The sequence below is a fragment of the Molossus molossus genome, unplaced genomic scaffold, assembly GCF_014108415.1.
Source record: "Molossus molossus isolate mMolMol1 unplaced genomic scaffold, mMolMol1.p scaffold_m16_p_21, whole genome shotgun sequence".
NCBI lineage: Eukaryota > Metazoa > Chordata > Mammalia > Chiroptera > Molossidae > Molossus > Molossus molossus.
Genome location: NW_023425357.1, coordinates 11,504,025 through 11,575,614, shown reverse-complemented (window position 1 = coordinate 11,575,614; position 71,590 = coordinate 11,504,025). Strand labels below are relative to the sequence as shown.

At 47.3% G+C, this 71,590-nt stretch overlaps 1 protein-coding gene across 2 annotated transcripts; it reads left to right on the top strand.

Annotated features, from left to right (window-relative positions):
- Positions 1-29,416: 29,416 nt before the first annotated feature.
- On the top strand, positions 29,417-68,954 carry LOC118638586 (Fc fragment of IgG binding protein). Of its 2 annotated transcripts, none has more exons than XM_036274616.1 (21): positions 29,417-29,635; positions 31,142-31,198; positions 32,917-34,164; positions 36,326-36,675; positions 40,306-40,876; positions 42,368-42,972; positions 46,278-46,845; positions 49,303-49,895; positions 50,843-51,431; positions 51,562-51,761; positions 53,187-53,325; positions 55,278-55,615; positions 56,979-57,552; positions 57,935-58,551; positions 58,952-59,495; positions 60,312-60,883; positions 61,125-61,698; positions 62,716-62,915; positions 64,962-65,345; positions 68,392-68,672; positions 68,796-68,954. In XM_036274616.1, the coding sequence occupies exons 2-21, from the start codon at positions 31,144-31,146 to the stop codon at positions 68,803-68,805; spliced, it is 9,012 nt and encodes a 3,003-aa protein (XP_036130509.1). In that variant the 5' UTR covers positions 29,417-29,635; positions 31,142-31,143; the 3' UTR covers positions 68,806-68,954. The 2 variants fall into 2 exon arrangements, with proteins under 2 accessions (XP_036130509.1, XP_036130510.1); XM_036274617.1 differs by having other exon boundaries at positions 29,451-29,530.
- The last annotated feature ends 2,636 nt before the right edge of the window (positions 68,955-71,590 follow it).

The window sequence follows — 71,590 nt, the reverse complement described above, 5'->3', positions numbered from 1 at the left end:
CCAACCAGGGCCAGGGACAAACTGCAACCGAGGTACATGCCCTTAACGGGAACCGCACCCGGGTCTCTCGGGACCGCAGGCCGCCGCTCTATCCGCTGAGCCAAACCGGCCAGGGCACTAGTGAGGTATTCTGTGTAAGATTCCTCTAAGGGAAGTTCTCCTTGCCTGAAATAATCTGCTCTTTCAACTTAGTCTCACCCTCTCTGCCTATTAAAATTCACGAATCTCTAATAAAGCCAATTAGGTCAACAAATATACTAGGTTGAGTTTTGTTCTTTTGCGCATCAACTAATTGAATCTTGACATTATGTTTCCTGTTTTACAGCGAAAGAAACAAACTTAGGGCCGTGAAGCCACTTGCCAGTCATAAGGACCAAATCACAGAGACCCAGAACCGTCTGTCCCCAAAGCCCGGGCTTCTGGTCCCAGGGATAGCTGCTGCTGTCACACCAGCTACAGTGTTTATTAAGTACATACCGGGGAGATACTGCAGGTTTTGTTCCAGACCACCACAATAAAGTGACTATGGAAATAAAGCAAGTAACATGAATATTTTGGTTTCCCAGTGCACATAAAAGTTATGTTTACACTATATTATAGTCTATTAAGTGTACAATAGCATTATGCCTAAAATGTACACACAGTAATTAAAATAATACTTTATTACTGAAAATATTAACCATCATTTGAGCCTTCAGCGAGTCCTAATCTTTTTGCTGGTGGACATCTTGCTTCCATGTTGATGACTGATGATGATTAGGGTGGTAGTTGCTGAAGGTTGGGGAGGCTGTGTCAATTTCATAAAATAAGACAGCAATGCAGTTTGTTACATTAATTGACTCTTAAGAGACGATTTCTCTGTAGCGTGTCATGCTGTGTGATAGCGTTTTACCCACAGTAGACCTTTCAAAATTGGAGTCAGTCCTCTCAAATCCTGCCACTGCTTTATCAACTAAGTTTATGTAATATTCTAAATCTTTACTGCATCTTCACCAGCAGTAGACAGGCAACTTTTCCTTTCACTTGAACATTTAGAAGCCTTTGTATGGTTATTAATTGGTCTAATTTTAATATTGTTGTGGGACTGGGGAGGCCCAAGGACAGGGAGAGAGATGGGGGCACAAACAGCTGGTCAGTGAAGCAATCAGAACACACACAGCATTTACCACTTAAGTTCACTGGGCACAGTTTGTGGCTCAAGGAAACAATTACAATACTAATGTCAAAAAGCACTGATTACATCGCCTGGACAGTGTGGCTCAGTGGATTGAGCATTATCCCATGGACTGAGAGGTCCAGGTTCGATTCCCAGTCAGGGCACATGCCCAGGTTGTAGGCCCAATCCCCAGTAGGGGGTGTGCAGAGGGCAGTCGGATCAATATTTCTCTCTCCCTTCCTCTCTCTCTAAAAAATCAATAATAAAAATAATGTAAAACAAAATCACTGATTACAGATTATCGTAACAAATATAATAATAATGAAAAAGTTTGAAATAGTGAGAGAATTACCAAAATGTGACAGAGACATGAAGTGAGCAAACGCTGTTGGAAAAAGGGCGCTAACTGACCTGCTCCACAAAAGGTCATTGCAATCTGTGAAAGCCGTATCTGTGAAACAGTAAAACCTCACACAATGAAACAAGGTGTACCTGTAAACTTTTTATTGAAGTATAAACATAGACACATGTATAATTTGTTAGTTTATAGTTCAATGCATTTATACAAAGTGAATGCACCTGTACAACCAGTACTCAGATCAAGACATCAAATATTAGCAGCCCCCAAAATCCCAGTACATGCTCTCTTTCTGCCCACCCATTTCCTCCGAAAGTTACCATTTACCCGATTTCTAACAGCATGGATTAGTTTTTTCTGTTTTGAACTCCCTGTGGACCCATACAGTGTGAATTGTATATTTGGCTTCTTTTACTTACCATGATATTTCCAAAATTCAGATTGTATATAGGAATAGTTCTTTCATTTTCATTTATGTCTGGTTCCCATATAGAATATGCCTAAAACTGAATAGTTTCCAGTTTGGGGCTACATAGATGCTGTAAGTATTCTAGTACATTTCTTTGATTAACATATGGGAATATATTCAAGAGTGGGATTGCTGGTCATAGGACCAGTATGTGTTTAGCTTTACTGTCAAACTATTCTAACTTATATTCTCACCCGTTGTGTATACACATAATATATTGTCTGTCTTAAATTTTTTTTTCATTCTGGTGGATGTGTTGTGAATTGTCACACTAGACACCACTTGTGCATTTACTTCTAGCCAGGCAATTTCCAAATCATGACCTCTGAATTCTTAAAGCACTCTCAGAGGTAGGTTTGCTTTTCCTCATTTTACTAAGGAAACTAAGGCCTCGACAGAAGAAAGTCATTTCTATTGTCACAAAGCAAATTGGTGGCTCTTACTCGGTGCCAGGTTGGGGGAACACAAAAATTAATTATATCTGGTTCCTGACTTCATTGTTTAAGGTCCTTGTATTTTTATTTCCACAAAAAAGGAAAGCAACAATCAAAACAAATGACAGAGAAACCTATTCCACATCTACAGAGAGTGACTTAACTCCAGCCATGACAGCCATACCAGAATGCGGGCCCATTGTTGCCAGATCTGATGTTCAAGAAAAGCCAAAACTCCAGATTTTCAAGTGAAATCTTCTCATTAATGTTAACAATAAATTCAGATACATAAAAACATCGTGCAGGCCAAACAAAATCCATCTGTGGGCTTCAAACAGCAGATAGATGACCCTTGGTCTAGGTACACTTTCCCCGGTATTGTTATCAAAGGCCCAGAAATGAATAGCTTTACTCAGTCCCAGGGAAGAGTCTGACTCATTCAGAAGGTAGCAAGAACATGGGGTAAAGTGATTAAATTCAGAGAGAAGCAAATGTAAATGTTTAGCAATAGCTGACTGGTTCAATAAACTTTGAATCATCTAGCCATTATGGACTATGACATGATTTTATTTATTTATTTATTTATTATCTTCAGCTGAGGACATTTTTCCATTTTATATTCAGATAGAGTGGGAAGGAGAGAGAGAGAGAGAGAGAGAGAGAGAGAGAGAGAGAGAGAGAAACATCGACATGAAAGGTACACATCGAGTGGCTGCCTCCCGCACGACCCAACCAGGGCCACAACCCAACCAGGGCCCAGGACAAACTGCAACCAAGATACATGCCTTAGTGGAAACCGAACCTGGGTCTCTCTGGACCACAGGCCGACGCTCTAACCACTGAGCAAAACCGGCCAGGGCTATGACATGGTTTTAAAAAGTGGTATAGGGCAAGAAGGTAGCAAGAACATGGGGTAAAGGATTAAATTCATGGAGAAGCAAATGTAAATGTTTAGCAATAACTGATTGGTTCAATAAACTTTGAATCACCCAGCCATTATGGACTATGACATGGTTTTAAAAAGGGGTATAAAGTATTTAATGATATCCAATGTGTTCACAAAATATGCAATATCTAATAGAAGAAATAGATGACAAAGCAATAAAGAATACATCCTCTTACCCTGGCTGTTTTTGCTCAATGGTTAGAGCATCAGCTCACAGACCAGGGAGACCCGGGTTCAGTTCTTGCTAAGGGCACGTACCTCGGTTGCAGTTTGTCCCCAGCCTTGATTGGGGTTGTGTGGGTGGCAACTAGTCAATGTGGTTCTCCCACTCTATCTGAAGATGAATGCAAAAATGTCCTTGGGTGAGGAGGAAAAAAAAAAAAAAAGAATACACCCTTTTTAGAAACCTTTTTATTTTGAAATCTCATTACAGAAAATTTTTAGGACTGGTATATGTTCTTTGCCCAGATTCCCCAAATGTTAACATTTTAACACATTTGCTTTATCATTCTCTTTTTCTCTATATATGCATCTTTGTGTATGTGTGTGTATACACATACATCTTATACATATATGTAGCTATATATAGTTAAGAAAAAACTACTACTGGGATTTTCATTGGATTGCATTAAATCCATAGAGCAATTTGGGGCGAATTGGCATCTTAACAATAGCAAGTCTTCTTATCCATGAATGTGGTATGCCTCTCCATTTGTTTAGTTCTTTGATTTCCTTCTTTAGTGTTTGTCACTTTCAGCATACATGTGTTTTGCACATATTTTGGTAGATTTATACCTATTTCATTTTTTTCAAGCTATTTAAAATAATATCTTTATAAAAACAGGTATAATTGATACACAATAAACTGCACACATTTAAAGTATACATTTGATACACATGCACAGAACCATCACCAGGATCAAGATAAGGAACATAGCCTGGCAGTGTGGCTCAATGGTTGAGTGTTGATCCATGCACCAAAAGGTCACTGGTTTGATTCCGGGTCAGGGCACATGCCCAGGTTGTAGGTCCGATCCCCAGTGGGGGCCATGCAGGAGGCAGCCAATCAATGTTCTCTCTCATTGATATTTCTTTCTCTGTCTCCCTCTCTTCTTGTCTCTCTAAAATCAATAAAGAAAAAATATTTTTAAAAAAGATAAGGAACATATCTATTACCCTTGAGTTTATTTTTTGTAGAATTCATTTATTCATTATTTTCTTATTAAACATTTATTGAGAATCTACTTTAATTTTTTTAAATTACAGTTGACATACCATGTAAAATTAGTTTGAGGTATACAAGATAGTGATTAAACATTTACACACCTTACAAAATGATCATCATGATACATCTAGTATCCATCTAGTATCCTATACATAGTTATTATGATATCATGGACTGTATCCTCTATGCTGTATATTACATCCCCGTGACTTATAACTGGCAGTTTATTTCTTAGTCACCTTTACCTTTTTTGTCCATCTTCCCAACCCTCACATTGGCAACCACCAGTTTGTTCTCTCCATCTGAGTTTGTTTCTGTTTTGTTTGTTCATTTGTTTTTGTTTTTTAGATTCCACATATAAATAAGTCATACAGTATATATCTTTCTCTGTCTGACTTACTTCACTTAGCATAATGCTCTAGGTCCATCACACACAGCAAGATTTCATTCTTTTTCATGCCTTAGTAATATATGTATATATATACACAAGTATATATATATATACCATATTATTTATTCATCTATCCATGGATGCCTAGGTTGCTTCCATATCTTGGCTATTGTAAATTATGCTGCATTAAATACAGAAATACATATATTGTTTCAAATTAGTGTTTCATTTCTTTGGATAAATACCCAGAAGTGGAAATGCTGGGTGATATGGTAGTTTTATTTTTAATTTTTTGAGGAATCATCATACTGTTTTCCATAGTGGTTGCACCAATTTACAATCTTTTTTTTTATCCTCACCCGAGGACATTTTTCCATTTTTTGTACAGACAGAGTGGGAGGGAGAGAGAGGAAGAGAGAGAGAGGGAAACATCGATGTGAAAGGGACACATCGAGTGGCTGCCACCCGCACGACCAACCAGGGCCGGGGACAAACTGCAACCGAGGTACATGCCCTTAGCGGGAACCGAACCCGGGCCTCTCCGGACCACAGGTGGACGCTCTAACCGCTGAGCCAAACTGGCCAGGGCCCAATTTACAATCTTTTCAAGAATTCACGGGGGTTTATTTTTTCTTCTCATCCTTGCCAACACTTATTCTTTGTTGTCTTTTTTTATAATAGCCATTATGACAGGTGTGAAGTGATATCTCATTATGGTTTTGATTCATATTTCCGATGATTAGTGATGTTGAGCATCTTTTCATGTGTCTGTTGGCCATCTGTATGTGGAATGTTTTCTGCGTCTATTGAGAAGATCATACAGTGTTTAATTTTTATTCTGCTAATATGAATTTCATTGACCTCTTTTTGAATGTAAAAGGAACCTTGTATTCCCAGGATAAACCCTACTTGGCTGTAATGTGCTACCCTTTTTATATATTGTTGGATTTAATTTGTTGACATTTTATTAAGGATTTTTGTGTCTGTGTTCATGAGGGATACTGATTTATAGTTTCTTTTTTGTTATGTCTTTGGCTAGTTTCTGGAATCAAGATAACACTAGTCTCATAAAATGAATTGGAAAATGTTCCTTCCTCTTCTGTTTTCCAAAAAAAATATTTAGAATTCATGTTATTTCTTCTTTGAAAATTTATAGAATTATCCTCTAAAATCGTTGGCCTGGAGATTTATTTTTTGAAAGATATTTAACTATTAATTTAATTTCTTTAATAGCTATAGGACCTCTCAGATTATCTTTTCCATCCTTGATGAGTTTTGGTAGTTTGTGTGTTTCAAGGAATTGGTCCATTTTATGGAAATTGTCAAGTTTATGGGCATTAACATTTTTTGTATAATATCTAATTATCCTTTTAATGTCTGTAGTTTCTGTAGTAATAACTCCCCTTTCATTTGTGGTATAGGTAATTTTGTCTTCTTTTTTCTTGGTATGTCTGGTGGAGGTTTATCAATTGTATTGTTCTTTCTAAGTACCAGTTTTTGTTTCATTGATTTTTCTCTATTATTTTTTCCTTTTCAATTTATCTTATTTCTGCTCTTTATTATTTTTCTGGGATCTTAAGTTAATGATTAGATCGATAACTTCTTTCTTAATTGTTGAAAGTATCACAGACGTTCCCCCTTTTCCCCATTTATCCCTTCCTTCCCCCTCCCAACCTTCTCCTTACTTCCCCAGCCTAGTGTCCCTGTTGATTGGTTGTGAATATATGCATATAAGCTCTTTGGTTTATCTCTTCTCTCCCCTCTCAGCCCCCATCCCTCTGAGGTTTGTCAGTTTACTTCCATGATTCTGGATCTCTTTTGGTCGACAGCTTATTTTGTTTATTACGTTCCACAAATAAGTGAAATTACATGGTACTTGTCTTTCTCTGATTGGCTCATTTCGCTTAGCATATACTCTCCAGGTCCTTCCATGTCATCCCAAAGGGTAAGATATCTCTCTTTCTTACAGCTGCATAGTATTCTATTGTATAAATGTACCAGTTTTTTTATCCACTCATCTACTGATGAGCACTAGGGCTGTTTCCAAATCTTAGCTATTGTAAATAGAGCTGCTATGAACATAGGGGTGCATATATTCTTCCTGATTGGTGTTTCACGCTTCTCAGGATAAATTCCAAGAAGTGGGATCACTGGGTCAAATGGCAGTTCCATTTTTAATTTTTTGAGGAAACACCATGTTGTTTTCCATAGTGGCTGCACCAGTCTGCATTCACCAGCAGTGTGCAAGAGTACCCTTTTCTAGCCCTGGCCGGTTTGGTTCAGTGGTTAGAGCATCGGCCTGCGGTCCTGAGAGACCCGGGTTCGGTTCCCGCTAAGGGCATGTACCTCGGTTGCAGTTTGTCCCCGGCCCTGGTCGGTTGTGCGGGTGGCAGCCACTTGATGTGTTCCTTTCACATCGATGTTTCTCTCTCTCTCTCTCTTTGTTCCTCTCTCTCCCTCCCACTCTACCTGAACAAAAAATGGAAAAATGTCCTCGGGTGAGGATAAAAAAAAGAGTCCCCTTTTCTTGACATCCTCGCCAGCATTTGTTGTTGGATTTGTTGATGGCCCAATAACTTCTTTTGTAATACATGTGTTTACTGTTATAAATTTACCTCTAAAAATTGCTTTAATTGCTCTTACAAATTGTAATGTTTTATTTTCACTCAGTTAAAAATATTTTTATTTTTTTCTCTTAAGACTTCTCTTTAATTCATTAATTATTTAGAAGCATGTGATTAATTTTCAGATATTTGGGGATATCCCAATATCTTTTTTTTTTTTAATTATTGATTTTAGAGAGAGAGGGAGAGGGAGAGACAGAAACATCGATAAGAGAGAACATTGACTGGCCGCCTCCCACGTGCCCCCAAACTGGGAACTGAGCTCACAACCTGGGCATGTGCCCTGACCAGGAATCAAACCAGCGACCTTTTGGTGCATGGGCCAACGCTCAACCACTGAGCCACACCAGCCAGGTCCAAATATCTATTATTGATTTTTACTTCAATTCCACTGTGGTCAGAGAACAAACTTTCTATATGCATAGTTTGTATGATTTCAACTTTTTAAATTTGTTCAAGTATTTGTTTTATGATCCAGGATATGGTATATCTTAGTGAATATTCTATGTGTACTTGAAAAGAGTGTTTTCTGCTACTGTCGGGTGTGATGCTATGCAAAGATCAACTAGGTCAAGTTGATAGTATTTCTAGAATTTTCTTCAATCTTGCTGATTTCCTGTCTACTTCTACTACTAATTACTGAGAAAGGAGTGTTGAAGTCTCCAACTTAATTGTGGATTTGTCTATTTCTCCTTTCAATTCTATCAGTTATTTTGCTTGATGTATTTTGAGTTCTGTTGTTAGGTGCATATACATTTCGGTTTAATCTTCCTGGGTAAATTTACTTATGTATCTTTATATAAGGTCCCTTCAGATTGTTTAATCTTCCTGGGTAAATTTACTTATGTATCATTTACATAAAGTCCCTAGTAGTTTTCCTTGTTTTGAAATCTATTTTGTCTGATAGTAGATGACTCTTGCTTTATTGGTATTTGAGAGATATATCTTTTTCCATCGTTTTACTTTTAACACGTCTATATTATTATAGTTGAAGCAAGTTCTTGTAGGTAGTGTATAGTTTAGTCTTTCTTTTTTTGGCAATTTCTAATTGAAACTTTAAGGGATATTTCATTTATTTGTATTATGTATTGGTTTCAAGTGTACAGCTTAGTGGTTAGACCATCATGAGTCTTTTTAAAAATCTAATATGACAATCTGTCTTTTAATTGGTATGTTTAGGTCATTTACATGTGATGTAATTACTGATAAATTTAATTTAGGCCTTCCATTTTATTATTGGTTTTCATTTTATTATTGGTTTTATTATTGGTCACCTCTGTGTTTTGTGCCTCTGTCTCTCTTTCTTCCTTCTTTTGGATTATTTGAATTTTTTCACCTACTTTCTCTATTGCCCTTCCCCCCTACACATACATACTTTTTATTTATAGATGACCCTTCCCAGTCCTCTGACCAGAGAGCGAGTTTCTCAAAATTTTTCTGCCTGCATCTGCTGCCTAGTCCTGGGATTCAGATCTCTCTCTGGTAACAACAGGGGAATAGAAGAGGGAAAAGAGAACCCACAGAAATATCACCACCATATCAAACTTCAAATTTGGACTTCCCTCCCCAATCTGCCTGCTCACAATTACTTTTAAGTGTGTTCAGATAATTGCTTTATATATTCTGGCTAGTTTTAGTTGTAATCAGTGAGAGATTATGCATAGTAGGTTAAATCAATTTTAATGAGAACCATAAGCACACACACACAAATCTATTGAGTGATAGACACCGTTTTGAATTTTTGCAAATCTCTTTAATCTCCATCTTAATAGAAAACAACTAGATTCTGATATCTGCTTCTGCATTCAATGTGTTGTGATGTTATTTTTATTGAAGTATATGAAGAAAATCTGGCCCTGGCTCGTGTGGCTCAGTTGGTTGGGCCTTGTCCTGTATACCAAAGGTTTGCTGGCTCAATTCCCGCTCAGGGAGCATGCCTGGGTTGTATGCTCAATCCGGGGAGGGGGGGGGGAGGCAGCTGATGGATGTTTCTCTCCCTCCAACTTCCTCTCTCTCTAAAAATCAATAAAAATACTTAAAAAAAAAAAAAAGCTATAAATATTTGGAAAACTCATGGTGGCAGAAACAAGCTTTTTTTTTTTTTTTTTTTTTTAGAAACAAGCTTTTTTTCCCCTTCCCCTTGAAGGCTCAGATTTTATCATTTGTAACAAATTCTGCCAGTTATTTTCCTTGAAGGGACAGGCTCACATTGTTTATTTTTTGAGAAAATATCTTCCAGATACTCAAGTTTGTATAACTATAGTTTTTTAACTGTTCTTTCAAAGTAAACAAAGTTATATAGTAAAAAAGTGCTAGTACACTCAAGGGGCACCAGAGAAACACAGGGAAGAACTGAGCTGTTTGGCATTGGAGCGAGGGCTGGAGAGGGGGCTTTCTTCGGAACAAATGTGCTGTCAGAGGCCTTTGTTCCTTTCATGAGCCCTGCCCTCTGCCGCTATATCTGGGACTCCAGCAACCTGGCTCACCCTGGTTGCCCCACCCTGGTAATCCCCTGAGGCCCCGCCCCACCCAATTTTCAGGCCCACCCACGCTGTTGCCACTTGCTTAACCTTAGGATTGGCCTGTCTTGGATCCTGCTTCAGGTTTTCCTAAATTCTTTCAAACAAGCAGCATCTGGTCTCAGCGAGCCCTATATCTCTCGTTAAGTAATACATTGAAACAAACACAGGGAGGCAGCCAAAATGAGGAGACAAAGAAACAGGTCCCAAATGAAAGAACAGAAAAAATTTCCAAGAAAGGAGCCCTGGCCGGTTTGGCGCAGCAGTTGGAGCGTCGACCTGCGGTACTGAGAGACCCGGGTTCGGTTCCCGCTAAGGGCACGTACCTCGGTTGCAGTTTGTCCCCTGCCCTGGCTGGTTGTGCGGGTGGCAGCCACTCGATGTGTCCCTTCACATCGATGTTTCTCTCTCTCTCTCTTCCTCTCTCCCCCTCCCGCTCTATCTGAACAAAAAATGGAAAAATGTCCTCGGGTGAGGATAAAAAAAAAAAAAAAATCTCCAAGAAAAGAACTAAGCGAAATGGAGATAAGCAACCTAACAGATGCTGAGTTCAAAATACTGCTTATAAGGATGCTCAATGAACTTAGTGAGAACCTCAGTGAACTTAGTGAGGGCCTCAAGAGCATAAAAAAGGACCAGTCAGAAATGAAGGAGGCACTAACTGAAATAAAGAATAATTTACACAGATTCAATCGTAGAGTACATAAATCCAAGAAGCAAACCATTGATTTGAAATATAAGGAAGCAAAAATTGCCCAATCAAAACAGCAAAAAGAAAAAAAGAATCCCAAAAAATGAGGATAGTGTAAGGAGCCTCTGGGACAACTTCAAGCATGCCAACATTCTTATCGTGGGGGTGCCAGAAGGAGAAGAGACAGAACAAGAAATTGAAAACCTATTTGAAACAATGGCAGAAAACTTTCCTAACTTGGTGAAAGAAGCAGACATACAAGTCCAGAAAGCAAAGAGAGTCCCAAACAAGATGAACCCCAAGAGGCCCACACCAAGACACATCATCGTTAAAATGCAAAAGGTTCAAGACAAAAAGAGAATCTTAAAAGCAGCAAGAGAAAAGCAGTTAGTTACCTACTGTAAGAACGAGGAGGAACGAGGTGGTGCAGGGTCTCCAGAAGTGCAGGTTTATTGGGAATCAGCCTGCCGGACTACCTCTATGGAGAGAGTAGCAACCAGCTTGTACAGACTAAGGATTTTTAAATTTAGGGCTGGGGGGGTGGTCGTTCAGCCGAGGAGACATGGTTGTCTTTGATTGGTTGGGCCAGGGGTCTCCTGAGTTCTTGATTGGTCGGGGTCTGGGGTCTCCTGAAACTTGTTTTTCTTGTCACACAACTTTTGCAGTTTTGGATGGGTTAGGGTGGTTCCGTTATTCTGTTCCTCCTGACTGATGGGTTTTGTTTTCCTGGAATAGGGAAAGATTAAACTATAAGAGTGATGGGTTTTGGTTTCTTGGAATAAGAGGTTTAGGGCTAAGAGATAACACCTACAAGGGCGTTCCCATAAGACTGTCAGCTGATTTCTCAAAAGAAACTTTGCAGGCCAGAAGGGAGTGGCAAGAAATATTTAGAGTGATGAAAAGCAAGAACCTACCACAAGATTACTCTATTCTGCAAAGCTGTCATTTAGAATCGATGGCCATATAAAGAGTTTCCCAGACAAGAAAAGTTAAAGGAGTTCATCACCACCCAACCGTTATTATATGAAATGTTGAAGGGTCTTTTTGAAGAAAAAGATAAAATATATGAACAAACACAATGGCAATGAATACATATCTATCGACGATGGAATCTACAAACAAAATGAACAGGCAGAAAAGTAACATTCTCATAGATACAGAGAACATTTTGTTGGTTGCCAGATGGGAGGGCAATTGGGAGAATGGGTGAAAAAGATGAAGGAATTAAGAAGAACAAATTGGTTGCTAGTCTGACAAACTTCAAAGAGAAGGGGGTTAGGGTGGGAAGAAATAAACCAAAGAACTTAATATGCATAACCAATGGACACAGACAACAGTGGGAAAAGGCAGGAGGCGGGCAGGAGTGGGGAGGAGGGGGTCGGTGGGGGAAAAATGAGGAACATCTGTAATATATTCAACAATAAAAATAATTTTAAAAAAGTGCTAGTACAATCAAACTGCTTTTTCTTGAGACAATCATCATACATCAATATGCAGCTAATATATACCTTGTCTCTTGTCACACAGAATATTAAAATGACATGTACTCGCCCTGGCCGGTTTGGCTCAGCGATTAGAGCATCGGCCTGCGGTCCAGAGAGACCTGGGTTTGGTTCCTGCTAAGGGCATGTACCTCGGTTGCAGTTTGTCCCTGGCCCTGGTTGGTCGTGTGGGTGGCAGCCACTCGATGTGTCCCTTTCTCGTAGATGTTTCTCTCTCTATCGGAACAAAAAATGGAAAAATGTCCTCGGGTGAGGTTAAAAAAATAAAAATAAAATGACATGTACTCAAGGGTAGAATTTAATGAAATTAATGATTTTCACTGTTTCATCAAGGACCTTCTTAAGTAAGACTTTTAAAAAATTATTATTCTTTTGTTTGTTATTTTGTGAGTGAGGGATAGTGAAGACTACAGTGGCTTCCAGGACATTTGGGACAAGGGCCAGCGGTTTTACCTACCATTGTTTTTGCACTATCTGTGGAAATTTCAACACAATGAACTGTTGCGGTGTTACGGTGGGATCATGAAAGAGGACAGATGGATCAGATGCAGTAATTAAACTGTGAATTAGCAGAGGACTCAGCACTGTCTCGATGCTAACCCCCGAGCCAGTATTCTACAGCATATTTATTGAGTAACGTTACAGTGCAAGCATTCAGTCAAGCATTCAATCAATCACTAAAGAAATTAAAAACATTTGCAATAACAATCCCTCCAGGACTTCCTGTTCTACTCATAACTCAACCATTTATATAAAAAATAGCAGTTCCCAGGGCCAGACAACACCTTCTGTTCTTGGCGGTTTACCTCCAAGGAGTCTGTGTGCTCATGTGCAAGTTCCAGCAGACCCAGGTGTCCGGCCCTGCCTTTTCCAAGGAACTCCACCCTCTGTTCTTGTTTACCATGAGTTACACGGCTCGGTTCAAACCAAGTCCTGTCCTGAGTTCACCACAATGAAAAATCTAAATAATATCTGAGTCTAATCACTGTTAGCTCTTAACTTCCATATTACTGCTGTAAACCTCTCATTCCAAGAAACCAAAACCCATCACTCTTATCGTTTAACTTTGCCCTAAACCTCTCATTCCAAGAAATCAAAACCCATCACTCTTATCATTTAACCTTGCCCAAAACCTCTCATTCCAAGAAACCAAACCCATCACTGTTATCATTTAACCTTTCCCTAAGCCTCTCATTCCAGAAAACTAAAACCCATCACTCTTAACATTTAACCTTGCCCTAAACCTCTTATTCCAAGAAATCAAAACCCATCACTCTTATCATTTAACCTTGCCCAAAACCTCTCATTCCAAGAAACCAAAACTCATCACTTTTATCTTTTAACCTTGCCCTAAGCCTCTCATTCCAGAAAACTAAAACCCATCACTCCAGTCAGGCAGAATGAAATAACAGAACCACCCTAACCCACCCCAAACTGCAAATGGTCACTGGACAAGAAAAACAAATTTCAGGAGACTTGTTTCCTGACCAATCAAGAACTTAGGAGACCTCAGCCCCCGACCAATCAAGAACTGGGGAGACCCCAGGCCCGACCAATCAAAGACGACCACGTCTCCTCGGCTGAAGACCACCCCCAGCCCTGAGTTTAAAAATCCCTAGTCTGTACAAGCCGGTTCCTACTCTCTCTTTAGAGGTAGTCCGGCAGGCTAATTCCCAATAAACGCCTCGTTCTGCCTCGTTCTTATAATCATGAAAATAATTTTGACCTCAGAGACCCTCTGAAAGGGTTGGGGGCTCGTTCTTACAATCATGAAAATAATTTTGACCTCAGAGACCCTCTGAAAGGGTTGGGAACATGCAGGAGTTTTCATATTCCACTTTGAGAACCACCCCACTCAGGGCAAAGATGGGGAACAGTTTGGGTTTCTCCCACAGGAATAAAAAAGGATGGCACATAACCCAGTCAGGAAGTTATAGTCAAACCAAGACCTGAAGGACAAGTGGGAATTAGCCAAGTAAGGGAAGGAGGGCATTCCAGACTAAAAGAAGATGCAGGTGTAAATGAGAGTATGTGTAGGAGACATGTACGGTGAAACCAGATGGGTTGAGTTATGATAGGAGAGCTGGGGCCATATTATAGAGTCCTGAATGTGATCCAAAGTGTTTAACATTTATCCTAAGGGCAAGGGACAACTACAGAAAGGTTTTAAGCAGGGAGAAGACTTGAGGAGATGTTTGTTTAGGATGATCATTGTTGCTACAATGTAGATATGAACTCAAAGGGAGTAAGACAAAGCAAAAAAATCTGTAAAGCTGTTGCAATAGCTCAGGTGAGAGATGGTTGCCTGACTCCCTTGGTAAAATGGCAGTGGACTTAGAAATAGAAGACTTGAGAGATATAGAGGAAGTATGAGTAATAAGATTGAGTGTCTAGAAGTAGGGATGAGAAAGAGAGCAGAACCGAGTACGATACTCCTAACTTGGGTTGCTGGATGATGGCATATTTTTCTCTAAGAAGACATAGGGAGAAAGGTAGATTTGGAAGGAAGGTGATGACATTGTGTTAAGGTATCTATGAGACATTCTAGTGGAGATGTCCCATAGTCTAATGGATACATGGGACTGCAGATTATTTACTGTCTGATTCTTTTTGTTATATAATTGATTTTTTAGAGAGAGAGAAAGGGAGAATGAGATAGAAACATCCATGTGAGAGAGATAAATTGATCAGCTGCCTCCTGCACGCCCCCTACTGGGGATAGAGCCCACAACCTGGGCAGTTGCCCTAACCAAGAATCGAACTAGCACCTCTCAATCCATGGGACGACGCTCAATCCACTGAGCCACACTGGCTGGGCTATGAGACATTCTTGGCGGGGGGATCTATAGAAACTAAGAACAGATCAATCAATGGTCACCAGGGGTTAGGGGGAGGAAGGTTGTAACTACAGAAGTACAATATGAGGGAAGTTTGAGAGATGATAGAACTGTTTTGTATCCTGATTGTGGTAGTGGTCACATAAATCCATACAATTTTATTGTTGTTGTTGTTGTTTTTATTGATTTTAAAGAGAGAAGGAGACAGAGATAGAAACATCAATGAGAGAGAACATCAATTGGCCACCTCCTGCATGCCCCCAGTGGGCCCACAACCTGGGCATGTGCTCTGACCAGGAATTGAACCGGCAACCTCTTGGTGCATGGGTCAAGCTCAACCATTGAGCTACACTGGCTGGGCCAATTTTACTGTTATAAAATAGGCAAATTGCTCTTGGGTTTCTAGCTTGGAGAACTGGTGCCAATGGTGACAGCATTAACTGAGATTCAGAACAAGAAAAGGACCTGGGTTAGGTCAGGGAAGATAATGAGATTTGGGATCTACTGAGTTTGGGTGCCTTGGAGACATCCAATAGATATCAAGTAGACAGACATGCCATCTGGAACTTAAAGGAGAGCTGTGTCTCTTCTTAAAATTTTCATAATCCTCACTTGGTATATGTCCGATAGCCTGGGGACTGGCGCCAGGCAAAGTGCTCGACCATTGTCTCACTTGCTCAGCCTTGCCTCCCACCCTGAACGGCCTGCCTCGAGCTTGTAGATGAACTCCCATCTTGCTCTTATCGACTCACATTCCAGAGGCTCCATGCATAGCCCCCGCAGGGCCAAACCCTAAGGGACAAATTCCAGCTGCAACAGGCAGATATAAAAGACACAAGCCCCTACATTGAGCACGGCTTCTCGGACTCCTGTCCCCCGAGTCGGTGAACCCGCCCGGAGTGTACCCAATAAACCTGAACCTGTTTTTATCTAATTTGTTGGCCTCTCTGGTTCGTTTTCCCTTCGCGGCGGCTGCTAAATTCCTTTCAGTATAGAATCATGGATTTCTGGAGTTTTCTCCTGAACTTGTACCTGGTTTATGAAGAGTTCCTACTGCTGCCTCAGTGGTTGAGCGTTGACCCATGCACAAAGAGGTCACGGGTTTGATTCCTGGTCAGGGCACATTCCCAGGTTGTGGGCTTGATCCCCAGGAAGGGATGTGCAAGAGGCAACTGATCCTTGTTTCCAACTCTCCCTCTCCCTTCCTCTCTCTAAAAATCAATAAAAACAGCTTTTGCTGCATCTCATTTTTTGAGCTGTCTTGTCATTCTCATTTGTCTCTATATATCTTTTGATTTCACCTTTTATTTCTTCTTTGACGCAGTCATTTTTAAGCTGTATGTTGTTTAATCTCCACATATTTGTGGGATTCTTTACTTTCTCTTTACAGTTGATTTCTAATTTCAAAGCACTGTGGTCAGAAAATATGCTTGGTATGATTTTATTTTATTTTTTAATCCTCACCTGGGGATATTTTTCCATTGCTTTTCTTTTTCTTTTTCTTTTTTATCCTCACTCGAGGACATTTTTCCATTTTTTGTTCAGATAGAGCGGGAGGGAGAGAGAGGAAGAGAGAGAGAGAGAGAAACATCGATGTGAAGGGACACATCGAGTGGCTGCCACCCGCACGACCAACCAGGGCCAGGGACAAACTGCAACCGAGGTACGTGCCCTTAGCGGGAACCAAACCCGGGTCTCTCTGTACCGCAGGCCGACGTTCCAACCACTGAGCCAAACCGGCCAGGGCTCCATTGCTTTTCAGAGAGAGGGAGAGAGAGAGAGAAACATTGATCATTGATGTGAGAGAGACACATTGATTGGTTGCCTCCTGCACGACCCCAACAGGGCCAAGGATCAAATCGCAACCAAAGTACATGCCCTTGACCGGAATCGAACCCGAGACTCTTTAGTCCTCAGGTTGACACTCTAACTGCTAAGCGAAACTGGCCAGGGCTGCTTGGTATGGTTTGAATCCTCTTGAATTTGTTGAGGCTGGTTATGTGACCAACATATGATTGGCCTTCAGAATGTTCCATGTGCACTGGAGAAGAATGTATAATCTGATGTTCTGGGACGAAAGGCTCTGAAACTGTCAATTATGTCCATTTTGTCTCATGTGTCATTTAAGGCCACATTTTCTATATTGGTTTTCTGTTTGAATGATCTATCTGGAGCTGTCAGTGGAGTATTTTTATTTATTTTTTTGTATGTGCCCCCAGCAGGAACCAAACCCAGGACTCTCTGGTCTGCAGGCTGATGCTCCAACCGCTGAGCCAAACCGGCCAGGGCTGTCAGTGGAGTATTAAGGTTCTCAACCATGACTGCTTTTGTCTGTTTCTCCCTTTTGTTCTGTTAGTAGTTCCTTTCTATATTTCAGTACTCCCTGATTGGATGTCTATATGTTAAGAAATGTTATGTCTTCTCAGTGTAGTGTCTTCCTTATCATTATATAACATCCATCTTTGTCACTTGTTACCTTTTTTATCATAAAATCTATTTTGTCAGACATAAGTATGGTTATACCTGTTTTTCTGTGGATGCTATTTGGTTGGAAAATCATTTTCTACCCTTTCAGTTTGAGTCTGACTTTGTCTTTGCAGCTTAGATGTGTCTTCTAAAGAGGTTACTCTGTGCCTCTTTATTGGTGATTTCAGTCCAATTACATTTAGGTAATTCTTGATGTATAAGGATTTCCTATAGCCATTTTATTTTTTGTTTTCTTATAGCTTTGTGACTCCATTGGTTTTTTTCCTTTGTGTTTTTGTTTGGTGGCATTCCATACTTTCTTCTTCTTCTTTTTTTTTTAAGCTATGTGCCTCAGGGGCGTGTGTGTGTGGGTGTGGGTGTGGGTGGGGGTTTCATAAACCATTAGGTTTATGAAAAAGAAAGTTTCATATATACAGTAGTCCTTTCTCTTTTGAATGCATTTGATTTCCATTCTCCTTTGCAAATTCAGACCTTTATCCCCTCCCTTTTCATGTTCTTCTTGTCACAAATGATCCCTGTTTATGCTGTAATTTTGTTGGTGGTCTTACTTGAAGTTTTGTGACCTTTTTTCTTTGTTTCAAGTAGAATAACCCCCTTGAGTTTTTCTTGCAGTGGAGGTCTTCTGGTGATAAATCCCCTCAGCTTCTGTATATCTGGAAAAGTCTTTATTTCTCCTTCATATCTAAAGGATAACTTTGCTAAATATATTACTATTGGTTGGTAATTTTTCTCTTTTAGTAGTTTAAATATTTGGTTTCACTCTCTCCTAGCTTGTAGAGTTTCTGCTGAAAGGTCCAATGATAACATAATAGGCCTTCCTTTATAGGTTACTTTCTTCTTTTCCCTGATGCCTTAAGAATTCTTTCTTTATTATTAATATTAATTTTTTGACAGTTTTAGTATAATGTGCCTTGGAGAAGGCCTTTTTAGATTGAGGTAATTAGGTGTTCTGTTTACATCTTGGATGCAAGGGTCTGGTTCTTTCCATAGGTTTGAGGAGTTCTCATCAACTATTTGTTTGAATAGGCTCTCTATTTTCTTCTCCCTCTCTTCTTCTCCAGGTATGACTATTACTCATATATTATTCTTTCTGATGTAGTCAGATAGTTCTCATAGAGTTCCTTCATGTTTTTTAATGCTCAAGTCTCTCTCTTCTTTCCTCTGCATCATTTCTAGATTTCTACCTTTATTTTCACTAATCTGTTCCTCCTTCTAGTCTGCCTTATTTCATATTCTTGCTAGTTCATTTTTTTTAATCCTCACCTGATGATATTTTTTCATTTTATTTTCAGACAGAGTGAGAGGAAGAGATAGATAGAAAGAGAGAGGGGGGGAGAGAGAGAGAGAGAGAGAGAGAGAGAGAGAGAGAGAGAGAGAGACATCGACATGAAAGGGACACATCGACTGGTTGCCTCCCTCATGACCTCAACCAGAGCTGGGGATGAACTGCAACCAAGGTACATGCCCTTAACCAGAATCAAACCTGCAACTCATTGGTCCGTGAACCGACGCTCTAACCACTGAGAAAACCAGCCAGGGCACTCATAATCACTTTAACTGTGAATGGCTTAAATGCTCCAATCAAATGGCATGGGGAGCTAAATGGATAAGAAAACAAGACCCATAAATATGTTATCTACAAGAGACCCACCTCAGAAAGAAAAATACACACAGACTAAAAGTAAAGGGATGAAAACAATTTTTCATGCCAACGGAAAGAAAAAAAAAAAGCTGGAGTAGCAATACTTATATCTGACAAAATAGACTTTAAAACAAAGGCTATAGTAAGAGACTAAGAAGGACTCTACATAATGATAAATGGATCAATCAAAAAGAGGATATAACCCTTGTAAACAATTATGTACCCAACATATCAGCACCTAAATATGTAAGCAAATCTTGATGGACATAAAGGGAGAGAGTGACAGAAATACAAGCATAGTAGGGAATTTTAACACCCTACTATGGTGTTACCTATAAAGAAGAAAGTAACCTATAAAGGAAGGCCCATTATGTTATCATTGGACCTCTCAGCACAAACTCTACAAGCTAGGAGAGAGTGAAACCAAATATTAAAAAAATATCCATTTTGACATCAATGGCTAGATCTTCCAGACAGAAAATCAACACAGAAGCAATGGCCTTAAGTGACACACTAACATTTTACTCCAAAGCAGCAGAATATACATTCTTTTCAAGTGCATATGGAACATTTTCTAGGATAGACCACATGTTAGGACACAAAACAAGTCTCAATAAATTTAAGAATACTGAAATCATATCAAGTATCTTTTCTGGGGACTTCCGGTCAAGATGGCGGGTAGGTAAACGCGGTATCGCCTCCTCCCACAACCACATCAAAGTTACAACTAAACTACAGAACAACCATCATTCAAAACCACCTGAAATCAAGCTGAATGGAAGTCCTACAACTACAGAATTAAATCAGCAGCCACATCCAGACTGGTAGGAGGGGCGGCGGCGGAACGGACTGGTCCTACACCCAAGTGTGGCGGATAAAAATCAGGAGGCTCCCGCGGCTGGGAAGGTCCTCCCTGAGGACTGAGGGGTCCCCGTCCCACACCAGGTGCCCCGCTCAGGGTTCCAGTGCCAGGAAGAGAATCCCCATAACTTCTGGCTGGAAAAACCAGTGGAAACTGAGGCTCAGGGAAGCTGACTTGGCTGGAGCCCCAGGCAGCTCCCTAAAGGGCCCGCACACGGACTTATCGGACTCTCTCCCTCTAAGCTTGGAGGGGAGGCAGCTCGAGGAGCGCCAGAGACATACAGGGAAGAACTGAGCTGCTTGGCACTGGAGCGAGGGCTGGAGAGGGGGCTTTCTTGGGGACAAACGTGCTGTCAGAGGCATTTGTTCCTTTGGTGAGCCCTTCCCGGGGGCGGCAGACAGTCTCCACATCTGGGACTCCAGCAACCTGGCTCACACTGGTAGCCCCGCCCTTCTGACTCCCTGAGGCCCCGCCCTGCCCCACCCAACTTTCAAGCCCACCCAAGCTGTTGCCACTTGCTTAACCATAGGATTAGCCTGTCTTGGATCCTGCTTCGGGTTTTTCCTAAATTCTTTCAAACGAGCAGCATCTGGTCTCAGCGAGCCCCATACCTCTCATTAAGTAATACACTGAAACAAACACAGGGAGGCAGCCAAAATGAGGAGACAGAGAAACAGGTCCCAAATGAAAGAACAGAACAAAACCCCAATAAAAGAACTAAGCGAAATGGAGATAAGCAATCTAACAGATACTGAGCTCAAAATACTGCTTATAAGGATGCTCAATGAACTTAGTGAGAACCTCAGTGAACTTAGTGAGGGCCTCAAGAGCATAAAAAAGGACCAGTTAGAAATCATGGATACACAGTTAGAATTGAAGGAGGCATTAACTGAAATAAAGAATAATTTACACAGCTTCAATAATAGAGTACGTAAATCCAAGGAGCAAACCATCGATTTGGAATATAAGGAAGCAAAAAATCCCCAATCAGAACAGCAAAAAGAAAAAAGAATCCAAAAAAATTAGAATAGTGTAAGGAGCCTCTGGGACAACTTCAAGCGTGCCAACATTCGCATCTTGGGGGTGCCAGAAGGAGAAGAGCGAGAACAAGAAATCGAAAACCTGTTTGAAACAATAATGGCAGAAAACTTTCCTAACTTGGTGAAGAAAACAGACATACAAGTCCAGGAAGCACAGAGAGTCCCAAACAAGATGAACCCCAAGAGGCCCATACCAAGACACATCATCATCAAAATGCAAAAAGACAAAGAGAGAATCTTAAAAGCAGCAAGAGAAAGGCAGCTAGTTACCTACAAGGGAATTCCCATTAGGCTGTCAGCTGATTTCTCAAAAGAAACTTTGCAGGCCAGAAGGGAGTGGCAAGAAATATTCAGAGTGATGAAAACCAAGAACCTACAACCAAAATTACTCTATCCTGAAAAGCTGTCATTTAGAATTGATGGACATATAAAAACTTTCCCAGACAAGAAAAAGTTAAAGGAGTTCATCACTACCAAACCGTTATTATATGAAATGATGAAGGGTCTTTTTGAAGAAAAAGATAAAATATATGAACAAACAAAATGGCAATGAATACATATCTATCAACAATGGAATCTACAAACAAAATGAACAGGCAGAACAGAAACATTCTCATAGATACAGAGAACATTTTGTTGGTTGCCAGTTGGGAAGGGGATTGGGGGAATAGGTGAAAAAGGTGAAGGGATTAAGAAGCACAAATTCATTGCTAGACTGACAAACCTCAAAGGGAAAGGGGTTTGGGGGGTGGGAAGAAATAAACGAAAGAACTTATATGCACATAACCAATGGACACAGACAATAGTGTGGGAAAAGGTGGGAGTGGGGAGGAGGGGGTCAATGGGGGGAAAATGTGGAACATCTGTAATACATTTTACATCCAACTATAAAGATTTTGGAAAAAAAAAAAAGTATCTTTTCTGACCATAATGATACGAAACTAGAAATCAATCACAAGACAAAAACTGAAAAACACACAAAGACATGGAGGCTAAATAACATGTTACTAAACAATGAACGGATTACAATGAGATCAAGGAAGAAATCAAAATATACCTTGAAACAAATTATATGAGAACACAACAACCCAAATTCTATGGGACACAGCGAAAGTAGTCTTAAGAGGAAAATTCAGCCCTGGCCAGTTTGGCTCAGCGGTTACACCATCGGCCTGCGGTCCAGAGAGACCCGGGTTCGGTTCCCGCTAGGGGCATGTACCTTGGTTGCAGTTTGTCCCTGGCCCTGGTTGGTTGTGCAGGTGGCAACCACTCGATGTGTCCCTTTCACATCGATGTTTCTCTCTTTCTCTGTTCCTCTCTCTCCCTCCCACTCTACCTGAACAAAAAATGGAAAAAGGTCTTTGGGTGAGGATGGTAAAAAAAAAAAAAAAGAGGAAAATTCATAGCATTTTAGGCCTATCTCAAGAAACAAGAAAAATCTCAAATAAGCAATCTAACTTTACACTTAAAAAAACTTGAAAAGGTACAACAAAAAAGCCCAAAGTGAGTATAAGGGTGGAAATAATAAAGATCAGAGCAGAAATAAATAAAGTCTAAAAAAAATACCAAAGATCAATGAAACCAAGAGCTGGTTCTTTGAAAAGATAAATATGATTGACAAACCTTTAACAAGACACATCAAGAAAAAAATGAGAAAGGACCCAAATAAATAAAATCTGAAATGAAAGAGAAGTAGCAACTGACACCAAAGAAATACAAAGGATTGTAAGAAAATATTATGAACAACTATACGCCAACAAATTGGGCAATCTGGATGAAATGGATAAATTCCTGGAAACATACAATCTTCCAAAACTGAATGAGGAAGAATCAGAGAATCTGAATAGACAGATTACAACTAGTGAAATTGAAGCAGTACTAAAAAACAAAACAAAAACCTCCCAACAAACAAAAGTCCTGGACAGGATGGCTTCACAGGTGAATTTTACCAAAAATTCAAAGAAGAACTAACACCTCTCCTTCTCAAATTATTCCAAAAAATTCTAGAGGAGGGAAGAGTTCCAAGCTCATTTTATGTGGCCAGAATTAAACTAATTCCAAAACCAGATAAAGACACTACAAAAAAAAATTATAGGCCAGTATCCCTGATAAACATAGATGCTAAAACTTTAACAAAGTATTAGTAAACTGGATCCAGCAATACATTAAAAAGATCAAACACCATGATCAAATGGGGTTTATTCCAGAGATGCAAGGTTGGTACAATATCTGCAAATCAATAAACATGATATACTACATAAACAAAATGAAGGATAAAAATCACATGATCATATAAATAGATGCAGAAAAATTATTTGATAAAATCCAGCACCCACTTATGATAAAAATCTCTCAGCAGAGTGGAAATAGAGAGAACATAACTTAATGTAATAAAGGCCATATATGACAAACACATAGTCAACATCATACTCAATGGGCAAACACTACAAGCATTTCCCTTAAGACTGGGAACAAGACAGGGATGTCTGTTTTTACCACTCTTATTCAACATAGTATTGGAAGTCCTAGCCACAGCAATCAGACAAGAAGAAAAAATAAAAGTCATTCAAATTGGAAAAGAAGTAAAACTGTCATTATTTTCACATGACATGATACTGTATTTAGAGAACCCTAAAGATTCCACAAAAAAACTACTAGAACTGATAAATGAATTCAGTAAAGGAGCAGGATACAAAATAAATATCCAGAAATCAGCTGCATTTTTATATACCAATGATGAACTATCAGAAAAGGAAACTAAGAAAATGATCCCATTCACAATTGCTCTAAAAAAAAATACCTAGGAATAAATTTAACCAAGGATATAAAAGACCTGTACTCATAAAATTATAAAACACTGAAGAAAGAAATTGAAGAAGATACAAATAAGTGGAAGTGCATACCGTGTTCATGGATTGGAAGAATTAACATCATTAAAATATCCATGCTACCCAACACATCTATGGATTCAATGCAATTCCTATTAAGATACCAATGGCATGTTTTACAGAAATAGAATAAATATTCCAAAAATTTATATGGAACCATGAAAGACCCTGAATAGCCATAGCAATCTTGAAAAAGAACAAAGTTGGAGGGATCATACTTGCTGATATCAAACTACTATAAGGTCATAGTAATCAAAACAGCATGAAAACAGACATATAGCTCAATGGCACAGACTAAAGAGCCCAGAAATAGCCCGACTGGTATGGCTCAGTGGTAGAGCGTTGACTCATGCACTAAGAATTCTCCAGTTTGATTCCTTGTCAGGGCACATGCCCAGGTTGTGGGCCCGATCCCCAGTGGGGGGCATGCAGGAGGCAGCCAGTGTTCTCTCTCATTGATGTTTCTATCTCTTCCTCTCCCTTCCTCTCTCTCTAAAAATCAATAAAGAAAAAAAAAATTAAAAAAAAAAAAGAGCCCAGAAATAATCTGCCTTTATGGTCAACTAATATTTGACAAAGGAGAGGAAAACATACAGTGGAGGAAAGATAGTCTATTCAATAAATGGTGTTGGGAAAATTGGACAGATAAGTGCAAACAAATAAAACTAGACCACCTTCTTATACCATACACAAGAATAAACTGAAAATTGATTAAAGACTGAAATATTATATTTGAAACCATAAAAATCCTGGAAGAAACCATAGGCAGTAAAATCTTGGACATTTCAATAGCATATTTGAATATTTGCAATATTTTGTAAATATTGTAAATATCTTGTAGCAATATTTTTTCTGATATACGTATTGCCTTGGGCAAGGGAAACAAAAGAAAAAAACAAACAAATGGGACTATATCAAACTATAAAAGTTTTTGCACAGCAAAGAATACCATCAACAAAATAAAAAGACAATCAACTGCCCTGGCTGGTTTGGCTCAGCGATTGGAGCCTCAGCCTTCAGTCCAGAGAGTCCCGGGTTCGGTTCCCGTTAAGGGCCCGTGCCTCAGCTGCAGTTTGTCCTCAGCCCTGGTTGGGGTCGTGGGTGGTGACCGGTCAATGTGTCTCTCTCACATCGATGTTTCTCTCTCTCTTCCTCCCTTTCTCCCTTCCACTCTATCTGAAAATGAATGCAGAAATGTCCTTGGGTGAGGATAAAAATGAAATGAAATGAAATGAAATTAAATTAAATTAAATTAAAAGACAACCAACTGAATGGGAAAACATATTTACCAATGATACATCTGATAAGGGCTTAATATACAAAATTTATAAAGAACTTTATGTCCGGTCGGTGTGGCTCAGTGGTTGAACATCAACCCATGCACCAAGAGGTCGCAGGTTTGATTCCCAGTCAGGACACATGCCCACATCGTGGGCCTGATCCCCAGTGGGGGACATGCAGGAGGCAGCCAGTCAATGTTCTCTCCCATCAATGTTTCTATCTCTCTCTCTCCCTCTCCCTTCTTCTCTCTCTAAAATTAATAAAGGAAAAACAATTAAAAAAAAAATGAACTTATGCCCTGGCCGGTTTTGCTCAGCGGTTAGAGCGTCGGCCTGCGGTCTGGAGAGACCCGGGTTCGGTTCCCGCTAAGGGCATGTGCCTCGGTTGCAGTTTGTCCCCGGCCCTGGTTGGTCGTGCGGGTGGCGGCCACTCGATGTGTCCTTTTCACATCGATGTTTCTCTCTCCCTCTCTCTCTCCCTCCTGCTCTATCTGAACAAAGAATGAAAAAGTATCCTCGGGTGAGGATAAAAAAAAAAAGAACTTATAAAACTCAATATGGAAAAAAAAATACCCACAGAGAATCCAATTTAAAAATGGGCAAAGGCCCTGGTCAGTGGGGCTCAGTTGGTTAGGTGTTCACTTGTGCAGCAAAAAATCTCGGGTTTGATTCCTGGTTAGCTCACATGCTTGGGTTTTGGGTTTGATCCTGGTAGGGGTGTGTGCAGGAGGCAGCCGATTGATGTTTTGCTCTCACATTGATATCTTTCTCTCTCTCTTCCCTCTTTCTTCCCCTCTCTCTCAAAATCAATTTTTAAAAATGTAAAATTAAAAAAAGGCAAAGGACCTGAATAGACACTTCTACAAAAAGGACATACAGATGGCCAATAGACGTAGGAAAAGATGCTTGATGTCACTAATCATCAAAGAAATGTAAATTAAAACCCTAATGAGATATTACCTTGCACCCGTCAGAATGCAATCATCAATAAATCAACAAACAACAAGTGTTAGCGAGGATGTGTAGGAAAGAGAATGCTGTGCACTGTTGGTGGGAATGCAGATTGGTGCAGCCACTGTGGAAAGCAGTATGGAGTTACCTCAAAAAATTAAAAATGAAACTGTTTTGCCCAGGTGTGGTTCAGTGGTTGAGCGTCGACCCATGCACCATGAGGTCACCAGTTCGATTCCTGGTCAGGGAACATGCCTGGGCTGTGGGCCAAATTCACAGTGGGGGGCATGCAGGAGGCAGCCAATTGATGTTCTCTCTCATCAATGTTTCTATCTCTCTCTCCCTCTTCCTTCCTCTCTCTCTAAATCAATAAAGAAAAAAAAAATTTTTTTTATCCTCACCCGAGGACACTTTTTTGTTTTTTGTTCGGATAGAGTAGGAGGGAGAGAGAGAGAAACATCGACGTGAAAGGGACACATTGAGTGGTTGCCACCCACACAACCCAACCAGGGGCGGGGACAAAGTGCAACTGAGGTACATGCCCTTAGTGGGAACCGAACCCGGGTCTCTCTGGACCGCAGGCCGACGCTCTAACCGCTGAGCCAAACCGGCCAGGGCGAAAAAAATTTTTTTTAAATGGAACTGCCTTATGACCCAGTGATTCCACTTCTGGGAATATATCTGAAGAAACCCAAGACACTAACTCAGAAGAATATATGCACTCCTATGTTCGTAGCAGTGCTATTTACAATAGCCAAGAATTGGAAGCAGCCCAAGTGCCCAAGAGTAGATGAGTGGATAAAAAAGCTGTGGTACATTTACACGATGGAATACTACTCTGCTGTAAAAAAGAAGAAAATCGCCCTGGCCGGTTTGGCTCAGCGGTTAGAGCATCGGCCTGCGGTCCAGAGAGACCCGGGTTCGGTTCCCACTAAGGGCATGTACCTCGGTTGCAGTTTGTCCCCGGCTCTGGTTGGTCGTGCGGGTGGCAGCCACTCGATGTGTCCCTTTAACGTCGATGTTTCTCTCTCTTTCTCTTCCTCTCCCTCCCACTCTATCTGTACAAAAAATGGAAAAGTGTCCTTGGGTGAGGATAAAAAATAAATAAATAAATAAATAAATAAATAAATAAATAAATAAAAATAAAAAAGAAGAAAATCTTACCCTTTGTGACAGCATGGATGGACCTGGAGAATATTATGCTAAGTAAAATAAACCAGTCAGAGAAAGACAAATACCATATGATTTCACTCATGTGTGGAATCTGATGAACAAAATAAACCAATGAGTGAAATAGAAACAGACTCTTTGATAGACAACAGATTGGCAGCTATCAGAGGGGAGAGGGGTTGCGAGGCTGGGTGGAAAATACCCAGCAAAATACACAGGCGTCCAGAGACCTGTGGAAGAGTGACTTTCAACTAATACACTGCTGGAGGGAATGTAAAATGGTGCAAACACTTTGAAAACAGTTTGGCATTTTCCTAAAAAGGTAAACAAGGAGCTCTCCCTCTCAGGAGCACACCCGTGCCTTTCTCCTCTCCCTCTTCTTCTCTCCAGGTGCATTACCTTTGCCTTTCTCTCTCCTAAGCTCCAAGGGCCATTTTATTTTATTTTTTTTAGCAAGAGAATTTGAATGCACATGAAAGCAGATTGTGGCAGGTAGTAGAGAGATTGGTGGGAAGGTACAGAACAGAACATAGATGTAGCAGGACTGTCAGTTCCAAGCACCTAAAAAAGGAGGGGTGGGGGGAGGGGGGTCCATGAAGTAAGGGAACAGATAGCCTGTGTTATGTAAGAGGAATAAAAGAGATTAATTAGCCTCAGCTTGGGTTCTTGGCGAATGACTCACGCAGAAAGTGATGTTTGAATTCCAGATAAGGAGCTAGCAGGTAGGTGGTGGGAAGGCAATGGCGAGCTGGCGGTGCAGGAAATGGAGCACCAGGACCTGAGGTCATCCTGCCAAGAGTGTGGACATGCATTTCCAGGGACAGGGTAGCATGCGGTGTTCTGGAACAGGGGGGGAACAAGATCATGGTTGAACCTCAGGGAGGTTAGTGACAGCTTAGGCAAGACAGAGGCAAGGTAGAGAGAAGCCCTTGTGGAATCCAAAGTGTGAAAGAATGAAGCTAGAAATTGCTGGCAAATCTGAAATAATATAATTGAGAAAAAATGATCATTGGAAAAAAAGAAAGAAAGAAATTGCTGGCAAATCTGAATTGAGCTGCAGAAAGTAAATTCCCTCCAGCTGTGCCCTGGGGCTGTCAGAGGTCTCAAGTGTTGGGACCGGGTGCAGCTCTGCCCCCTTCAGATCCTGCCTGCAGGGTGAGGCTGGAGGCTCAGTCACACAGTCACCCCCTGTTTGGGCCACCAGAGGCTGCCAGTGGCCGGATAGAGGTGGTTTCTCGGACCTAAGAAAGTGTCCCCTGCCCCGCCAGTGGGATTTGTGAGAATGGATATGATACGGAGTAAGGCACAGGGTGCAGCATACCACTCTCCCCAACACACACACACCCTGAAAAGACCAGAAAGGTCCCAGGGGTGTCAAATGCAAAATATAAAAGATTTCCCACCGCCACCCCATTTCTGGGGACTCTGGCTGCAGAGAGCAATGACAGATTTTGAAGGGGGAAGGTGTCTATCTGGGGTCAAGCAGGGGGCACCTCAGGCTTGGAAGAGATTGGTGGGCAAAATCTCTTACCCTCATTTTCTGTCCTCCCCCCCTCCTATTTCTGTCTCCGACTACGAGAGGGGTATCTGACGTAGATTTTGACACCTTGGTTTGGAGTAGCTGCTTCCTTCTTAGGAATCCCAGCAGCCCCCCTTCTTTTTCCTTGGTGTTGCAGATGACCCCTCTACTGACCCCCAGACTCCTCAGGGTCCCAGGCACCCCTCTCCTCAAAGCTCTCACCCCCCGTAGGTCCCCCTATCCTGCCTGTTTCTTGATAGCTATGGATTTTTATCCTGTCTCCTGTTTACTTACTTCATTTTCCTGGTTGACTTTGGGTCCCAGTCAACTCTGAGCCTTTATCTCTCTCCCTCTGGGAGCCTGCCCTGGGTGGGAGGTGTCGGGGCCCCCACCCAACCTGGGTGCACAGAGGCCCAGGCCTTGGTGATAAGAGAGGAGGAGTCCTGAGGGCAGCAGCTGCTGGGTGTTGTGGGTGAGGACACCCAGGCTTTGCAGCTGCTGTTTCCAGAGGAGACTCCCCAGCAAACAGTGGGTCCCAGGTCAGGAGGAGAGAAGCAGGGTGTGGGTCAGGCCAGCCCCACAAGGAACAGACTCCATCTGAGGAAGCCCACACCACCTCGCGGTGGTCTCTTTTCCCATCCCAGGCAGGTTCTGGGTGATGGGGTGTGTGTGTGTGTGTGTGTGTGTGTGTGTGTGCACAGAGTCACCCAAAATCTGTTCAGCCAGTTCCTCTTCAGGGCCAGGAAGTGGAACCTGATGTCTGCGTGGAGCCAGGAAGCAGAGGCCTCCATCTTCCAGTTCCAGCTCCCAGTTCCCACACAGAGGAGCCTGCCTCCTACCTGCAGTCCTTGAGAAATAACAGAGTGCCCTCTGAGAGATAAATAAACCCAGTGAGGTTCTTTTGATGTTCCCATTTCACAGCCCAGGTCCTCAGGAGGCCCTACTGGACTGGGGGTGGAGGCATTGTGTCTCACTCTATGATTGAGTGCTCAGACACCTTCCCCATCACAGACAGTCCCACCCACTGCAGTGGTTCCTGGAAACAGGATGTGGGTGGCTGGGGACCAGGGATCAGCTAACAGGGACTGGGGAGCAGCCAGGACCCGGATACAGGTCCTTTGCTATTGTTTCTGGCAGGAGCCAAAGGAAAAAATCTGCAGGCAGCTTCTAGTTAGCAAACAAGATCAGATACCATCTTCCGCCCAGCTCCCAACCCCCAGGGGCCCCAGGGTCTGAGCACCCTGCTCCCCAGCTGTTCTCCTCATCACTACCACCCTTCCAAGACTGAAGTTCCCAGCAGGCTCCCAGGGCACAGCCACCAGCTGTTCTTATCCCCTCAGGACCCTGGCCTCCAGGCTTGTCCTCCACCCCTCTCAGGCCTTCAGAGTGCCCACTCCACCTGGCCCTGAAATCAGGAGCCTCCTCCGGGAAGTTGGAACCATCTGCCTGGCAGGTGGCCCAGGGTGTGGCCTAAGGAGCCAAGAAACTCCATTATATAGCCCAGCCCAGGGCTAACCCTGAAGCTCCGGGGACCTGCAGGTGAGAGAGGCTGGGTCCCCTCTGGAAGGGGGACATTGGGTCTCCTACTCTTTTTTTTTTTAATCCTCACCCGAGGACATTTTTCCTTTTTTGTTCAGGTAGAGTGGGAGGGAGAGACAGGAAGAGAGAGAGAGAGAGAGAGAGAGAGAGAGAGAGAGAGAGAAACACCGATGTGAAAGGGACACATCAAGTGGCTGCCACCCGCAGGACCAACCAGGGCCGGGGACAAACTGCAACCGAGGTACGTGCCCTTAGCGGGAACCGAACCCGGGCCTCTCGGGACCGCAGGTTGATGCTCTAACCGCTGAGCCAAACCGGCCAGGGCAGGGTCTCCTACTCTTGCACCTGACTTCAGGCCTCTCCCAACCCACTGAACATCCACCTTCCTACCCTTGTCCCTGTCCTGCTCTCCCCACCCCATCCTCACCCGAGCCACTTGACATCCAGCTATCCTGTCCATGCATACACTGGTCCTCGGATCCAGCTCACCTCAGCCCTCCTGCTGCCCAGTTGTCCTGTCCTGAGACTGGGCCCTTTTCTCCTCTCTGGGACAGTCTCCAGCAGGAGGGGCAGACCAGCCTCCTAAGACCCCCTTTCTTTTTATACTATAGACATGGGTTCCCTGTGGAGCTGGTGGACACTCTGGGCCGGAGCAACCCTCCTGTGGGGTAAGTAAGACCAAGATCCTATCCCTGTCCTTGTTCCAGTCTGGAAACTCTGCCTGCCTGGGCCGGCAACCTCCACCTGTGTCCCCTCCACACCCCAGGCTAGCTGCAGCAGGAGAGAGGCCCCTCAGGCTCTGCAGAGAATGTAGTGGAATTCAGGTGAACACCTTAGTCCCCAAATTCACAATGCAAGAACTGCCACTCCCTTGATTTTCTGCAGCTCAGCCAAAGTTCAGACCCTAACCCTCATTATACTGAGTTCATAGAAACTTTTACTAAAGTCATTCTTGGGGGATTTGGTGCCCAATTCTCCAGGGTCATGTCCAGGACTAGAGTATTAAGTAAAGCAAAAGGAGTGGGGGAAGGATGGGACACCTGATCCCTTGGCCCTGAAGGACATTAGGGTACCCTTCAAGGCTCCCCTTGTTCAGCAGACACTCCTTCTGTTACTCCCACACTCTCCCCAAGACCCTCATAGTCCTCTCTCTCCCTCACCCCCTTCCTCTCCTTTGCCCGCTTCCTCTCTCTTATAGAGAATCTCATTGCATTTGGGGGTATTGACAAGTACCAGCTGCTCTCTATTTCTTGGAAATGTTTTGTCCACACTCCCATAATTCCTTTCTTCCCTTTACCCACTTCACACACACACACACACACACACACACACACACACACACACCCCAGTTCTATTAAGGCAAAAATCATAGCCCTGTCTGGTGTAGCTCAGTGTTAGAGCATCGGCCTGTGCACCAAAAGGTCATGGGTTCGATTCCCGATCAAGGACATGTACCTGGGCTGCAGGTTCAATCCCCAGCCCCAGTTGGGGTGTATACAGGAGGCAACCAATTGATGTATCTCTGTCTCTGTCTCCCCCCCCCCCCCCAATCCCTCCTTCCCTTCCACTCTCTCTACAAATTAATGGAAAGAATATTCTGGGGTGAGAATTAACAACAACAACAAAGACAGAAATCACAAACTGGCAACAGAATCCAGCCACTTTGGGCCTCACAGTGCTTAAAACAATTTGGGGTTGGAGATTTTTCTTTTAAATCCTTACCCGAGGACATTCTTCCATTTATCTTCAGATAGAGAGGAAGGGAGGGAGGGAGAGAGGGAAGAAAAGAGAGAGAGAAAAACATCGATGTGAGAGATGTGAGAGAGACACATCGATTGGTTGCCTCCTGCATGACCCCAGACAAGGCCAGGGACAAACCAAGGTACGTGCCCCTGCCTGGAATTGAACCCATGACTCTTTGGTCCATGGGCTGATGGTCTAACTGCTGAGCCAAACCGGCCAGGGCTGGGTTGGAGATTTCATATGGAATTTCAGACAGCCAGTTTGTTGCAAAAAATGATAAGATCTGGCATAAAAGAGAAAAAAAGCTCCCATAAGCCATCAAAATAACAACAGGCTAAAGCTAGTAGCAACATCCCACTTTTGATGGCATATGAACGTTGCATAATTACCACCCGAACATATTTACATTACTTGCCCGGTCCCAGGCAGCATTTGAACTTGAGATCTCTTGTCCAAACATTCCGGCTTTTGGAAGACAAAGCCAGAGAGGCGGGTGGGTAGGTGAAGGCTGCATGAAAAAGGAGAAAGGAAAGAGAAAAGGGGGGAAAGCCCAAGTTAATATTTAACACGTTATCCAGGCACAGGGCAAGGGGTTACTTCTCTGATGAATGAGTGAACCCACAAGTACATTTTCTCACCCCAGGGTTGACCCAGGAGGCCTCAGCAAACCTCAGAGACGCCGGAGGGCAGAAATTCATCACAGCCTTCCTACAGAACTACCAGCCTGGGTACGTCAAGGGCCATCTCTCCCTGGCCCTCACCAGTCTGTCACACAAGACCTCCGCAGTCACCATCTTCAGCGGGGCAGACGGCCACACGCAGAGAATCTCGGTGAAGCCTGGGGAGTCGGTGATAGCCCACATTAATGCCCAAGCTGAGTTGATCGGCAGCAACGTCTTACAGCATACGGTGTTTATCAGCTCTCAGTACAACATCTCCGTGCAGTCCCTAAACACTCGGCCCAACACGGGGGAGATGACGCTGCTGTGGCCTGTCAGTGCCCTGGGAACGGAGTACTTTGTGTTCACGCCCCCTAGCACCTCGTCCAAGAATGTCAAGGAGTTTGCTGTGGTGGCTGGTGAAGAAACTGTCTCGATCAATATACATCTGAAGGGAACAGTGACATTCAAGGGCAAGTTCTACCCAGCAGGCGATGTCCTTACTATAACTCTGCAGTCCGGCCAGGCGGCCCAGATACAGAGCACAGCTGATCTCTCAGGGTCCAAGGTCACAGCCAGTAGCCCCGTGGCTCTCCTCTCCGGCCACAGCTGTGCCCAGAAACACACAAGCTGCAACCACGTGATGGAGCAGCTGTTACCCACATCTGCCTGGGGCACCCGTTACGTGGTGCCCCCTCTGGCCTCCCAGACCCGCTACGATATGCTCTTCGTTGTGGCCAGCAAAACCACGAAACTCACCTACTACCATGGGAGCATCAACAGCACCAGGGGGCTCCAGGAGGGTGAGGTGGTTAAGTTTGAGATCCGGCAATCCAAGCCACTCTACCTGTCTTCAGATGTGGGCATCCAAGTCCTGCTGTTTGGCACAGGTGGCAAAAGGGACAGTGTGACCTATGACCCCTACCTGGTCCTGATGCCAGATGTGAAGGCCTACTGCTCTGCCTATGTGGTCAATAAAGTCAAAGACTTTCAGAGTGTGGCCCTGCTGGTGGCACAGACGAAGTCTATTGAAGAGCTGACATTGAATGGGCACAGGATGGGGAAAAGTCTCACCTGGGTAACAATAGCAGGCACTGAGTTCTCGTATACCGAAATAGAACTCAACAACAATAACACGATGCACTTAACCATGGACACTACCAACTTCGGGCTGATCACCTTCTGGCTGAGCGAGTCTGAGGGCTACGGGACAGCAGGGACCTGCAGCCAGAGTGAGTGATGGGAAATGACACCCTGTCCACCCGGTGTCCCCTTTGTGGCTCTCTTGTCTTTTCTCTTTTCTTACCCACCTGCTCCTCTGTGGCTCCCTGGCTCCCTGGGCTGTTCCCTTACCACCTGCATCTGCTCTGCCATCCTTCCATTCCTTAAGGCTTTCCAGCCCCTTCCTCCCCTCCACCCCAAGGAACAATACTCTAAATGTTCAGTGACAGGTGTGACCCAGGATCCCAACCAGTCAGAGGAGATACCAGAGTAGGAAGCAAGGTCCTAGAAGCCCCTGTGGTATCTGGCATCAGCTCTTTGTTACTTTTGGAGAGACGCTAGGGAAGGGATCCTAGGGGAGAGCCAATGTGCAGAGAGGGAGGGACCTTGGGGGGTGGGGGGGCAGGGGAAGGTCAGCAGCTTTTTACCGATTTGTTTATAAATATTTTGATATTTTAGCAACCGACACACAACTATAGCAGTTGCTAACTGTCATGCTCTCGCACCTGAAATTGAAATTATTTTTAATTTTTTTTCTTTATTGATTTTTAGAGAGGAAAGGAGAGGGAGCAAGAGATAGAAACATCCATGAGAGACAACATCAATTGGCCGCCTCCTGCATGCCCCCCACTGGGAATCGGGCCCACAACCTGGGCATGTGCCCTGACCAGGAATCGAACCAGCAACCTCTTGGTGCATGGGTCGATGCTCAATCACTAAGCCACACTGGCCGGGCTGATATTGGAATATTTATGCCCAAACTCAGGAGGTCTAAAAGTATAATAATAATGATGCCTACCATGCTGGGGGAGCTATCTCTCAATATGCCAGGGACCATTCTCACACACATTAAAGTAGTTCATCTCTAGGACCTGGCCCTTTGTGTAACCCTAGGCTGGTACAATGTGAAGCTGCTTCTAGGCAGTGCAGCACTTGAGGGGACAGATGGGAGAGCCAGACTTCTGGGGTTCAAATCCCACTTCTGCTTGTGTGGCCTGAGCATGTGACTTCACCTCTGTGGGCCTCGGTTTCTACTTTTATAAAATGGGAATAATAACTGCACCCCCTTTAGAGGTGTCGTGAGTAAACATTTGTACAGCACTTGGGGTACCTGGCAAGTGGGTAGGGTTACGAAAGGGTGGGCTGCTATTACAAGCAGACAGAAGGCAAGAGCCCCTGAAGATTAGGACGCAGAGGAGAAGAAAATGTTCCTCCTTATTAGCACCCCTGGCCCCCTCAAGCTAGGACTTCAGACACTAGAGTTCCTAGCACTGCCTCCCCACCCCCACACCATGGCATAAATGCCACTCAACTTCATAGGGCCTCTTTGGTCTTCAGTAAGAGAATGGGGAAGGGGTTGGTGATTAATTATAACACCTGGAGCAGTTCCAAACCCTACTCATATTTTAGCTTATTTACACCTGGCAGCACCCCTTCCCCAAATATCCCTGCGAAGAAGGTATCATTGTCACCGCTATGTTACCAATGAGGAAGGCGAGGCACAGAGAATTTAATATTCCTTGTCCAGTATCACACAACTAATTGGTTGAGCCAGGGTTCTGATCTGGGCAGTCTGACTCCACCATCATTTCCATTCTGTTGAACAGTCCCTGTCTTCCACCTTCTGTCCTTGAAAAAGATGCCTTAGCATTTTGACCTGCGTAAGAAGGTAGGGGAGAGTGGGAAACAGGGAGAGGAAATGAACAAATTAAGTTCATTGTGAGCTGTGTTCAACCTGGGCTCCGGTCAGGCCTGAGCAACTCTCTCCCTGTGCGATTCCAGACCTCCGTGTCCCCACTTCTAAAATAGGTAGTTGTGCCCTGGCCGGTTTGGCTCAGCGGTTAGAGCGTCAGCCTGCGGTCCGGAGAGACCCGGGTTCGGTTCCCGCTAAGGGCATGTACCTTGGCTGCAGTTTGTCCCCGGCCCTGGTTGGTCGTGTGGGTGGCGGCCACTTGATGTGTCCCTTTCACATCGATGTTTCTCTCTCTTCCTCTCTCTCCTTCCCGCTCTATCTGAGTAAAAAATGGAAAAATGTCCTCGGGTGAGGATAAAAAACAACAACATTAAAATAGGTAGTTGTGAGCAAACGGCCCAAGCTTCCTGCAGCTGGATTGCTAGCCACGTGGACACTTCCTGACGGCTTCTCTCTCTCAACCCCTCTTCCCTCCCCAGTCGGACTGCCTGCGGAACAGCCCTCCTGCAAAGATGTGCATTGTGCTCCCTCAAAGTATTGCCAGATGGTGGATGGGGAGGCCAGGTGTGTGTCAGGTACTGTGGCCACCTGCCGAGCCCAGGGTGACCCCCATTACACTACCTTCGATGGCCGTCGCTACGACATGATGGGCACCTGCTCATACACGATGGCAGAGCTGAACAGCGAGGACCAGAGCCTGCCAGCCTTCACCGTGGAGGCCAAGAACGAGCACCGGGGCAACCGCCACGTCTCTTATGTGGGCTTTGTCTCCGTGATCGCCTACAGCCACACGGTGTCACTGGCCCGTGGAGAATTTGGCTACGCCAGGGTAAGTGTCCAGTCTTCAGGGTTAAAACAGCCATCAGTTAGAGGGAGGAGGCAAAGCCTGGGTGTCAGGCCTCCCAATCCGAGCCCATTGCCATGAGTGAAGGCGCAATAAGCGGGCCCAGGGAGTGGTGGCTGGGAAGGAGGGACTTGAAAATCTATGACAGAAACTTAAACCCCTGTGGTCCAGCAATTGTACTTCTAAAAATTTTACATTTTTTTTTTTTTCCATTTTTTTTTTTTTACAGATAGACTGGGAGGGAGAGAGAGGAAGAGAGAGAGAGAGAAACATCGACGTGAAAGGGACACATCGAGTGGCTGCCACCCGCACGACCAACCAGGGCCGGGGACAAACTGCAACCGAAGTACGCGCCCTTAGCGGGAACCGAACCCGGGTCTCTCCGGACTGCAGGCTGACGCTCTAACCGCTGAGCCAAACCGGCCAGGGCTACTTCTAAAAATTTTAAAGATGCTCAGAGATATGGTTAGAAGAAAAAATTTATGCCAGTGTGGTTTGTAATAACAAATAATAACAATAATAATAAATAAATAGCCCTGGCCGGTTTGGCTCAGCGGTTAGAGCGTCGACCTGCAGTCCTGAGAGACCCGGGTTCGGTTCCCGCTAAGGGCATGTACCTCGGTTGCAGTTTGTCCCTGGCCCTGGTCGGTCGTGCGGGTGGCAGCCACTCGATGTGTTCCTTTCACATCGATGTTTCTCTCTCTCTCTGTTCCTTTCTCTCCCTCCCACTCTACCTGAACAAAAAAATGGGAAAATGTCCTCGGGTAAGGATAAAAAAATAAAATTAAAATAATAAATAAATAAAAGGAAGGAAAAAAGAAAGAAAACAAAATGTCCAAAAATGGGGAATTTCTTAAATGACCAAGCACTAATTTTTTTTTAATCCTCATCCGAGGATATTTTTACATTTATCTTCAGACAGAGTGGGAGGGAGGGAGGGAGAGAGAGAGAGAGAGAGAGATGTGAGAGAGACACATCAATTGGTTGCCACCTGTACAACCCCAACTGTAGCCAGGGACGAAATGAGCACGAACCGTAACCGAGGTACGTGCCCTTGGCCGGAATCGAACCCAGGACTCTTTGGTCCGCAGGCCGACTCTCTAACCACTTGGCCAAACCAGCCAGGGCCCAAACATTAAATTTGTGCCAGATTTGTTTCATAGTATTTTCCAGGTATTAATGCACTTATTGTTCACAGCAATTTGTGGGGTAGGCATTATTATTATTATTATTATTAACACTTTTAGATGAGGAAACTGAAGTCCAGAGAGATGAGTGACTTCTGACGGCCTTAGAGCTATAGGAGGTGGAGCTGGGAACATAGGCAGGCTGCTCTGAGTCCCTATTCTTTTTTTTTCTTTTTATCCTCACCCGAGGACATTTTTCGATATTTTGTTCAGATAGAGTGAGTGGGAGGGAGAGAGAGAGAGAGAAACATCGACGTGAAAGGGACACATTGAGTGGTTGCCACCATTCGGGGACAAACTGCAACCGAGGTACATGCCCTTAGCGGGAACCGAACCCAGGTCTCTCTGGACCACAGGCCGACGCTCTAACCACTGAGCCAAACCGGCCAGGGCTTGAGTCCCTATTCTTAACCTCCAGGTCCTTCTGCCTCTGGTAAATGGGTCACTACTCAGTTCGTACAATAACAGCCTAGAGCAATTATTCCTTTTCCCCTACCATGTTATTTTTAAAACGTTCAAATATCTGATAAGTTAAAATCACTGTGCAGGGAACACTCCTACACCAGTCACCTGGATTCTAGACATTTCACTCTTCCTGGTTTATCACACATGTATCATCTGCCCTGCAGCAATCCATCTTTTTTTTTTTTCTTTATTGATTTTAGAGAGAAGGAGGGAGAGAAAGATAGAAATATCGATGAGAGAGAACATGGATTGGCCGCCTCCTGCATGCCCCCTCCTGGGAATTTGGCCCACAACTGGGCATGTGCCCTGATCAGGAATCGAACCAGCGACCTCTTGGTCAACCACTGAGCCACATTGGCTGGACTGGTCTCATTATTTTTTAAAAGTATAAATGTATTTAAAGGTAGAAGACAAAAATATGGCAGAATGAGTGTGTGTGTGTGTGTGTGTGTGTGTCTACAACACTATAGGTGATTTGTCTTTTCTGTTTTGCTCCTACATTTTGTACGTTCTCTGTAATGAACAAATTGTATCATTTACTTGTATCATTTAAAAATGGAGATCACTACTCTTGCAGAGCAATAATTTAAACAGTGCTCCCTGGACTGAGAGCCTGTGAGTGTGGGGCCCCAGGCTGGCTGTCATACCTGTGTCCACAGCACTGCCTGGCACAGACCCAGATACACAGGTGGGCTCTTGGAGGCCTTGCTGACTGACTGATTGACTGACCAATTTATCATACCTTCAGACCACCACTCATGCTGTTCCTTCTGCCTGTGACTCAATTTTTATACCCCATCCTCTTGACTAAGACAAGAATATGTGGAGAAGCCCTGGCCGGTTTGGCTCAGCGGTTAGAGCATCGGCCTGCGGTCTTGAGAGACCCGGGTTCGGTTCCCGCTAGGGGCGCGGACCTCGGTTGCAGTTTGTCCCCGGCCCTGGTCGGTGGTGCGGGTGGCAGCCACTCGATGTGTTCCTTTCACATCGATGTTTCTCTCTCTCTTTCTGTTCCTCTCTCTCCCTCCCACTCTACCTGAACAAAAAGTGGAAAAATGTCCTCAGGTGAGGATAAAACAAACAAACAAACAAACAAAGAATATGTGGAGAAAGAATAAGAAAGAGATGCTCAAAATGAGGAAATGGTTCCGGGGGACCGAGAGACACACTCCTTATCTTCTGGCTAGACTCTCTCCACTAGGATATTTGCAAAGAAATACCCTTTCTTATCCCTATTTTTGTTGGTCTCTCTTACAAATATTGTACAGCTCAGCTCAACTATCACTTCCTCCCAGAAGCCTCCCCTGACCTGCAAGTTTGGGTCTGGCTCCTTTTCTAGGCTCCTGCGGCCTCCTGTGCCTCCACTACCCCGGCCCTGCCCATTCTGACCTGTCTAGTGACAGGTCTGTCCCCACTATTGGAGTGGAAACCCCATGAGAATAGGGTTCGGGTTGTCTTGGTCATCGCTAGATCTCCATGATCTCCCAGCCCAGGCCAGGCAGAGGGAGTGCCCAGTGAGTGTTTATTGAACACAGCAGTGCCTTCATTCCCTCGCTGAGCACCTGCTGTTCTGCCAGGCACTGTTCCAGGCACTGGGGATGAAGCAAGGGTCAAAGCAGACAAGAAGCCCTGTCTTTGTGGATCCCTGACAGTCTATGGACGATATGTGCAAATGATATATTAGAAGGTTAGAAGCTACAGGAACAAAATAGAGCAGGAAAAGGGAGTAGGGCGTGGGGAAGAGTTGCCATATAAAATAGGGTGCTCAGGAATGGCCTCGCTGAGATGCAAACCATGTGTGCAACTAGAGGAAGAACAGTTTAGGCTGTGGGGATAGCAGCAGCAAAGATCCTGAGGCAGTAACCGGTGGGACAGATCCCACTGCAGCTAGAGTGGGAGGAGAGGAGGGGTGAAGGCGGGACCATGCGGGGTCTGACCACTCCCCCCTGTCCTCACCCCTCTGCAGATCAATAACCAGCGCTCTAGCCTGCCTGCTTCCCTGGACCAGGATCACCTGCGTGTGTATCAGAGTGGGATGCAGGCCATAGTGGAGCTGGACTTCGGGCTGGTGGTCACCTATGACTGGGACAACCAGCTGACACTGACCCTGCCCGAACGTTTCCGAGGTCAGGTGTATGGACTGTGTGGCAACTATAACGGCAATGCCACCGATGACTTCCTCACACCTGATGGGGAGCAGGCTCCTAACGTTGTGGAGTTTGCCGAGAGCTGGAAGCTGGATGACGGTGACTACCTGTGTGACAACGGCTGCCAGGACAACTGTCCCTCCTGCACCCCAGGCCAAGCCAAGCACTATGAGGGTGACCATCTCTGTGGCATGCTGACCAACCCCAATGGCCCCTTTGCTGCCTGCCATAATAACTTGGACCCCAAACCCTTCCTGAAGGAGTGTGTATATGACCTGTGTGTGCTCAATGGGGACCGGTCCAGCCTGTGCCGTGGCCTCAGCGCCTACGCCCAAGCCTGTCAGGAGCGTGGCATTTCTATCAAAGACTGGAGGTCACCAGCCAACTGCCGTGAGTGAGGCCCTGGTGGGGGCTGGGAGCACATGGAGGGAGGCAGGGGACCCCTAACATCTGCTCAACATCTGAACACAGTGTGGTTCAGCCTGTGGCTGGATCATGTCGGGGACATGGAGATGGCCAAGATGGCCAGGCTGTGTCCACAGTGAGCCTAAGGTTGGGGCAAACACATCACTTGGCAGTGACAGTCCAGAGTGGTCACGGCTGGGTTGGGAGAGGCTCAAGCAGAGTGGTCAGGGCCAGGATGGGGCTATGGGATACTAGAGAAGCTTCCAGACTCAGCCTGGGGGGTGATTAAGGAGGGTTTATTAGTGAATAGGATGCCCAATCAGCAACCCCTAGGAGGATTAGAAACTAGACGAGAAGAAGGGAGCAGGCTAAAGGAAGAGCACCTGCTAAGCTTGGCGTGAGAGGTCCTCTTCGGGGTCCTGAGCAGAAATGTGAACATTATTCATAGCCCATCCATGATTCCCTGATGTCCTCTGGATAAAGTCTAAGCTCCTTAACCAGGTGTCCATCCCCTTGATCACTCTTTCACTCGTTTATTCATTTATTCAACAAGCACTCCCCTGCTGGTGATGGATACCAACCTGCCCCTGCCCCTATGAGGCTCCCAGAGAAACGTTCAGGAGGCAGAAAGGCTAGACGGGAGGTAGGAAGAGGCATCTAGGCTCAGGCCCAAGGCTTGAGACAGACTCTGGAGGGGGAATAAGTCTGGGGGAGATACTGAGGCCATTTGGGGTTTGTCTTGGTCACTGCTGGGTCCTCACTGCCCGGTTCTCATTGCCCTCTTCAGAGTTCCCTAATACCTGGTGCAGAAGAGAGTCCAGGGAGTTCATTCATCTAGGGGGCCAGGCCCTGTCCTTGGTGCTGAGGATTCGGCTGTGATTGGGCAGACAGGGCCCCCACTCTCCCAGAACTTATGTCCTATCAGGAAGATATACAATAAGCAGTACACTGTGGAATATTTTCAGAGAGCAAAGGAAATGAAGTTCATGTAATAAGAGCAAATGGGAGGCTCATGAAGAAGGTGCTCAGGGAAGACATTTCTTGAGGGGGTGACTTTGGGGCAGAGACTAAGGATAAGTCAACAGAGTCAGCAGTAATAACAATGGTGCTTATGGGTGTCTCTACACAAAGGAACTCTGTGTGATCAGTGGGATCAGTGCTATTACCCCAGTTTACTGATGGGGAAACTGAAGCATGGGGAGGTTGGCCTCATTTGCTCATGACCACACAACTAAGCAATGGAGTCAGGATTTGAACCCAATCTCCTGGGTCACTAGGAGGACTCTGGCTTTTACTCTGAGCAACGCGGAGCCACAAATGGGCTCTGAGCAGGAGGGGGACGCCATATGATTCAGGCGTTCACAGGGTCCCTCCAGCTGCACGTGAGGAACATACTTTGGGGGCAGGATGGGGCAGGGAAGAGAGAGCGGGCAGGAGGCCACTGCGCTGGCCTGACCCATCCCTGTCTCCCCGCAGCCATGTCCTGCCCGGCCAACAGCCGCTACGAGCTCTGCAGCCCTGCCTGCCCCGCCTCCTGCAACCCCACGGCTGCCCCGGCTAACTGCTCGGGGCGCCCATGCGTGGAGGGCTGCACGTGCCTCCCCGGCTTCATGGCCAGCGGGGACGCCTGCGTGCCGGCCTCGTCCTGCGGCTGCATCTACCAGGGCCTGCTGCTGGCGCCGGGCCAGCAGGTGTGGGCGGACGACCGGTGCAAGCGACGCTGCACCTGCGATGGTGCCACCCACCAGGTGAGCTGCAGCCAGACGAAGGGCTGTCTCACCGGGGAGCGCTGCCATGTCCAGAACGGCCTCCTGGGTTGCTACCCCCACCGCTTCGGGACCTGCCAGGCCTACGGTGACCCGCACTACTTGAGCTTTGACGGCCGGCGCTTCGACTTCATGGGCACCTGCACCTACCTGCTGACCGGCTCGTGCAACCAGAACCCGACACAGCCCAGCTTTCGGGTGCTAGTGGAAAACGAGCATCGGGGCAGCCAGACCGTGAGCTACGCTCGCGCTGTGCGTGTGGAGGCCCATGGCGTGAAGTTGGCGGTGCGCCGGGAGCATCCTGGGCAAGTGCTGGTGAGCACGGAGCACCTGGGCCAGCTGGGGGGAGGGGAGGGGCAGGACATCCCTCCAAAAGAGTTGGTGGGGCTGTTCAAAGACCTGTGGCCAGTGATTAAAGCCAGGGCCTCCAAGCAGGGCGGTGCTGCCTCTCTCTGGCTGTGTGACTTTGGCTCTCTGGGCCTCCACTTTGTCCTCTGTCACATGAGATTGTAAGAGGATGCCTCTAGTAGAAGCCGCTTCACAAGGTGGTTGTGGGAATCTCACCAGTTAATATTTGTAGAGTGTTTAAAAGACACTTTAAAACACTTAAATTTTTTTTAAACAACGAAAACACTTTTCAACACTCTTGACTACCAGCAAATGTTCAGTAAGTGGTGACTTAATATTGTATTGCTATGACCCCTCCAAAGTTATAGATTTGGGCATTTTTTGGCAGGTGATTTATTTTCAGAGAGTAGGGTGACCTGTGAAAGGTTGGGAACTAGAGGCGTGTGTTTTGCGGGTGAGAGGGGGAGCCCAAACAGCAGCAGGTTTCCGGGCAAAGGGCTCTCAGATGGTCCACCCCCCAGCAGAAGTCAGGAACTACTGATTTACTCTTTTTCTAAAAAGATAAAAATTGAAAGATGGGTTGTTGTAAGATTCACAGCAATAGGTGATCATTATTATTATTATTATTATTTTTATCCTCACCTGAGGACATTTTTCCATTTTTCGCACAGATAGAGTGGGAGGGAGAGAGAGAGAAACATCGACGTGAAAGAGACACATCGAGTGGCTGCCACCCACACGACCAACCAGGGCCGGGGACAAACTGCAAATGAGGTACATGCCCTTAGTGGGAACCGAACCCGGGTCTCTCCGGACCGCAGGCCGACGCTCTAACCGCTGAGCCAAACTGGCCAGGGCCAGGTCTTAACTCTTAATCCTCAGAACAACCTTGGAGTAAAGAAAATTCTGCCCATAAAGCCTAGTGTTTGACATAGAGAAGCTTCTTGATAAACAGAGGACATGGTTGTTAATATTTATGTTCTTATCTCTCTGAGATGACATTTAAGCTGAGACTTGAATAATAATAGCCAACATATATTAAGTTATTTCTATGTGTTAAATGCTTGACCTATAGTAACTGATTTCATTTCTACGAAAACCTTGTGAATTAGCTAATCTTGTTAGATGAGGAAACTGAGGCACAGAGAGGTTAGGTCAGTTATTCAAGGCCACACAGCCAATGAGTGGCAGAGCCAGGATTTGAAGCCAAGCGGTCTGTCTCCAGAGTCCATATTCTCAACCACTACCTTCTATTGCCTCTCCTGAAGAGATGGAACAGGCAGGGAGCTAAGAGGATGGAAGGGCGTTTCTGCCAGAAGGAACAGCAAGTGTAAAGGCTCTGAGGCAGGAACAAACACGAGGGGTAGAGGAACAGCATGGAGGCCAGTGGGGCTGGAATGGAGGGAGAGAGGGAAGAATGATGTAGGGGATAATGTAGAGGAGAGCTATGATACAGCTTTCGATTTTAGCTGGAACCTAAAAGATGAGGACGACACCACCAGGGGAAGAGTGGTTATTCCCAGGCAGGGGGAAGAGCAGGTGCAAAGGCTGAGGCTGGACTGAGCTTGAGGCAGAACAGCGTGGGGCCAATGAGGCTGCCCCTGGGAGAAGGTTGGGAAGATGGAATGGAGAGGCTGGTAGGAGATGAGATCAGAAAAGTGGAGGCGAGCAGGGCCTGGTGGGTAGAGAGGTTTAACTTTTTTAAACATGTTTTAATTGATTTTTTAGAGAGAGAGGAAGGGAGAGAGAGAGAGAGAGAGAGAAACATCTATGTGAGAGAAAAATATCAATCGGCTGCCTCCTGCACAGCCCCTTCTGGGGATCGAGCCCGCAACCCAGGCATGTGCCCTGACTGGGGATTGAACCGGGACCTCTCAGTCCATGGGACAATGCTCAATCCACCGAGCCACACCAGCAGGGCTAGAGGAGTTTGATTTTAAGCTGAGTGGTGAAAGACGAACGGGAGGAAGCCAGGCAAAGAATAGGAATGTGGGAGAAGGTGGAAATGTCACAGAGGCTGCAGTGAGTGCAAAGGCTCTGAGGCTGGCTGAGCTGGGGAGGTCAGGAGAGCATCAAAGTGCCTGCATGGCTAGAGTTTCAGGGGTGGGGAATGGGGCAGTACTAGAGAATTCAATCGGAGAGTGGTGGGATTCACACCACCTAGGGCCTTTTTAGGTCGTTGTAAGGGGTTGAGATCAAAGTTGACACCAAAAAGGTGAAGTAGAGGTGGCCACGTGAAGAGTGATGGGTGGTATTCCAGGAAGTACAAAGGCCCTGAGGTGGGAGTGCACTTGGTACGTTCAGGGTGGCAGCAAGGAGGCTAAGCGAGAGATGTAGTAGGCGATGCCACCACAAAGGTGGAGAGAGCTAAGGTGAAGCAGGACTTTCTAGAGTAGGGAATTGGATTTGAGCCAAATACTGAAGGCTGAGGGGAGAGCAGCCAGGAGAAAAAGTGCTAGATGGTGTTCTTGGCAAAGTAAAAAGGCCCTAACGTGATACTAAACTGGGAGAGTTAGAGGAACATCGAGAAAGACAGTGTGGCCCTGGCCGGTTTGGCTCAGCGGTTAGAGCGTCGGCCCGCGCGGACCAGGGAGACCCGGGTCCGGTTCCCACTAAGCCGCAGCGGTTCTCAACCTGTGGGTCGTGACCCCTTTGGGGGTCGAACGACCCTTTCACAGGGGTGGCCTAAGACATAACAGTAGCAAAATTACAGTTATGAAGTAGCAATGAAAATAATTTTACGGTTGGGGTCACCACAACATGAGGAACTGCATTAAAGGGTCGCGGCATTAGGAAGGTTGAGAACCACTGCGCTAAGGGCACGTACCTCGGTTGCAGTTTGTTCCCGCCCCGGTTGGGGTCGTGTGGGTGGCAACCAGTCAATGTGTCTCTCTCACATCGATGTTTCTCTCTCCCTCTCACTCTATGCAAACATGTCCTCAGGTGAGGATAAAAAGAAAAAAACAAAAGCCAGTGTGGCTAGAACAGAATGAATGAGGGGCAGTGTGTGAAGTGAGGGGGGTCATGGGGAGACAGAGTCTGTAGGCTTTGAGAGCCACGGGTTAGGGATTCGGATTTAAGTTGATACTTGAAGTATGAAGAGAGGTACATGGTGTGCTAGGCAGAGGCTAGTTCAAAGGCTCTGAGGTGGGACCACGCATAAGGTGCTCAAGAGAATAGCAAGGAGCTAAGAATAGCTGCAGCTGAGTGAATGAGGGTGGGCTGCAGAGCCGGGAATACACCCTGACCCCTTGGCCCCCTACTCTACGCAGGTGAATGGCATCCTTCAGTACCTGCCCTTCCAGGCAGCAGGTGGGAAGATCCACGTGTTCCGCCAGGGCCAAGATGCAGTCGTGCGCACGGACTTTGGTCTGACTGTCACCTATGACTGGGATGCCCGTGTGACTGCCAAGGTGCCCTCAAGCTATGCTGAGATCTTGTGTGGGCTCTGCGGGAACTTCAATGGGAACCCAGGTGATGATTTGGCTCTGCGGGGTGGGGGCCAAGCTGCCAATGCACTGGCCTTTGGCATGAGCTGGCAGGAGGAGACAAGACCAGGCTGTGGAGCATCTGAGCCAGGTGACTGTCCCAAGCTGGACTCCCTGGTGACCCAGCAGCTGACAAGCAAGAAGGAGTGTGGGATCCTTGCTGACCCTACGGGGCCCTTCCGGGAATGCCACCGCAATCTGGACCCACAGGGCCCTATGCGAGACTGTGTCTACGACCTCTGCCTGGTGCCAGGCCAGTCTGAGCTACTGTGTGACGCACTGGCCGCCTATGCCGATGCATGCCAGGCCGCTGGGGCCACTGTGCACCCCTGGAGGAGTAAGGAATTCTGCCGTGAGTACCAGTAATGAAACGGGTCTTACCCTCGTGTATATTCATTAACATATAAACATCATCAACTCATTTAATTCTTATAACAGCCTTATGAAATAAGGACTGCCGTTTTACCCATTTAGCAGATGAGGAATCTGAGGCTCAGAAAGTATCAGTTACATACCCATGATCATGACAGCTAGGAAATCACAGATGCAGTAAATATTTACATCTGGTAGCCCAGGTCTGATTGCCATATGGCATTTGTAACTCAGAGAAGGGCAATGGTGCTGCCTTTAGAAGGAGCCCAGTCCCGTCTCCAGTTCTTGATCCCCATCTGGCCTATTTCACTCATGTACAACATCGGCCTGGCCCCTTGGGCAGTCGCTTTGAGACTCTTGCATCAGATGTGGCTGCAGGAATGGTCTTCAAAGGTTTTTGCCTACCTATAAAAGAAGTTCACAAAGCCATGCATCCCCTCACCTGATTTTTACATTTTAAAATGTATTGTTGAAATATAAAACACGTGTTCTAAAATATATACATATAATAAGTAGCAGCTTAATCGCTTTTCAGCAAGGGAACAAATTTGTGTAACCTGTCCCAAGAATCATGAAAAAGAATCTACTAGGCCCCCCACCGCCTCAGAAGCCCCTTCATGCCCTCTTCCCAGCTCTATACCCCAAGAGGTAACCACTATTCTGACTTCTAAAGTTTCTGAACTTCATATAAGTGCAACCATTGTATATCTCTAGTTTTCATCCTTAGTGTAAATAATTGCACAGCTCACAGAATCATGAGAAACAATAAGCACCTGTTGTTTTAATTCACTAAGCTTTGGGGATGTTTGTTACCCAGCAAAAACTAACTGATGCAGTAATCAAAAAAGAGACTGTTGTGTATAAAACTACATTACAATAAGTTAAATTTTGTTGAAATTAAAAAACATTAGAATGTCAACCTGGGTTCCAGTTTCCCCAATCTGCTAAGAAAAATGTATGTTTTCAGTTTGTTTGAATCTGGATTCAGACCAAACCCACACAATGCAGTGGGTTGCTTTTTCTTTTTTTTTTTTTTTTTTATCCTCACCCAAGGACATTTTTCCATTTTTTGTTCAGATAGAGCAGGAGGGAGAGAGAGGAAGAGAGAGAGAGAGAAACATCGATGTGAAGGGACACATCAAGTGGCTGCCACCCGCACGACCAACCAGGGCCGGGGACAAACTGCAACCGAGGTACATGCCCTTAGCGGGAACCGAACCCGGGTCTCTCAGGACCGCAGGCCGACGCTCCAACCGCTGAGCCAAACCGGCCAGGGCTTCTTACATCACTTTTATCCTATAATAATCTCCTCCCTCTTCACCCCCAACATATGAAAAATTTCAAACATACAGAAAAGTTTTATTTTACAGTGAATACCTATACACTCACCATCTAGATTCTACAATCTATTATATGTTCTTTGTCACACATCTATCCCTCTACCCATCCCTCCCTCTTGTTTGTGCCATTTATTTATTGGAAAATAAAAAACAGGTCCTTTGTCTTGCAGGGTTTCCTATTTTCTGGATTTGGCTAGTTGCTTCTTTGTAATGTTATTGACTTGTCTCTCTGTTCAGCCAGATTTTCTTTTTTTCTTCTTTCTTTTTATTAATCCTCATTCAAGGGTATTTTTTCTATTGATTTCTAGAAAGAGTGGAAGAGAGAGACACATCTATTGGTTGCCTCCCACATGTGTCCTGACTGGGGCCAGGGATTGAACCTGCATCCCAGGTACATGCCCTTGACTGGGTATCGAACCTGTGACCCTTTGGTGCATAGGCTGTCGCTCTAACCACCGAGTGACACAGGCCAGATATCGCCGGATTTTTTGGTAAACTGGATATTAGATCTAGAACAGTACAGTTCAATAGAACTTTGGTGATTCTGGAAATGTTCTCTATCTGAGCTGTCTCATACGGGTGCCATTAGTCACGTATGGCTATTGAGCCCTTGACACTGGGCTATTGTGATCAACAAACTAAATCTTCATTTTATTTCATTTTTATTAAATTACACTTAAATGGCCACAGTGGCTATTATATTGGGCTGCTCAGATATAGGATTGATTTGGTTCAGTTTGTTTTTTGTTTGTTTGTTTGAGGAAACTGCCTGTCTTGTAGTCTGGAGTGAATGGGGTTTGGAGAGAGGAACAGGGATTTTTTAATTTATTTTTTATGTACAACATGGCCAAATACTTTTATCTGTAGAATTAGTACTCCTACTATAGAATGAAGACGCTAAGAGTGTTGCATTCACAAATACACTGCATAGATCTCTCACACACACTCACTATAAGCCTCACTCAACAGAGGGACTCCTAGCAGCTAGACCGTGTGTGTGTGTGTGTGTGAGTGTGTGCACATATGCATGTGTGTCAGTTGGTCAGCTGTGTCACTGGGATCAGGAATCTCAATCCTGATGGCCACTCTTCCTGCAGCGCTGAGTTGCCCGCCCCACAGTCACTATGAAGTGTGCTCCCGTGGCTGCCCGCTGTCCTGTGGAGACCTCCCAGTGCCTGGAGGCTGTGGCTCCGAATGCTATGAGGGCTGCGTGTGCGACGATGGCTTTGTACTCAGTGGTGAGTCCTGTGTGCCCCTGTCCTCCTGCGGCTGCGTGCACCAGGGCATCTACCACCCTCCAGGCCAGACCTTCTTTCCTGGACCTGCGTGCAATTCCCTTTGCCACTGCCTGGAGGGTGGCCTGGTGACCTGTAATCCCTCCACCTGCGGCCCGAATGAGGCCTGCCAGCCTTCCGGTGGCGTCCTGGGCTGTGTGGCTGTGGGCTCTGCCACCTGCCAGGCATCGGGAGACCCTCATTATACCACCTTCGATGGCCGCCGCTACGACTTCATGGGCACCTGTGTGTACGCCCTGGCTCGGACCTGTGGAACCCGGCCTGGCCTGGAACAGTTTGCTGTCCTGCAGGAGAATGTAGAGTGGAACAATGCGAAAGTCAGTGTGACCCGAGTGATCACTGTCCAGGTGGCCAACTTCACCCTGCGGCTGGAGCAGAATCGGTGGAAGATCACGGTGAGAGCAGGGAGGTCTGGGATAGAGGGTGATCTCTGGGTGGGACCCAGGCAGTGCTCAGCCCAGGGGCGGAAGACACAGGGCTCAGAGTGGATGTGGGAGGCATGGGGCTCTCGAGGAGAGGGCTTGCTGATCAGAGCCCGGAGCGGGTAGCCAAGGAGACCCTGTGGACCTGAAACCTGTGTCTGTGTGGCTCAGTCTCCCCTTATTCCCACTCAGTAGATGAGGAAACAGAAACAGAGGGGTGACTCTGCTACCCCAGGTCACAGAAAGAGTAAGGGGCAGAGCTGTGTTTGAACCCAGGCAGGTGTCTCTGGAGTCAGTCACTGCATTACTGGTCACCGCAGTAAGTGGTGATTAACCAATAACTGATAAGGGAGTTAATCTGTGTAGACCTCGATTAGTTTCTTGTGGCTTAAAACAACAGAAATGTATTTTCTCACAGTTGTGAATGTCAGAAGTCCAAAACCATAGTGCTGGTAAGGGCTGCACCACCCCTTCCAAAGGCTCTAGGGGAGAATCCTTCCTCACCCCTTCTGGTTTCTGGAGACTCCGGAGTTCCCTGGCTTGTGGCTGCGCCACTCCAATCCTTGTTTTCATCTTCATGGGCCCTCTCCCGGTATCTCTGTCGTTTCTCCTTCTGGCTCTTATAAGAACATTTGTCATTGGACAGAGGGCTCATCCTAATCAGGATGATTGCATCTCAGGATCATTATCCTAATTACATTTGCAATAACCTTTATTCTGAATAAAATCATATCCTGAGATCCTGGATAGATATATCTTTTGGGAACCACCATTCAGCCCACTCTAAGACCCTATTATTATACCCGTTTCACAAATATGGAAATTAAGGTCATACAGAGCTTCGATGTCAGGCAGAGGTTTGAGGAAGGTCAGCCGTCTCAAAGCGTATCCTCTGAAGCATGGCGTCTCCTGTCTCCTAGATAAACGGTGTGGACAGGAAGCTTCCTGTGGTGCTGGATGGGGGCCGCGTCACTGCTTCCCAGCATGGCTCAAACGTTGTGATCCAGACTGACTTTGGCCTGCGTGTGACCTATGACCTCTTGTACAATGTGCGGGTCACAGTCCCAGGCAACTACTACCAGCAGTTATGTGGCTTGTGTGGGAACTATAACGGTGACCCAAAGGATGACCTCCAGAAGCCCGATGGCTCGCAGGCAGACCACCCCAATGAGTTCGGCAACTCCTGGGAGGAGGCAGTGCCCGGCTCTCCCTGCTTCAAGCCGCCCGCATGCAAGCCGGGCGAAAATTGCAACCTTCCGGTGTGTGGCCCTGAGTTGCAGGAAAAATACCAGCGGCCGCAGTTCTGTGGGATCCTCACCGACCCCAGTGGGCCACTGGCTGCCTGTCACAAGCTGCTTGATCCCCTGGGTCCCATGCACGATTGTGTCTTTGATCTCTGCGCGGGTGGTGGAAACCAGAGCGTTCTCTGCAGCAACGTTCACGCCTATGTGAGTGCTTGCCAGGCGGCTGGAGGCCACGTTAAACCCTGGAGGAGCGAATCTTTCTGCCGTGAGTAAGGGGCAGAGAAGGGGGAAACCTAGAGACAGAGAGAAGGGGCGGTGGAGGCACAGAAGGGGCAGATCCTGAGCCCTGCAGCACCCCCTTCCCAGGGGCTCTGACCCACATACCCTCTTTGCAGCGATGAAGTGCCCTCCTCACAGCCACTACAAGCTCTGTGCAGATACATGCTCCCTGACTTGTTCTGCACTCAGTGCCACCCCGAATTGCCCAGAAAACTGTGCAGAGGGCTGTCAGTGTGACCCCGGCTTCCTCAGTGATGGCCAAGCCTGCGTGCCCCTCCAGAAATGTGGCTGCTACCACAGTGGTGTCTACTATGAGGTAGGAACCTGGTCATCCCGAGCACATCTGGGATCTCATCCCGGACCCCCCCCCATTGCCCATCAGCTTGCCCACTTGGCATCCTGAATGTCCCTCCCAGCCACCCCTCTTCCACAACCCATGGCCCCACTGTGATCCAGTTTGTCCCCTCTTACCTGGCTCCCTCCCGGCTCTCATTTTTGCTCCTTTTGGTCACTGTCCCCCTGGCAGTGGGAAAGACCTTTGTAAATATGACCACAGCCCCTGCAACTTTAAACCCTCCCCTGACTCCCCAGGTCAATTTTGGCTTTGTACGTAGATCTAGATGGTGTCTCTGTTATAACAGCAGCTAACTCCCTCTGCGTCCCTCTTCCATTCTCACGGTTACTCTGTTTCCTTTGATTTGACTGTGTTTGTCTAAAGTCTGTCACCCTTAAAGCACTTTCTGATGCTGTCCTCATGTGAATAATAATAGTAATAGCCCTGGCCGATTTGGCTCAGCGGTTAGAGCTTCGGCCTGCGGTCCGGAGAGACCCGGGTTCGGTTCCCGCTAAGGGCACGTACCTTGGTTGCAGTTTGTCCCCAGCCCTGGTTGGGTCGTGTGGGTGGCAACCACTCGATGTGTCGCTTTCACGTCGATGTTTCTTTCTTTCTCTCCCCCTCTCACTCTATCTGAACAAAATATCGAAAAATGTCCTCGGGTGAGGATAAAAAAAATAAATAAATAATAGTAATAACAGCAAATGGGCAGATGGTGCTTACTACATATGGTTATTGCTTTAAGTGCTAAACGTACATACTACACTACACTCTACTATACTATGATATAAACTTTTTATTATGAAAAATTTCAAACATGCAAAAGAGAGCAGTGTAATAAATCTGCATGTACCCGTCACTCAACTTAAAAGAAAAAAATTAACATGCTCCCAATCTTGTTTTATCTCTACCTGTTTTCTCTTCAATCTGGACGATTTAAAGGAAATCCTTTTTCATTTCATCTGTGCTTTATACGTATTACTAATTCAGTTATACTTTCCTAGGCAGGTGCTATTGTTATCTGCAACTTACAGATGTGGAAACTGAGGCATAAAGAGGTTAAGTAATTTGCACAGAATGATATGACTTGAACACTAGCAGAAACAGGCTTCAGACTCAGAAAATCTGCTCGAGAGCCTTTGCTTCTAATTACTCTGAGACACCATTTATCCTACACAGCAGACATTTAGTGATTTTTATGTAATAAACAAATGAGTAAATGAATGACAGTGAATGAATGAAGGAATTGAACCCCCAGGCCATGCCATGGCATAGTTTCACAGACAAGGGACCACCCTGATGAAAGAGGTCCCTTTCCTGTCCTCCGGTCCCCTTTGTGCCCAGAACACCAGAGATGCTGGAGTCAGCTCCCGCACTGACTGATGGTTATGCCCTCTGTCCCCACAGCCAGGGCAGAAGGTTCTCATTGACAACTGCCAGCAGCAGTGCGTGTGCCACACTGGGACAGGCCTGGTGTGCCAGAACCACAACTGTGAGCCGGAGTATGTGTGCCACTCCACGGCAGGCATCCTGAGCTGTGTCAAAGGTACTGGGCTAGGGCTGGCGCCGTTGTGGCTCAGAACGGAGGACAGTGACTCTGGAGCTGAGGGTGGCGTGACCTGGATCTTTATGGTGGGAGGCACAGAGGACTAAGGGTTGAGGTCTCAGACATGGACACCCCTGGGCTGGGATTCCCAGGGCCAGGTGCAGGGGCCCTCCAGGCGGGGAGGCAGGGACCCTTCTGGTGGAGTCCAGGCTATGGGGGCTCCTCAGAACTGGGTTTCCTGGGCAGATATCAGAGACCTTCAGTATAAGGCAAACATTTTCTCTAAGGGGCCAGATGGTAAATATGTAAACATCATCCCCAAGGGGTTTGAGAGACTGGGACCCAAGGGGACAGGGACAGAGTCCTGAGGTCTTAAGCAGAGACCTCACCAAAGCTTGGGTCTTGGATACAGGGCCCCCCCTCAAGTGGAGGATCAGGATTTATAGGGATATAGTGTCAGACATAGGGACCCCCCCTAGACTAAGTCTAAGACACAAAGCCACCCCCATGACTGGTTTCTTAGGGTGAAGGGTAGAGAATAATTTCCTTATTTCTGAGGATAAGGAAATGGGACCTCCAGAACCGACTGAGACCCTCAGGGCTGATGGGCAGGATAACAGGGACTCCGAGGGATGGGGGATATACTGGTCAGGATCCAATCAGGAGACAAACCACACAGCAGCTGGAATAGGAAAGCTGGAGAGAAAGAATTCTTTACTTGTAATAGGGGATAGAAACGAAGGGGCACAAAGCAGATACAGGGAGCAGCCCCTGCCACGAAGGCTAAAGCAGAGCACCCAAGGAAGGGAGGAATTGGGAAGAGGGCTCCCACCCCAAGGCTGAGAGGCAGACCTCATTGGAAGGTGCACCTGTAACCCGCTGAGTGGCCAAGAGGTTGTGCAGGCTGGAGCTAGCAAGCAGGAAAACCCCACTGCTGAGTGGGTGTCCCACATGCTGCTGGCCCCCTGTGACAACAGGAGCCAAGGAGAGCAGAGCGAGCGGGAAGCAAGAGGAGGAGCCCCTTCCTCCTGCCGGGACCCTCCAGTGCCCTCGATGGACAAAGCCTAAATCTATCAGTGGGTTTGGAGCAAAGAGGCCCTAAATTGAAATCTGGGACGGGGAGAAGAGGACATTTTAAAGCTGAGGTTTTGGGCATAGGGGTTCCAAAAACTGGGGTCACAAATATAGTGGTCCTAGGGACAGAATCTTGGACAAAGAGACCCTCGGAAGTAGGGCCTCAAAAATAAGATCCCCAAGGCTCAGGTTTCAGACGCAGCAGCCCCAGGGAGACAGGGTCATACACAGAAGGACCTCCAGGCCATGAGAGTTAGAAATGGGGACCGCAGGGTCAGGATCTCCAATGTTGGGACTTCTGGTGTTAGGTTGTCACCAGAAACTTCCTTCAATACCTCGGTCTTGGGCACAGAGACCTCCAGGACCTGGGTGTTAGATGTGGTTGCCTCCAGGTGGCTAGATTGGGAGAACCTAGGCTCAGGTCTTGAACCCAGAGAACCCTGGAGCTATGAATATTATAGATATCCGCAGGGCTGGCATCACAGACAGAGAGACCCCTGGAATTGTGGTCTCAAGCCTGGGTCACCTGGGGCTGAAATCTCAAGCAAGAGGACTCCAGGACCTAGGTCTCAGATATAGGAACCCTAGAGCCTAGGTCTTGAATGCAAGTCCCCTGAGGCCTGAGTCTCAGACAGCAAACTTCAGGGCCCAGGTCTCAGATGTGGGGACCTTTGACAGGGTCTTGGACCTAGTCCACTGGGCCTGAGTTTTAGACGTGGGGGACTCACAGGGCTTGCATCTCAGAGGTGAAGACCCTGGTCTGCTCTCACTTGTGCTGGCCCTCAGTCAGGATCCCTGCACAGATGGCAGCAGATGCTGGGGAGCAGCAGGCCTCATGCCAAACAGCCCCTCACGGTCCTCTTCTCCTCTGCCCCCAGAACTGTGCAAGGGTAAGAACTGTCGGCCACAGGAGACATGCCAGGAGAAGGATGGCCAGGGTGTGTGTGTGCCCAACTATGAGGCCACGTGCTGGCTGTGGGGCGACCCCCACTACCACTCCTTCGACGGCTGGAACTTTGACTTCCAGGGCACCTGTAACTACGTGCTGGCAACAACCAGCTGCCCAGGGGTCAACACCCAGGGCCTGACACCCTTCACCATCACCACCAAGAATGAGAACCGGGGAAATCCCGCTGTGGCCTACGTGAGGATGGTCACTGTGACTGCCCTCAACGTCAACATTTCCATCCACAAAGGCGAGACTGGCAAAGTCCGGGTAAGTCCCACAGGATGGTCCCCTGAGCTCCCCCCACCCCCGGTTGAGCAGGAGGGGTCCTGCTGGCCACAGTTAGGAGCTCAGCACTCTCTTCACCTACGCGCAAAACAAAATGGCAGCAAAGCGACAATGACAGCCAAAACATCAGCCCTCTGTTGGGAAGTAAATGAGCTCACCCCTTTGCGAAGGGCTTTAACGTAGGACTTCAGCATATTTCCTTTTTTGAGAACTGGGTTTGAATCCAGGCTCTCTGTATACACTGTATGATGCTGGGCGAGTGACTATTTGATGGGCCTGCTTCCTTGTCTTCAGAATGGGGATCATAGCAGGCCCTGCCCCGCAGTGAGACGGTGCGTGTCAGGTGATCAGCTGAGGGCCTGACCCAAGGAAGTCACCATGAATGTTTGTGAGGGAACAAATGAGAGACCTAGAGACTCTGATATGGAGCAACATTCAGGGAACTAGAGAGAGAGAGATGGGCCACCCTTTCCGCCCAGAGTAATGAGAGGCAGAGTAATGGCAGCTCCCAGAAAAGAGTGAGGTGTGGAACAGGGTAGCCACTCAATAAATGCTGGTGACCGAAGCCAGTCAGAGAAAGACAAATATCACATGATCTCACTTCCATGTGGAAGCTAATGAACAAATAAACTGATGAATAGAATAGAACCAGAGGCATGGAAACATGGAACAGACTGACAGATCTCAGAGGGAAGGGGGTGGAGACGGGTGGGAAGAAATTCACCCAAGAACTTACATGCATATATGCATTGCCCATGGACACAGATAATAGGGTGGTGAAAGCCTGGGGTGGGGTTGGAACCACATGGTGGAGGGCAATGGAGGGAAAAGAGGGGGGACATCTGTAATACTCTCAACAATAAATATTTTTAAATAAATAAGTAAATGATGGTGAGTGGAAGAGATACCCAGATACAGAGAGGTGCCCAGGGAATGAGGAGGAAGGGAGCAGGTGGGTGAGAGTCCCAGAGAAAGATCCAGAGAGAAGGACCTAGATAAAGAGCAATCCAGAGAGAGTAGGCGCGCACACACACACACAGAAACTCAGAGAAAGAGAAACCCAGAAAGAGAGAGAGATCTAGATGTAGAGAGGGAAAGAGACAATAGGGAGAAGAAGGGAGGGAGATGGAGATCGTGAGAGAAAGACCCAGAAAAAGCAGCAGAGGTAGGTTTCATTCCCCAGGGCCGGGACTACAGCAGATGTCCCTAACGCTGGTCCAATGACCGCACGTCCCTCGGTTGTGGCCGCTTCCAGCCGTGGCAGGCCGAGTGAGGGAGGCAGAGACCAGGCTGAGCCTCCACACCTTGCGTGACCTGTTTGCCTCCAACCTCCCCTTTCCTCCAGGTGAACGGTGTGCTGACAGCGCTGCCTATCTCTGTGGCTGGCGGGCGGCTCTCAGTGAGTCAGGGCACATCAAAAGCGATGCTGACAACTGACTTCGGGCTGCAGGTCAGCTATGACTGGGACTGGCGAGTGGATGTGGTGCTGCCCAGCAGCTATCATGGCGCAGTGTGTGGCCTTTGTGGGAACATGGACCGCGACCCTAACAATGACAGAGTCTTCCCCAACCGCACACTGGCTTCCTCAATACCCATCTGGGGTGGCAGCTGGCGAGTCCCAGGCTGGGACCCACTGTGCTGGGATGAATGTCAGGGGTCCTGCCCAACATGCCCTGAGGACCGGCTGGAGGAGTACAAGGGCCCTGGTTTCTGTGGACCCCTGGCCGCTGGAGCAGGAGGCCCCTTTGCTGCCTGCCATGCCCACGTGGCACCTGATAGCTTCTTCAAGGGCTGCGTTCTGGATGTTTGCCAGGGCGGTGGGGCCCATGACATACTATGCCAGGCTCTGACTACCTATGCTGCTGCCTGCCAGGCTGCTGGCATTGCCATCAAGGACTGGCGGGCACAGGCTGGCTGTGGTAAGTGTTGGGGTGAACAGGGCAGGACTTGGAGGTGGGTGTCCTGTCTCTGCAGGGCTGATTTGGTTTCACTCCAGTCCTTCTGGGTCTTTTTGTTTCTTTCTCTTTATGACTCTTTGTTTTTGTCTCTTGGTGTTTATCTCTGTGTCTTCCAATGATTGTCTCTCTGTCTCTCTATTTCTCATTTTCTCTCTCCTATCTCTGTTTGGGTCTTTGTTTTACCTCTCCTTGTCTCTTTGTGTCTCTTGCTCTGTCTCTCTCAGTCTCCCTGTCTGTCCCTCTTTGTCTCCTCTATCTCTGTCTCCTCCCATCCTATCCTCAGATCCCACCTTTTGACATTATTCTCTCTTTCTCTCCCTCCCACTCCTTAATCCACCTACAGAGATCTCCTGCCCCAGCAACACTCACTACGAGCTCTGTGGCCCACCGTGTCGAGCCAGCTGCCCATCCCCTGCACCCTCCAAGATCTCAGCCCCATGTGAGGGCCCCTGCACTGAGGGCTGTCAGTGTGACTCGGGCTTTGTGTTGAGCATAGACCGCTGTGTCCCTCTGGATGGCGGCTGTGGCTGCTGGGCCAACAACACCTACCACGAGGCAGGCAGTGAGTTTTGGGCGGGTACTACCTGCTCCCAGAGGTGCCACTGTGGACCTAAAGGTGGCTCGCTGGTCTGCAAGCCTGCCAAGTGTGGGCTAGGTGAAGAATGTGCCCTGCTGCCTTCAGGCCAGTATGGCTGCCGTCCTGTCAGCACGGCTGAGTGTCAGGCCTGGGGTGACCCCCATTACATCACCCTGGACGGACACAAATTCGACTTCCAGGGTAGCTGTGAGTACCTGTTGAGTGCACCCTGCCATGCACTCCCTGCGGGGGTTGAGAACTTCACCGTCACTGTAACCAATGAGCACCGGGGCAGCCAGGCCGTCAGCTACACCCGCAGCGTCACCCTGCACATCTACAAACACTACCTGACCCTCAGTGCCCGATGGCCCCGACAACTGCAGGTGAGGGGTCTGTGGACCAGACAGGAGCACGTGCCAGCCCTGAAGTTGCTTGGGAGTTAGTGGTCTGCCATCCTCTGATTACCTTTCACAGGCTAGGGAGGGAGGGCATGACGGAGGGTTCAGAGTACAGGCCTCCGAGGCAGATGGCTTGGAGCGGTGACTTCCCCACCTCTGAGCTTTCGTTTATTCCTCTATAAAATGGATCTAAGAAAAGTATCTGCTTCAGAGGGTAGTGCGAGGAGCCAGTGACATCGTGTCTAAAGATGATTATTATTAAAAGGAAGGAGGTCACGTGCTCAGGGTTCCAATGCCCCCCCAAAACCCCCCCCCAGGTGGTAGGGGACAGGATTCAAACCTGTGCCCAGCGTTCACTACCTCCACCCCCACCCCATGCCCGCAGGTGGACGGCCAGCTCGTGTGGCTGCCCTTCCAGCTGGACTCCCGCCTGAGCGCGCACCTGAGCGGCCCCGACGTGGTCCTGACCGCGGCCAATGGGCTCTCGCTGATTTTCGATGGGAACAGCTTCGTGCGCCTGCGCGTGCCGGTGGCCTACGCGGGCACCCTCTGTGGTCTGTGTGGGAACTACAACCAGAAACCCGAAGACGACCTGCAGGCGGTGGGCGGGAAGCCCAGCCGCTGGCAGGTGGGCGGTGCCCCGGACTGTGGGGAGTGCAAGCCCGGGCCTTGCCCAGCACCTTGCACGTCGGAGCAGCAGAAGCCCTTCGGTGGCCCGAAGGCCTGCGGAGTGATCTCGGACCCTAAAGGCCCACTGGCGCCCTGCCACCACCTCCTGCCACCTGCACAGTATTTCCAGGCCTGTTTGCTGGACGCCTGCCAGGCTCAGGGTCATCCGGGAGGCCTCTGTCCGGCTGTGGCCGCCTATGTGGCAGCTTGTCAGGCCGCCGGGGCTCACCTTGGCGAGTGGAGACAGCCGGACTTCTGTCGTGAGTACTCATCTATGCCTGGGCCACAGAGTAGGGGTCTCCCCACCTCCCCCCTTCACAGGGCTGTAAGACAAGAGCCTTCTGCTTCGACGTGGGGCTTAGACACCACCCCTCTCCCCTGACAGATATCTCTTGTCAAAGAAACATCTTGACATTCACATACTAAATACACTGGGAGAGACTCTGATACACCTGGTCAGAAACCCTGCTCCAATAGACTCTCAGGGAGCATGCGCTCAGGTATCTTAGCCCTATAAAGTGGGTTGGCTGACCTTTTCAGAGCTACACAGTGAGATACACCTGGTCAAGTGGATTCTCTCCGGTACCCCTGGTCAGAGAGACCTAGAAAGCTACACCTAGTGAGATGCCCCTGGGCTCTTTCAGACACTGAAATACACAGGAATCGGCCCAATAACCTCAGACAGGGACCCTGGTTAGAGACACTGGGCAGATACACCCAGGTAGAATCACAATCCTGACAGCCCCAGACAGATAGGTACAGATTCACATGGATTCATACCCCAAGACACATCTGGCCCCACATCCCAGTCAGAGTCACACCCTGAACACCCACAGCTGGTTTAGGCCTGCACATCTTAGTCAGATATACATGGTCAAATTGATCAGATTGACACACAGCCTGGTCCCCAGAGCCCCAGACTGAACTCCCCAGTTAGATGTGCTGGATCTGACGCCCACTCAGATCCCTGGACAGAGTCGCTCATGAAGTGTGCTCAGGCAGAGCATACAGGTCCACCTGGGCACTTTCCTCCACTCTGCACCTCCCCCTAGCTCATTCCCCTCTTGTCCCCACAGCCTTCCAGTGCCCTGCCCACAGCCACTACCAGCTCTGTGGTGACTCCTGCCCTGTGAGCTGCCCCAGCCTCTCAGGGCCTCAGGGCTGTAAGGCAGCCTGCCGAGAGGGCTGCGTCTGCGATGTCGGCTTTGTGCTCAGTGGTGACACCTGCGTGCCTGTGGGCCAGTGCGGCTGCCTCCACGAGGGCCGCTACTACCCGCTGGGCCAGACCTTCTACTCAGGCCGTGACTGCAAGCGACGCTGTCAGTGTGGGCCGGGCGGCCACGTCAGCTGCCAGGAGGGCCTAGCCTGCCAGCCCAATGAAGAGTGCCGGGTAAAGGATGGTGTCCAGGCCTGTCACCCTAAAGGCTGTGGCCACTGTGTGGCCACGGGGGGCATCCACTACGTTACCCTTGATGGACGTGTCTATGATATGCATGCCTCCTGCTCCTATGTCTTGGCCCAAGTCTGCCAGCCACACCCTGAAGATGAGGACTTTGCCATTGTGCTTGAGCAGAATAAAGAGGGACAGCCCCAACGGCTGATGGTGACTGTAGCTGGCCAGGTTGTGGGCCTGGCTGGGGGCCCGCAGGTAAGTGAGCCTGGCCTTGCCCTGGGGGTCTGAAAGGGACATGGCCCTGCCCTGGACACTCTGAGGGAACACGATCTTGCCCTGGAAAGTCTGTGGGAGACATGGCCCATCCTATGGGTCTGAGGGGGACATGGCCCCACCCAAAGGGACTGACAGGGACATAGCTCCACCCTGGGAGTCTAAGGGGACTGCCTTATCTATGGTTCTGTGAGTCCCTGACCCACTTCACCCTTCCACCCAGGTCACTGTGGACGGCGAGGCTGTGGAACTGCCTGTAGCTGTTGGCCATGTGCGCGTGACCCCTGAGGGCCGGAACATGGTTCTGCAGACGACCAAGGGGCTGCGGCTTCTCTTTGATGGTGATGCCCACATCCTCATATCCATCCCCGGCTCCTTCCGTGGCCGGGTCTGTGGCCTCTGTGGGAACTTCAACGGCAACTGGAGTGATGACTTTGACCTGCCCAGTGGCACTATAGCCCCCAGCGTGGATGCCTTTGGAGCTGCATGGCGGGCACCCAGCTCCTCCCAGGGCTGTGGCGAGGGCTTTGAGCCCGACGGCTGGCCCGTGTGCTCAGCAGAGGAGACAGCGCCCTACGAGAGCCTCAAGGCCTGCGGGCAGATCCAGGACCCCCAGGGCCCCTTCTCGGCCTGCCATGCAGTGCTGAGGCCCTCTGAGTACTTCCGCCAGTGCGTGTTTGACTTGTGTGCCCAGAAGGGCAATAGCACCTTCCTCTGCCGTAGCCTGGCTACCTACACCGCTGCCTGCCAGGCAGCAGGCAAGGCCGTGAAGCCCTGGAGGACAAAGAGCTTCTGCCGTGAGTGCCCCTAGCCCCCCAGAGGACTTCAGACCAGGCTCAGGGAGGCCCCCTTATCTGCTCCCAGTCCTGTCTGCATCCTAGGAACAGTCCCTCCCTGTTGAAGGACCCCCGCCCAGCTTCTCCCATAGCACACCCTGTGGACTTCCCTCTGCCCACCCACTGGCTCTTCTCAGACGCCGTCCAGAGTCCCACTCTTCAGAACCGCAGAGGCAGGGCTCGTCCTGGACCCTTTCTGTGGTGACCGGGAGGGTGGGTTGGCAGGTCTTTAGTACACACAATAAAGCCTGAGTGTGACTCACCCAGACCCCACAGTACAGGAACATGTCCCCTCACATCCCCCGGGACAAGGCTGCAGCCCCTTCAGATCCCCAGGAATCTACCTCTCAGATCCCCCTAGTCAGGGGGTATCAGTTTCCTTTAAAGCCCCAGGGCAAGGCTGTGTCCCCTCCTACTCTCTAGGACAAGGCAGTGGCCCCTCATGCCCCCATGGCAGGGCCGTGGCTCCTTCCTTCTCCTCAGGGCAGGAACTACATTCAGGGCCATTATCCACCTCCGAAGCGTTAGATTTGTCTTCAGTACTGAGCAAGGACACTGTCTCTAGCTCTGACCTCTCTCCTGACTGCTAGCCTCAGGGGTCCAGTGGCCTCCCGGACACTTCCCTCTGGGTGTCCTTAGGGTCCTTCACACCTGCTGTGTTCCCATATGACATCAGCATTTTATCCCACACTTGATCCTCTAATTCCCTGGTCCTTATCTCAGGGCAGCCATGCTAGTCCCCAGCTCAGCCAGAGCCCAGAGCCCCACCTTGGATGCTTCTCCTGGGCCCTCCCCTCCCTGTTTTTGCCCCATCCTGGCCCTGACCACTTTGTACTTCCCCAATGCAGCCCTGGCCACGCTGGGCTGACACTATCCCACGGATATGAGCTCCAGAGCAGGGCCTGGGGCTGTCTTCATCACTCGTGTCCGCAGGGCTGGGGGTGCAGGTGTGACCCCACCCTTCCTGTCTCCCTGCAGCGCTCCAGTGCCCTGCCCACAGCCACTACTCCGCCTGCATGCACTCCTGCCAGGGCTCCTGCGCAGCTCTCTCTGGCCTCACGGGCTGCACCTCCCATTGCTTTGAGGGCTGCGAGTGTGATGACCGCTACCTGCTCTCCCAGGGCAAGTGCATCCCTGCCAAGGACTGCGGCTACACCCACGATGGCCGCTACTTGCCGGTGAGCCAGGGCTTGAGGTGGGCAGGGAATGTGGAGGGGTTTGAGGGAGACTCATAGCTTCAGTGCTGAGCCCCTCAAGGATGGGGACAGAGGAGCCACCCACATTTCTCGGCGGGGTGACTCAGTGCTGACATCTCTGTTAGTTTCCTGTGGCAGCTGGGATAAATGACCATAAACTTAGTGGCTTAAAACAAGAGAAATGTATCATCCCACAGTTCTGGAGGCCATCATTCAGAAATCAGAAGGCTGGGTCAAAATCAGGGTGTCCTCAGGGCAGCACTCTCTCCAGAGGCTCTCGACGAGACTCCGTTCCTTGCCTCTCCCAGCTTCTGGTGGCTGCAGGCATCCTTGGTTTATGGCCACATCACTGCAGTTTCTGCTTCTGTGTCACAGTCCCCCTCTTCTTCCGCGTCTGATGTAAAAATGCCCTCTGCCTCCCTCTTAGAAGGGTTCATAGGACTGCACTTAAGGCCCGGCCAGGTAATCCAGGATAATCTCTCCATCTCAAGATCCTTAATTTAGCCCTGGCCGGTTTGGCTCAGCGGTTGGAGTGTTGGCCTGCGGACCAGAGAGCCCCGGGTTCAGTTTCCGCTAGGCCCTAGCGGCTAGGGGCACATACCAAAAAAAAAAAAAAGATCCTTAATTTAATCACAGCTGCAAACACCTTTTCCCCACATAAGGTAACATTTGCTAGTTCCAGGCACTAGGATTTGATATCTTTGGGGGGCTGTTAGTCACCTACTATAGCCCCCTCCCTACGCCTCATTTTTTAAATCTGTAAAATGGATTTTCTCATCATCCTCGGGCCATAGGTGTCTGAGAATTGGGCACAATTGCACATGAAAGACACCTGCTGAGCACTGGGCCTTGCCCTCCATGCTCAGCAAAATTGACAACAGCACAGTAGGTAGTACAGCTAAAAACAGTTGAATAATGTGAGTTGAAAGTTAATTTATTTTTGTTATAGTTTATTTATTTTTATTATTCGTGTGTTTTGAGCTCGTACTCCTGTTACCAGACTAGTTCTGTGCCTGGGGCTGGCCCTGCCCCGGCAAAGTCCGGGACCTTTTGCGTGACAGGCGACTTCTAGGTTCTTGACCCGTGCAGGAAAAAATTCAAGACGCAAGTTCAGCCCTGGCCAGTATGGCTCAGCGGTTAGAGAGTCGGCCTGCGGACCAGAGAGTCCCGGGGTCAGTTCCCGCTAAGGGCACGTACCTCAGTTGCAGTTTGTCCCTGGCCCCCTTTGGGGTCGTGTGGGTGGTGGCCACTCGATGTGTCTCTCTCACATCGATGTTTCTCTCTCTCTCTTCCTCCCTCTCTCCCTCCCGCTCTATCTGAAGATAAATGCAAAACTGTCCTCGAGTGAGGATAACAACAACAACAACAAAGATGCAAGTTCAGGTGAAAGTGAGAGTGAGTCTGTGAAAGCTTAGGACAGCGAGGCAAAGGAGGAGCCCTTGGAGACACGACGAGGGGCTGCACCCGGAATGAGCTGCCGCTGCCCACTGCTGCCTGGATGCAATCCGATGGGAGCTTAGGATAAAGAAAGCAAAAGTGCACACCTGAGGAGAGGGGCAGGGCATGCTCAGAGAAGAGCAGTAGATGGCATTCTTTGTCCTGAGGGGTTTTATCTATTTTCTATAGGCAGGAATTTTGGGGGAGGTCCCAGGGGAGGATCTCAACGGAATATTCATTAGATTTCTGGGTGTTTTATTTAACATGCTGATATAATTAAAATAGACAAAAAGAAGGGAGAGAGAGAGAGGAACAGCGATGTGAGAGAGGAACATCAATCAGCTGCCTCCTGCGCACCCCCTACTGGGGATCAAGCCTGCAACCTGGGCATGTGCCCTGACTGGGAATCGAACCAGGACCTCTCAGTCCAGGGGACGATGCGCAATCCACTGAGCCACACCAACTGGGCTAAACTCCATTTCTCAATGGGAATTGTTGCAAAATGATCTGCATGGGTCCAGAAGGTTGAAGGAGTATGGTCATTGTTGCAAACCACCTCACCACCATAACCTGGCCCCTTTCTGTGCACAGGTGAACTCCTCCGTGCTGAGCTCAGACTGCCTTGAACGCTGTTCCTCTTCTTCAAGCACGGGCCTGACGTGCCAGGCAGCTGGCTGCCCTCCAGGCCGAATGTGCGATGTCAAAGCTGGGGTCCGGGACTGCTGGATGCCCCCTGGTCTCTGTTCCCTCTCTGTGGGCTCCAATCTCACCACCTTTGATGGAGCCCGCAGTGCCTTGAGCATCCCCGGCATCTACGAGCTCTCTTTCCGCTGCCCAGGAATACAGAAGATCACCCCCTGGTTCCGTGTGCTTGCTGATGTCCACTCCTGCCAAGGCAAAGCCACAGCTGTGAGCCAGGCTCACATCTTCTTCCAGCACGGGCTGGTGACTGTGACCTCCAATAAGGCCGTGTGGGTAAGCCTGGGGATGGGACATGTCTCCCCTGGGCTTTACCTTCCTGTTGCAGTGTCCCTCCATTCCTGGCTGCCCGTCTGTCTTGCTATCTGTTCTCTTTATCCAGGTCTCTGCCTCTGGGTCTCTGCATCTACATTTGTCACAATATCCCAATATTTCAAACGTGTTCTGGCTGAGTTCTTAAGGAGCAAAAACACATGCAAGTAACTTACTAGGTTTTGGGTTTTTTTTTTCATTGGTTTGAGAGAGAGAGAAAGAAATATCTCTTTTTGTCATTCCATTTATTTATGCATCACTGGTTGATTCTTGTATGTGCCCTGACCGGGGATCAAACCCTCAATCTTGGCATATCGGGATGATACTCTAACCAACTGAGCTACCCGGCCAGGACCACTTACTAGTTTTGATGCTCGTATTAATCAAGACTCTTGTTTGCAAGTGACAGAAAGCCCAATTCAAATTGCCTAGGCCTGCATAAGTAGACAGTCCAGGGAGAGAACCTCAGGAGCGGCTGGATCCAGGAGTCCTGGCTGTATTGTCTGGATTTGTACCTTCATCTTTTAGACTTGCTGTTTTCCAAATCAGGTTCATTCTCTGTGATTCCTTGCATTTCCATGACACAGGAACTATTATTATCCTCATTTTACACAGAGGGGAAACTAGGACCCAAGAAGGTGAAGTCATTTACTCGTCACTCAGAGAATGCCTGGGAGATCCAGGCTTGGACCCACCAGCACCCATGTTCTTAACCACTTTGATGGGAATAGGATGCTGGTGCTAACTGTATGGGTACAAGGGACCAAGGTAGATTCCAGCTACAGTGCTCAGTGGGAACTTCCCCTGGACACGGCCAATTACAGGTCGCTGATCCTTCCCTCAGCTGTCCTGCTTTCTCTTAGGGACCCCTTAGATCTATTGTTGTTTGCGTCAAGAATCCATTCCAGCCCTGGCCAGTTTGGCTCAGTTTGGTTAGAGCGTCGGCCTGTGGTCCAGAGAGACCCAGGTTCGGTTCCCGCTAAGGGCACGTACCTCGATTGCAGTTTGTCCCCGGCCCTGGTTGGTCGTGCGGGTGGCAGCCACTCGATGTGTCTCTTTCACATCGATGTTTCTCTCTCTCTCTTCCTCTTCTTCCCACTCTCTCTGAACCAAAAATGGAAAAATGTCCTCGGGAGAGGATAAAAAAAAAAAGAATCCATTCCAGCCCCAGTACCACTCCATCCTACCCCTTGACTTTCTGTCACTTAACAACTGCCTTTGATTTGCCAAGCCCCATGGCTCTTATCATCCCAGTTCCAAATTTCTGCGAGAGCGAATCTGTTTGGCCTAACAGGGCTGATGCTGTCTCATCCTTCATGGCTCATGTGATTGAGCCCAAGACCCAAACACAGATGTCAGGCCACATTGAAGTTCCCAGATGAGCACGGCTCTGTTTCCACGACCTGTTTGTTGGTTACAGAGACATCCACTGGTGTCTTCCAGGTCCAGTGGGAAGATACAGCCCATGCCCCTCACACGCCTCCCCCAGTGGATGGTCTCTGTCCTTGCACTAAAGCATGGCGATGGCCCGAGACTCAGCCCTGTGGGAGCAGGGAGGCTGGAGTTCTCTCTTGAGTGCTACTCTGGACCCATCACTCCTTTTCTCTGGCCATCGGCTTGATCCATACTTCAGGTTCACAGACACCTCCTCCATCAAGAAACAATTCTCTACACAGCCAGCAGATGTTCTAAAACTGTGACACAGACCCGGTCAAATCTGCAGTGGCTTTCCCCGAACAGGGCTCCAAACTCGAGCCACCTCCCTTCCATGGCCTACAAGGCCTTGTGTGACCAGCTCCTTCTGGCCTCTCCAGCCTACTTTCCTACCACTCCCTCCCTCTTTCTGCTAATAGCAGGCCAAGCTGGTTCCCGCCTCAGGCCTTTGCATTTGCTGTTCTCACCGCACAGTGCTCTTCCCCCAGAGGCTCAGCTTGGCTCCTTCCCACCCCCAGGCCTGGGTCCCAGCCCTGCGTCTACCGAGAGGCCTTGCCTGTCCCCTGCAGATGCCCTCACTCTTCGTCCCAGTCTCCATGCTCTTACTCTCTTTCATTCCCTTTAAGGCTTTTGCTTTTTTTTTTTTTTTGTCACTAAAATATGATCCTCAGGTGGGCAGGGATCCTGTCCGTCTGGGTCATTACTTTGTCCCCACATCAGGGCCTGGAACCTAGGGGGTCACCTCTCTTTCTATTTTTCCTACCTCCCTCCCTCCTTCCCACTCTCCATTCCCTCCTTCCTTTCTTCTATCTGTCCACCCCTCTATCTATGCATCCATCCATTCATCCGTCTTTCAGATCCCTCTGCCTATCTGTTCTATCTGTCTACCTCTCTCTTCAATCGTCTGGCAGAAGAAGACTCAGATACCAAAGCATTTTAAAAAAAAGAACTTTTCTTTCAAACAAGGTTCTCTAGGGAGTCTAACTTTAGAAGGATTAACTCATCAACAAAAACAGACAACAGTTATTTAAAGAAAAAAAACTCACAAGGTTACCAGGTTAACTGAGTCCACAGCCTATGGTAGAGAAACAGTAATGTTCTCACATGATCATAATACTTGCAAGGTCATTACTTGGCTTCAGGCATCAGCGCTGGAAAAAAATAGGGGATGAAGTTGCTTTTATTAGGGATCCAGCAGCTTCCAGGGCATGCTCAAGGATTCTTTTATTTTGAAAACTAGAACCACACAGGATGACCCTGGGGTTTGATTGATTGTTTATCTACCTGGTACAAAGTACCCCTTCACCCCTGCCTGCCTCGCAATGCTGTGTGTATGCCTATTTATCCATTGATCCATCTCCATTCATCCACTCTCTAATTTTCTGTCCATCTGTCCAAATCTCCAATTACCTTATGTATCCATCTCTCCATCCTTCCAGGTCTTCATTTCTTTCAACATCTACCTTTCTGCTTTTGCTCCTTTAACTTGTTATCTTGCTTGGGGTCTCCATCCTGGTAACATCTCAGCTCTTCTGTGGCTCTAGCCTCACTTCTTTGTACCCCCTCCCCAAACCAGGTGAATGGTCTCCGAGTCCACATAGTTGATTCCCCAGCTGACGTGTTAACATCTGTGTCCGTGAGTCGGAATCCCGATGGCTCCGTGCTAGTCCAGCAGAAGGCAGGGGTCCAGGTGCAGCTGGGCACCGATGGGCAGCTGAATGTGATGGTCAACAATGACTATGCTGGGACGCTGTGTGGTGCCTGTGGAAACTTTGATGGGGAGCAGGCCAATGATAGGCATGACTCCCAGGAAATTACAACAGTGAAGCACTGGAGAGCACAGGACTTCTCCCCATGGTGAGGATGTAGCATGGAGCCCAGGTTACTTGTGGCCCAGGCTCCTGGGTCCTCGTGAGAACGAAGCAATTGGGGTGGGTGTTCAGTCTGTGAGAGGAAGTGCTAAGTGTCTGTCTCTTGCAGTCATGCCTGATCATCATCCACCGGAAATGACGACTTCAGGACCTGACCCCCCTGGAGGTTGCAATAATTGAAGGATGCACATTGTCACTGCATGTCCCTTCCCTGCTCTCCCCCTGTGCTGAGCTGCTGAGGCTGACTGTGAGAGCACTGAATAAATATCTTAAGCTAAGCTGCATGCCCATGTGTCTCATTCCTGACTATCCTGCCTGCACAGCAGGGATCAGAGGCTGGGGGAACCTGACGCATGATGAATATTTATTGGGGGGTGAGAGGATGGATGGATGGGTGGTGACATAGATGGGTGGGTTGGGGGAGGGATGGATGGGGAGATGGGGAAATGTATGATTACAAGAATGGGAGGATAAAAGATGAATGATTGGATGGAGGGCAGGAGCAGAAAATAAAAAGGGATCAATCGATCTAGCTTTATCATTTCTAACCCCAGCAAGTTAATTTCTCTGTCACTCGGTTTCCTCACATGTCTTAGTCCATTCAGGCTGCTGTAACAAAATACTATAGAATGTATAGTATTATACACAACAGAAATGTATTTCTCAGAGCTCTGGAGGCTGGGAAGTCCAAGGTCAAGGCACCAGAAGATTCGGTGTCTGGTGAGAGCCTGCTTCCTGGCTCATAGATGGCTGTCACCTCATGTGTCCTCACGTGGCAGAAGGACAAGGAAATCTCTGGGGCCTGTTTCATAAAGGCACTAATCTCATTCATGAAGGCACCAGCCTAATGACCTATTCACCTCCCAAAGGCCTCATTTCTAAATACAATCTCATTGGGGATTATGTTCCAACACTCGAACTTTGAATTGTTCTCAGAGTATATTGCTTCTGGGTCCTCTCAGTGGACAGAAGTAGGAAATACATACACACATAAATACAAGTCCAGGAATTCTCGCTGCTACCTCCAATTCCAGCCCAATACCTCAGTGTATTAGCCTTCCCCTTTTCATGTTTAGATCTTCTTCTACAACAGTGAGACACTTGACTTTCAACATCCTCAACATATTTTGTCTTTCACTTAATCCTCCAATACACAGAGTATTTCAGAACTGCTAACCCATGCCACTGTGAACAACAAGCCTCTTAGGTAGAGTTCAGTATTTGTTTGTAATTCTTTTCATCTTTAGACTAAGGGTATATAGCACAGTTCTGTGTTCAAAAGTTCCTTGGGTTAGTCCTTTTTCCCCCTTCAGTGCAATTTGTTATTCATTTGAAATATAATTTGATAACTTATAAACACAGAGCTACTTCATTTGAGATTTTTGTTTTAGTCCTTATAAAAAATGTAACAAATAAAAAAAAAAAGAATTTTGAGGGGACAGAAGCAATCGGTCAGTAGCATCATATTTATTTATTTATTTATTTATTTATTTATTTATTTATTATTATTTTTTATCATCCTCACCCGAGGACATTTTCCCATTCTTTGTTCAGACAGAGTGGGAGGGAGAGAGAGGAACAGAGAGAGAGAGAAACATCGATGTGAAAGGGACACATCGAGTGGTCGCCACCCGCACAACCAACCAGGGCCGGGGACAAACTGCAACCGAGGCACATGCCCTTAGCGGGAACCGAACCCGGGTCTCTCCGGACCGCAGGCCGATGCTCTAACCACTGAGCCAAACCGGCCAGGGCAGTAGCATCATATTTAAAGTAGTACTTGTCACACAGAGTTGGAGTGAGGATTTGATGTGTTCATCCAATCCACAAGGCAAAAATTGGAGTCTCTATTCCCTCCCAAACCTGTCCCCCATCCCAGCCTTAACCATTTTGCCTGTACCGTCCCCATTCCAGCCCTGATTACTCTGTTCTGACTCTGTCTGGGGACAAGTCTGTCTCCCCCACTGGACTGGGGGCTTCAGGAGGGCAGGACTTAGGACTGTTTCAGTCAACACTGTGGCCCTAGCACGAGTTCAGAAGGCACCTACTAATTACTCATTGGAAGCGCCAATTTCAGGTCTGAGGAGCAAGTTGGCACCGGAAACACCTCCAAGCCAGAAGCCCAGATGGTGCCAGGATCCCAGAAAATGGAGCTGGCAACCTTAAATCTGTACTGTACTCTAAATATTTTTGTCCTTTAGGGGGAAAAAAGTTTTAATTGGAAGGCAAACAGAAAAATCCATACATATGTAATATTATCCTGGATTAGAGCCATTTGAATTAAAACACAGCTCCTAGACATCTGGAATCGACTTGGCAGATTTTCCAACTTAATATTTTTTGATTTGTGCCCCTAGCGGAACTGAACCCGGGACTCTCTAGTCCGCAGGCCGACACTCCAACCGCTGAGCCAAACCGGCCAGGACCCAACTTAATATTTAAACGCAATTTTAGGAATGTTTCTATGCTCTGGAACACCTTCCAGAGAACTCAAAACAACATAGGTTCATTCACTTGACAAACATTTACTGAGCATCCACTCTGGGCCAGGCTCTGTTCTAGGTACAGAGAGACACAACAAGGAAGGGCTAGTGGATTCCCTGGAGGTTGTTTGTAACTTCTTGTAGCACTTGTTTTGATTTGTGGAATGAATTTAGGCATGACTATTCATATTATAAAACTACAAAGCACAAAATTCTCAATACTTATGCAGAATCTGCTCACTTTTCACCGGTTCCTCTCACCGCACCCTGATCTTGTTCATCCTTGTCTTCTACCTGATCTATTACAGAAGGCCCCTCCATGGTCTTCCTGTTTCCAGCCCAACTCCCACACTGTTTCCTACATCAGCCAGAGTAACCCTATGTCAGATCACATTTTTGCTGTGTTCAGGACCCTCCTGTA

Bases quoted from the DNA above. Each gene is read 5' to 3' on its own strand.
- LOC118638586 (XM_036274616.1), top strand. From the start codon at position 31,144: ATGGGTTCCCTGTGGAGCTGGTGGACACTCTGGGCCGGAGCAACCCTC. The intron at 31,199-32,916 runs GTAAGTAAGACC...TTCTCACCCCAG, and splicing joins CGGAGCAACCCTCCTGTGGG to GGTTGACCCAGGAGGCCTCA. The intron at 62,916-64,961 runs GTGAGCCAGGGC...TTCTGTGCACAG, and splicing joins ACGATGGCCGCTACTTGCCG to GTGAACTCCTCCGTGCTGAG.